We start from the raw sequence: 72,089 nt of genomic DNA, 5'->3' as shown, positions 1-72,089 counted from the left end.
GTTTAGAGTTTAATCTTTACAAGTTATTGAGGTTAGAAACATGTTAGGATTGATTTGGTAGTGGTCCAAGGTTAAATTTTATGATTTGGTTCGATTTTCAAGTTTAGAAATCGCAACAACGATCTCTGAAAGTAGAGACCTAGCGCGACCGCGCCTAGCCCTGGCGTGACCATGCTACCTAGCTGGATTGGCATAGCACTCAGTGAGCGCAACTGCTCCTAGCACTGGCGCGACCACGCCAGTTGCCCAGAAATGTGATTTTTGAGAACTTTTATGTACCTTCTAGATATAAGGTTGTGATTTTTGGAATTTTATTCAAAGGATTTTTAAGACTTTTCTCAAGGATAATATAGGGATGAAATAGTTTTAAGAAGAATATTAGTGGGTCTAATTATGGTTTTGTTTGGTTGAGGGTTTTAAAACTTTGATGTTATATGTTATGTTTAGGCTCGTTGAGGATACTTGAAGAGACACATTAGGGTGTGTGGATCGTTGCTGCTTTGAGGTAAGAAGAAGGGACGCCATCACACAGGATGTACGCTTGACGTACTTTATGGTAGATTTTGTATTTTATACGATATGTTTATGTTAATGTATAATTATGCTAGTGAATGAGTATGCTTAATGAGCTTATATGTAATTGTTGTTATGTGTTGTGTATGTGTATGTGTATGTGTATGTGTTTGTGATAACTGCTTGGCACGTTTTAAAATTCATGTCTACGTTGTGAAACTGCATGCTTATGTTATGTTGGAAATTGCATGTTTACGTTATACGACACTTGTCCAATTCAACTTGGGCTACCATCTTACATGATTTATGTTATATGATCTTTATTGTTATTGATTTAAATTACTGGTTAAGGTTATGGGGTTGTGTCCTACAAAACTCTTCTTGTTGGGCTTTGGCACATGGGTACTCTGTGCTGCAGGTAAATGCAAAGATGTGGTTACTACACAATAAGTTGGAGAGCGTTGGCGGAGGGTGTACATGTCAATGATTTAATGACCATAAGGCATTGGGCCTACATTGGAAATTTACTAAGTATTTTTAGAATAATGTTTTAGTTTTATTGATTGGATTTAAAGTTGGTTATTTTATTTTATATATGATAACTACGAAACTCCATAGTTTCATTCTTTAAAAACGTTTGAGTTGTACTTACAATTGATTTCTATAAATAAAAGAGTACTTTTGTTTTAAACCTCAATTATGGTAATTGTCAAATTAACACTTCAAGAAATTGGGGCATTACAGTATCACTGCTGCGGTGACTAGACCTCGCGCTCGCCAATTGGGTGAGGAGGCACCTCGGCACCTCGGCGAGGCGAGTGGCGTATGGGTCAGTGCCTCGCGATGGTGGTTCGGCACCTCCGCGAGGCAAGTGGCAACATATCTCCTTCATCAGTTGAGGGTAACTTTTTTGCCATTTCCCACCAATATGAACGAGGCCCAATTGGACAAAATGGTCTCCCATCACGGCATGCCATATACGACCGACTATAGGCTCCCCAGGCTTGGAGAGCACGTTGATCGTCCCCTCGAGGGCTGGCAGACATGGAGCTTGACATTGTGACCCTGGGGCTATTCCTCGGCACCTCGGCGAGGCGAGTGGCGTATGGGTCAGTGCCTCGCGATGGTGGTTCGGCGCCTCCGCGAGGCAAGTGGCAACATATCTCCTTCATCAGTTGAGGGTAACTTTTCTGCCATTTCCCACCAATATGAACGAGGCCCAATTGGACAAAATGGTCTCCCATCACGGCATGCCATATATGACCGACTATAGGCTCCCCAGGCTTGGAGAGCACGTTGATCGTCCCCTCGAGGGCTGGCAGACATGGAGCTCGACATTGTGACCCTGGGGCTATTCTTCCACTGAATGACTATTTGATAAGCGTTGCCAGCTATTTCCAAGTGGCGCCATTCCAGTTAACTCCCAACGCCTGCCGGGTCATTATCAGGCTCCACATCCTTTTCCGAACCATAAGTTGGGAGCCTTCTTTGCCTCATGAGATTCACTATCTGTACCACCCCTAGTTCAACCCAGAGGGAAGGAGATATGGCTTCTATCATCTTTGCGCCCAGACCGGGATCTGACTTTGTATTTAGTGGGAAGTTTAATGCAGGAGAATATCCCTACAAGTATTTCTTCACAAATGGCATCAATTCTGTTCACAGGAACTTCAGGAGAGTTGGTTAGTTAGCTCACTCTCTTCCATTATGGAACGTTGTTTTGGGGCATTGGCATGCTGTTCTTACCAACCGGTGTGGTAGCCTTCGCCACTGGTGACTGACGAGCTCCTCTACGTGGGTGGGGAGGATCGCCTGACTAGTGCCTCGCCTTTTTCTAACGTGTTTTTTTTGCTTTTTACCAATGCCCTTACCTGTCCGACGACGTGGCCCAACTACAAGGAGCGTCTGGAGTTTCATCAGACCAAGGTCGAGAATAAATACAAGATTGCACACTTTCTCCTCACTGACCACAACCTACAAGCCTATGGCTTTCTAGGTGTGCACTAGTCATTGAACTTGGCTAAGCCCTCTCCATCTGTCCAGCATGTGTCTTCGAGAAGCTTCCCTTTCATTCACATTGGGGGTGCTAGCATCGAGGAATATGGGGTCTTGGACAATCACGACATCGGTCGCAGGGCGACCGATGACAGCAAGCCCATCTTGATTGGTGACTAGGGGATGGTGACCAACGAAGTGGGAGATTCCCCAACTCCTTGCCTTGCACATTAGTTGACTTGTGACTTCGACAATACTCTAGTGCCTCCGACCATTGGCGCTCAAGGTACTTCATCTACGGCTGGGCCTTTAAGGCCTATTTGGGTGCAAGGAGAGTCTTCATGATCTTCTTTGCATGACCCCCTTTCAGACTCAGTGGGCCAATTTCCCAGCTGATACCCTGGCAAAGTTTGTTGATTTTTAATCATGTGATTGACAGTGCAGCGAAAGAATAGGATAGAATTTAAATACAATAATAACAATTATTAAAGTACGAGATCGATTCACTCTAAGAATCATAACTAGAATGGGATCTTTCTCATGCAACATGAATCTTAATAAAATAGAATATTACAAATACCTTTTGTAGATGTAGAACGCATGCAGATCGAATAGCGTCTTAGCCTCCTAACCCACCATCTTCCATACTATGGCTCACACAAAATGAAGGAGATAGATGGGTGTCTATGATATTTGGTAGGATACACAAGAACACAATTTTGAATCTCAACACATGAGAGAGTGTTCTTCTCACAATTCAAAGAGAACAAAGTTCTCTATTTTTCTCTCTTGGAAAATAACATGAAATTGCATATGTTGTCTCATCTTCTCTCTTGATGTCATGTTCTATTTATATAACAATAAAAAGAAGACCTAACCCTAATCTCATTGGGCCTATGCATGGGCAACTGTCCATTTGGGTTGTGGTTGGAGCCAACTGCAGGGCTTTGAGCCCTGTGGTATTTTATCTCCATAAAATGCTATTTGTTGGGTCTTTATCATATTATTTCATATAAAAAATTTAAGTTCATACATGGGATCCCAAAATAAACATTTAAGAAGTCATTTACAATCCAAAAGGGTGGTTACAACACAAGCTGGCCTAAGCGGCAAAATTAGGGTTTAACCCTAGTTCCTCCATGAATCCTCGAACGTGGGGGTGGAGGAAGCTGCATATGTACACGCCACCACCGAAGCTCTCCAAATCATGGCTGGTCACACTTCCCTTTTCCCTTATCTGAATCACATAGCATCAGTGAGCCAAGACTCAGCAAGAAAACTTAAACATGCTCATAAGTAGTTAATAATGTTGGCCCTCAATTTGGCCAACGACATAGAGTCAAATAGAACGACAATAATAAGATGAATTCAAGCCAAAAAGATTTAGAGTGGTTCGACCCAAAGTAATAGTAATGACCTACGCCCACTTAGTGTTCTTATTAATGTAGAACTCCAAAAACCTGCGATCAATGAACTAGGGTCCACGAGTTTCACAAGCTTGGAGATGAATACAACTTTAGTGGATAAAAACACTATAATTCTCTCTCAGTCTCTCAAGATCAAAAGTCTCAGAGTCAAAAGTCCTCTCTCTTGAGCCCTTTGAATCTTATTTATAGGCTCAAGGAGTTCCTCATGGGCCGGTGGGCCTTGATTACATTTAATACAGGCGTATATGAATAATAATGGAAATTACAATTATTACATAAATGCAAGATTACAAATATATAAAAGATATCTGAAATACTGCGACCAGCCTGGTGGTCCATGAAATATGCCTTCTGCTGGGTGAATCCTCTTTTTATCGATGGTCAAACAGAACATACCCACAAAAATAGTCACGTGCAATCCACGTGCAGACTAATTTTGCCACATCATCAGGAGAATCTTTTTTGGGTAAACATTTTCCCCCAAGTTTATTTTACTACGATTAGCATATAATAAACTTACTCAACTAGCTTTCTGTCTGACCTGTCACATCTGTCAGCACCTTTTCAAAAAGTAAGTAATCATAACCGTTACAGTTTCCCAAAAATATTTTGATGGCTAATACGATTTCCCATGCATCAAAAACTTACCCCCATCATTACCTCTTTAACTGCACCACGATCAGTATAAATAAATCACTTTTCTCACTTTTTACTTTTTACCAAATCCTTCTCTCCTCAAGAACTTAGAAAAACTACCAAGAGAAGCCCAGAAACCTTCGGTGATTCGAGACGTGTTTGACCAGCCTCGACCAGCAACATCCACGACTCCTTTGCAATCTGCAACTCAAGTAAGTTTTTGAACCCATTGTCTTTGTTATACAAGCTAGAATAAATTCACGAGTTTTCTAGTGTAAGCTTTGAATGTTCTTGAGAAATTTTTTAAGGTAATCGTGTTCGTATGCAAAAACATGATAGGATAGGAGTTTTAAGTAGTAAAAAATACTTGGTGAGGCTTAGAAATTAATGTGGGAAACAAGAGTACTGTGTTTGGGCCCGAAATCGAAGTGAAAATTCGATTTTTATGCTTTCGGAAAAAACTGAGATTTTTCCGCCTTTCTTTGGAGTCGAAAAGTTTTTCTGAAAAAACTTTTCACTTTCACTTTTTAATCTGTTTTTCCAAACTGCTCGCATGTTTGGAGTGTTTATATTAGGATGCTGCTGGTCGTATAAAAGATCAACTTTTATGCACGAGCAATGTTATCCTTATATTTCTTCTTCTATCTATTGGTCGTAGATTCTCACTTCCCCTTTACTCTTCTAAGATATTCATGCATGATCCTTGGGGAGGTGAGAGGCCAATAGATGATGACCTTCTTGCATTGTTGTTCGAGGACCAAGAACAACCATCACTTTTTTTCTCTGAATTCCCATATTCACAGCAAAACCCTTCGACCAGCCCTTCGACTAGTCAAGTTAACATGGGTCGTGTGAAATACACTGCTTGTAAAAAGAAGAAAACAACCAACTCGCCTTCTAACCGACCTGCCTCTCGTGCCAAGGACCCTTCAACTAATCCTCAGCCTATAAACTTAGCACCGCCTGAAATTCAACCCAAAGCCAGGCCTCGCGACTGCCTTCGAGCTGAAGACGAAGTCGAATGGTATCTTGCGCCTCCTAATGTCATATCAGCTAGGACGGTGACGAAATATCTCAAGAAATATGACCTTCCTAGGATTACATTAGTTCAGCCTACACCCGACCAGAGGGCAAACTTGCCTGGAGGCACCTTCAGCACCTGGTTGAGGTTTCACATTGAGGCAGGGGCAATCCTGGCCCTGCACGACTACTTTTGAGGGGTGGCCAACTACTTCGAGGTTGCACCTTTCCACATAACATCCAACTGATATAGAGTGCTATCAACACTATATATCCTCTACAACCATAAAAAATGGCCTACGCCAACACCGCACGAGATCAACTACCTTTTTGATCTCAAATCTAACCCCAACCAGAATCATACAGGGTTCTTCCACTTCTGCCACCAGGAAACTGCTCGTGTATTCCTGAGTGACGTCACCCATAAATCCAACATGGGAAAATACTTCCAGGAGTACTTCCTCATGACAGACCTGGTCGCTGACAATCCGGCCTTCAGGCGAATAGGTAAATTTCTCAATCTCTAGTCGTGTATTTTCTTATTAGTTTTTCCTACACTGTCCTTAGAACATTGGTGTTGTATCTAGGCCCATGGTATCGACCAGACCCCACTCCAGAGATGGAGATCAGAGCTGTAGCACTGGCCATCATGACAAACATCGAAAAGAGCATCAAGGAGCTGGTTACTGAAAGCAACCTTAGGCTGGTAGACCTTTTGGAACCTCACCAGGAAGTGAGGGAGTCCACCGCAGGGAGTGCCACTGGAGAGGGTACTGGACCAGAAATCCCCGAGCAGCATCAAGATGTATCACAATCTCAAAGGCGATGACCAACGGGAGTGACCATCCGAGAACCACCTAGCAACACTCGGGCTGCTACTGCCCCTGCCCAACGTGGGAGGGGGAAAAAAATTGTCAGAATACACCGACACTATATCCAAATCCTCTGACGAGAACGGTATAGATCTCTCATTTTTAGATAACTTGCCTATCCCTTATCATCTATTTGATAGGGATGACAATTTTAATTTTACAACCGAAAATTTTATTTCAGACTTCTTCGAGGCAAAGAGTGAGTGTAGCTGTAGTTCTATAGATAATATATCGACAAGTAATAATAGCTCGAGTATACTACTTAGAATTTCATTTTCTATTATTTTATTGCTTCTTCAACTTCCTTGTCTGATCATTTGTTTTTGTTTTGTAGTCATGCCTTCCGAAGAAGCCTTCGACATCTACACTAACATCGACGTTGAAACTCCTGCGAGCAAGAAGAAAGGAAGCAGAAGACACCCTGGGGAGAGCAGTAGCGACCCCTCCAAGAAAAGGGATCGAACAGAGTACCCTCCAGCACCAACACCTTCCAAGGACACGACCCCTCCTCCAGCTCCTCACAACACAAATCCTCCTGAGCAAACAAGAAAAACTCAGGTTGAGGCTCTCTTGAACACCGCCTATAGCTCGGCTCACGACAAGCTGTAGAAACTGTCGAAGCACCGTCGTAGCCAAGAAACTTTCAGCAGCATCCCCACCATGAAGACCAACCAGATTCTCAGCCGCGCGCTGAATGAAATACTGAGTGTAAGTTACAACCTTTGCTGTATTTTAGCTAACTAACTCGCCCTTTCACTGATACTAACAGCGTTACTTTCTCTCTGATCGCAGGGTATTCTGACCATGAGTACTTGTTGGCGTCACTCTGAGGAGACTGATGCCAAGCATGCTGAGGAGATCAAAACATGCGAGGAGAGGGCTAAAGCATGCGAAGAGAAGGTCGCCTGTTTGAGTGAAGAGCTAAAGAAGAGCCAAGAAGCGGTGGCCAAAATTATTGCTACCAAAAACCAGTTCAAGGAAGCTTCAGAGATTAACTTCAAAGAAGTGTCCAAACTTCAAGATGAGCTAGTGGCCAGTCGACAGGAAGCCACCGAGCTGGAGGGGCGAGTAAAGCTGCTCGAGGACACAAATGCTCAGAACCTGGAGAAGTTCAAAGGAGCAACCTTCAACTGCTTCTACCTATTCTGGAAGAACAATCCAGAGGCAAACTTCGACTACCTTCCTAAGCATGCAAGGCAACTCGAATTGGCGAGATACGTTGCTCACCTAGAAGAGGAGAAAGCCCGGGAATCTCCTGAAATCTCCGTGGCAACAGGCATCGAGGGTGTTGAAGAGGAGACGGGGACCACAGTCGACCAGCAATCTCAGGCAGATCCTCCTCCAGCTGCTTAACAATTTAACATATATATTTTTTCTTTTATAACCAGAAAATACGAACCACGGTTCGTAATGTTAAGATAATTTTGCTGCCTAAGGCAGCTTTTCCTTTTAATTTTTAATTACATCCGAGCAACAATTGCTCACGGTGTAAAACATTTCGTTACGATATTATAGTATTTGTTATTATTATAACATCTGCTCGTATGACCGAACATAGCATAGCACTTTGTTTTGATCTTACAAAATCCAATTTTTTTAAAAAAATACTCTAAGTGCAGTAGTATGCTTTCCCTTATTTTGCTTGTGTGTTTACATATGCCTGTTGATATGCTTTGCTTACTTGATATCTTATATGCCCCCTAAGTGATTGAGGAGCTTAAGGTGCTCGGTCACTCGCCATGACAAAGCCCTGCTCGAATATTATTGCTCGCGTACTTATAATAAAAATGATAATATAGCAAAACAACACACCTAATTAGCAAATACTTGTAATAAATACAATAATTGGCAAGAATAACTGGCTGTGGATGGTTCCTTTTATTTCTTGAAATAAATGGACAAAATCATGTCTGTACGAGTGATCAAAAATTGATCTTACACTTGTAAGCGATCAGTCATATAATTGACCAGCCCTTATTCATAAACTTGTAAAAAGTGAAATTAATACAAGCCAGTTCCTTAAAAAGAATTGTTTATTGATAATACTTGTGCAAGTGTTCTCCATTCCCATAGCGAGGAATGTGATCTCCATTTAAGCGAGCAAGTTTATATGTGTCTGGTTGAAGAACTTCTTCAATCTGATACAGACCCTCCTAGTTTGGTCTGAGCACTCCGGTAGCTTGATTGCGAGTGTTGAGAAAAACTCTTCTAAGTACCAAATCTCCCACGTTAAACTTTCTTTCACGTACTTTAGAGTTAAAATACTGAGCAACCTTTTGCTGGTAAGCTACTACTCGAAGTTGAGCTTGCTCGCGCCTTTCATCGACCAAGTTCAAAGACTCCATCAATAACTGATTGTTAGAACTTTGATCGTATGTCAGCGTTCTATGTGATGGTGGGTTGAGCTCAATAGGAAACATGGCCTCATACCCATAGGTCAAAGAAAATGGAGTATGGCTTGTTGCTGTTCGATGGGATGTTCTATACGACCAAAGGACTTCTGGTAGTTGTCCTGGCCATGCCCCCTTTGCTTCTTCAAGCCTTTTCTTCAGGGTGTCCTTCAGGGTCTTGTTGACAGCTTCAACCTGTACGTTTGCTTGCGGATGAGTTAGCGATAAAAAAATCTTTATAATCCCGTGCCTCTCGCAAAAATCAGTGAAAAGATTACTGTCAAATTGTGTACCATTATCAGAGACAATTTTCCTTGGCAACCCATATCAACACACAATGTTCTTGACAACAAAGTCTAATAACTTCTTGGCCGTTATTGTTGCAAGTGGCTTAGCCTCGACCCACTTTGTAAAGTAGTCAACAACAACTACTGCATATCTGACATTCCCTTTTCCTGCAGGTAAAGACCCAATCAAATCAATACCCCATACTGTGAATGGCCACGGGCTTTGCATCTGTTTGAGCTCATTTGGGGCTGCTCGAGGTATCTTGGAGAATCTCTGACACTTGTCACATATTCAAACGAAATCCATAGAGTCCTCATTCATGGTAAGCCAGAAATATCCTTGCCTTAAGGTTTTCTTTGACAAACTTTGCCCCCCAGCGTGATTTCCATAGAAACCTTCATGAACTTCTTACATCAGTTCCTTGGCCTTTTCCTTAGAAACACATCTTAATAGAGGCGTCGAGTACCCTCTTTTATATAAAATTCCATCGACCAGAATGAATCGAGCCGACTGCCTCTGGAGAGTCCTTGCTTTGTTTCTTTCTGCTGGCAGCAATCCTTGCTCAAGGTATTTAATGATGGGCGTCATCCATGTGTCTGTCGCTTGAATCACCAGTGAAGACTCTTCTGCTTGAATGCTTGGTGCTGAAAAATGCCCAACTGGTACTATGTTTAAGGTGTCAGCATCCTTCGTGCTTGCTAACTTGGCCTAGGCATCGGCATTTGAGTTCTGATCATGAGGTACTTGCTGGAGGGTATACTTTTCGAACTGTGCCAATAAGTCCTTTGCTTTGTTTAAATAAGCAACCATCTTGAGACCCCGAGCCTGATACCCTCCTATAATTTGATTAACCACTAGCTGGGAATCACTGTAAATCTCAAGTGACTTTATATCCATGTCCTTAGCTAGTCTTAATCGTGCGAGCAGAGCTTCGTATTCGGCTTCGTTATTGGACGCTGTAAAGCCAAATTGATTGCACAATGGAATTGATGTCCTTCGAGAATGACTAAGATCAAACTTGCTTCTGCGTTGTGCTCGTTGGAAGAGTCGTCTACATACAGCTTCCAGGAAGGCGTTTGACTTTGGAGTTCAGTTTCTTCCATCGGTTCGATAGTTGGGATTCCAGTGAATTCTGCGACAAAGTCTGCTAAAGCCTGTCCTTTCACAGCTGCTTGTGGAAAATAAGAAATATTGAACTGTCCAAGTTTGACTGCCCATTTTAATAATCGACCAACGACTTCTGGTTTCTGCAAGAGTTGCCATTATGGCTGGTCGGTGAGCACCACAATGGGGTGAGCTTGAAAGTATGGTCGCAGCTTTCTGGAGGCCAGAATCAAGCAATAGGCTAACTTCTCAATGGGTGGATACCGCAATTCTGCTCCACTAACCTCTTGCTTACATAATACACTGCTTTTTGTGCGTGGTCTTCTTCTCTGACTAGAACAGCACTAGCAACATATTCTGTGACTGCCAAATAGATTAACAAAGTTTCTTTCTCAACTGGTTTGGACAAGACTGGTGGTTGTGACATATGAGATTTTAGCGCCTGAAAAGCCTGCTTGCACTCTTCTATCCACTCAAAATTCTTGTTGCCCCTGAGTAGATTAAAAAATGGAACTCACTTGTCCGTTGATTTGGATATGAATCTACTCAGGGCGGAAATCCTCCCAGTTAGGCTTTGAACATCTTTAATTTTGGAAGGAGATTTCATCTTGATCAGTGCCTGAATTTTTTCGGGATTACCTTCAATTCCTCGTGAGTTTACTATGAATCCCAAAAAATTTCTTGATCCAACACCAAAGGAACACTTGAGGGGATTCAGTTTCATCTGATATTTGTTTAAGATGTTGAAGCATTCTCGCAGGTCCTTGATGTGTTCTTCAGCCGTCTTCAACTTAACCAGCATGTCATCGTCATATACTTCCATGTTAACGCCGATCATCTCTTTGAGCATATGGTTGACCAGTCGCTGGTAAGTCGCACTAGTATTTTTCAAACCGAAGGGAATTACTTTATAACAATAAAGCCCTGTATCCATTTGAAACTAGTGTGATCCTCATCAGGTGGATGCATACTGATTTGATTGTACCCAGAGTATGCGTCCATGAATGATAAAATTTCATGCCCTGATGTAGCGTCGACCAGCTGGTCGATCCTTGGAAGTAGGAAACAATCCTTCGGGCAGGCTTTATTAAGGTTTGTGAAATCCACACACGTCCTCCATCTGCCATTCGTCCTGGGAACCAGTACAGGATTAGAGACCCAAGATGGATAAAACACTACCCTGATGAATCCATTCTCCTTTAGCTTCTCGACTTCCTCTTTCAGGGCTTTCGATCTGTCCTTGTCAAGCAGCCTTCTTTTTTGTTGCACCGGTGGAATTTTTTTTTCTATATTCAAGACATTGCTGATCACTGACGGGTCTATCCCAACCATATCTTTATACGACCAGGCAAAGACCTCCTGGTTCTCCTTCAAAAATTCCACCAGTTTGTTTCTTGTTGTTGTCTCTAAGTTTTTACCAACTTTCACAACCCTAGTCGAATCTGCCTCTTCTAGTTGGACCTCCTCGAGGTCCTCCACGGGGTCCCACATTTTCTTCAAAATTCCCAAAGCAAGGATCTAAGTCTCTATCCTCACTTTGGGCAGCACCTTATTTGGTGACCTGTTCACTTGATTGGGCTTGTACTTCATTTGCCAACAACAACCTTTTCTCGACTTTTTCCCCCGATCTGCCTCTTTTTTCCTTAGATATCGAGGAATTGTAACATTCCTGCACTTCTCGCTGGTTTCCCAATACGCATCCCACTCCTGGGTCGGTTGGAAGCTTCATGGCCAAGTGCCAAACTGAGGTGACGACTCGCAGGTCGACTAGAATAGGCCTTCCAATCACAACATTATACGCAGAAGGACAATCGACTACTATGAAAGTAGCGAGTAATGTCCTGTTCATAGGTGCCACTCCTGCTGTGACTGGAAGTTTGATCGACCCTGTTGGTGTGAGCCTTTCTTCGAAAAAACCATATATGGTTCCAAATCTTGCACTGATAACTTCATTCTCTCCAGCGAAGATTTATACAGAATGTTGACTGAGCTTCCTGTATCCACCAACACTCGCTTGACCATCATATTGGCGATCTGGACATCCACGACCAGAGGATCTGAATGGGGAATCAAACATGCTGAGCGTCAAGCTCAGAGAAAGTTATCAATTATTCCTCTGTTCAAGATTTTTTGGGAGTTCACTCCTCTACGTTCAACATTTCAATATCTTGGTCATGGCGTAAGGTTCGAGCATACCTTTCTCTCGCCTTTTCACTGTCACCTACTAGGTGTGGGCCACTGCAGATGGTCAGCATTGTACCAACAACTGGAGCTGGCTGTAAAGGGGGTGAGCGTTGGCGTACAGGTGCCTGCTCGTTGCCTCCTTGAGCCTCTTGCTGAGAACCTCCAGTGGCTCGCACATATCTTCTTAGGTGTCCTTGTCTGATATGGAACTCAATCTCATCTTTAAGCTGGTTGCACTCGTTGGTATCATGGCCATAGTCGTTATGAAAATGACAAAACTTTGTAGTATCTCTTTTGGATATATCTTTCCTGATTGGGGCTGGGCACCTAAAGGGAACTGTAGTGTGATTGGCCTGATATACCTCCGCTCGGCTATCGACCAGAGCTGTATAATTAGTGAGCCTTGGCTCGTATCTTTTACTTTTTGGGCGCTTGTTCTCAGACGTTGATGGCTCGTGGTTCGCCCTTTTTCCTCCGTTTTTCCCATTATTTTTTCCGTTTCCATTGGGTTTCCCAGACCCATTGGTGGCTTTGGTGGGATCTTCTTTCAGGCCCTGGTCATCTGTGGGAGACTTCCCTTCGTTGGAAATGGCCTCCTCGAGCTTGATGTACCTGTCTGCTCGGTCTAGAAATTCTTGAATGCTCTTGACCCCATTCTTCCGCAAACTGTTCCAAAGGGATGAATGGCGCCGTACTCCAGCAGTAAGAGCCACCATTTTTCCTTCATCGCCAACTGTCTTAGCCCCAGCAACGACTCGCATGAATCGTTGAACATACCCCTTCAGGGTTTCTCCCTCCTTTTGGCGTATCTCGACTAGCTGATTGGCTTCAGTCGGATGTACTTGACCAGTATAAAACTGTCTATAAAACTCCTTCACGAACATTTCCCAAGACACTATGTTGGCTGGAGGGAATTTGAAAAACCACTCCAGAGCAGTCTCAGACAAGGTGGCTGGAAAGATTCTGCACCGATTATCGTCTGACACCTTTTGGATGTTCATCTGTATCTCGAATTTGTTCACGTGAGATACAGGATCTTCTAATTCAGTGAAGTTGGGCAAGACTGACATCTTAAATTTTCTTGGAGTCTCAGCCATCATGATTCTTTGCACAAACAGAGTGCCCTTTCTCCGGTTAAATTCAATATGGGATGTCCGATTCCCCACTAGTTGCTGGATGGCCTGATTCAAAGCATCGAGCTGGGCCTGTACAGCGTCTGGTACTATTGGAGCAACTGGTGCTGGAGGGGCATACTCGTCATGTCTTTCTCTCCTGTCATTGAGAACGTCCCTCAAATCTTCCTCCCCACGCCTTTGCTCGCTCGTGCCCAATCGATCAAAGATGTCAGGCTATCTAGGCTGCCCCCCAGCATTTTGGCTCATTGGCCAGTTCTCCCTTGGTGGAGGGTTCTGCTCTTCGCCCCTCTCTTCTTGTCGCCTTCCAGTATTCCTCCTGCCAGAATCCGCCTCATTATAATCGTGGCCATCTCTAAATTGTGACCGATGACAGTGCGATCTGCTGTTCGCACTATTTCCATCTCTCCCTGCTGGAATGTCCCGATAGGTGGGTGGAGGCCTGGGTTGGTCAGTAGGTCCCTGGGCATTATTATGTCATGGGGGACCCCTGACCACAGAGCCTAATTCCACCTGCCTTCTACTCGCAGAAGGACACTGTCCTTTGCTCAGAGGGTTTTTCTCCTCAGCCATCTGGCATCTAGGGCTTCTAGGATGCTGCCCGGCCTTATTCTGCCTTTGCTGCTGGGGATTGTCTTGACCAACACGAGAGGGTGGTTGCTGCCCAGGATCCTGGAAAGGCATCTCCTGTTGAGCAGCAGGGGTTTGTTCTGGCCTCTGAGGATTTGTCGGTTGAGGTGGAGTGTGGTGATGTTGGGGATGATCTGATTATGGACCTTGTTGTGGGTGCGTACTAGGTTGCTGATCCGGTTGGGAGGCAGGTGCAGGCTACCCTTGGGCCAACTGAATGGCTGCCTCCAGAGCGGCGGTGGCATCCCTCCGCCGGTGGTCCATGTCAGCCTGCCGCTCATTCAACTCTTGGCGCTGCCTATCAATCTCCCTCTGTCGCAACGCCATTGTTTCAGCCACATTTTCTTGATTAGCCCTCAGGTTGGCTAATTCCTCTTGCAATACAATCAGAGTCATCCTCAAAGTTTCAGAATCCACGTCCTCCTCTTCTAATTCCACTTCTGGCTCATCCTCAGCCACATTTTGTGGAAGAGGTTGGGTTGGCGTAGTACCAGAGGTTTGCCCAGTTTTCCTAGTTGTTTTCGCCATTTGATCTTCTTGGAAGTCTTGAGTTTAGCTCTCAATGAAAGCATTAAAATGTTGACCCTCAATTTGGCCAATGACACGGAGTCAAATAGAACAGCAATAATATGATGAATTCAAGCCAAAAAGATAAAATGACAAAAAGATTTAGAGTGGTTTGGCCCTAAGTAATGGTAATGACCTACGTCCACTTAGTGTTCTTATTAATGTAGAACTCCAAAAACCTGCGATCAATGAACTAGGGTCCACGAGTTTCACAAGCTTGGAGATGAATACAACTTTAGTGGATAAAAACACTATAATTCTCTCTCAGTCTCTCAAGATCAAAAGTCCTCTCTCTCTTGAGCCCTTTGAATCTTATTTATAGGCTCAAGGAGTTCCTCATGGGCTGGTGGGCCTTGATTACATTTAATACAAGCGTATATGAATAATAATGGAAATTACAATTATTACATAAATGCGAGATTACAAATCTATAAAAGATATCGGAAATACTGCGACCAGCTTGGTCGTCCATGAAATATGCCTTCTGCTGGGTGAATCCTCTTCTGATCGATGGTCGAACACGAAAATAGTCAAGTGCAGACTAATTTTGCCACGTCATCAGGTGAATCTTTTTTGGGTAAACAAATAACATATTACAGAATCATAATTAGCATGCCTGTAAGTAATAATCCTACTCATGCATGCATTCAATCCGGATAAGTGACTATAGAGTCACACAGGGGCCTTTTGCCCTATCCTCTATATAACTAGCTTTAGAGCTGGCCAAGCGTATATGGCGCTTTATTTTCTAAGCGACCATAGGGTCAGTCAAGTGTATACCACACTCCTGGATAGGCCTAACCATATCGGCCAGCGTTCAACGCACTATTTCCGCCCTTGACTCATAAGTCAAGCCTTTCAATCAATTAAAACAGATAAGCATACATTATATGTAACATCCCGTGTTTTGAACACACGTTAGTAGCCAGTTTGGGCCGGTGAAAGATTTTGTGAAATATTATTTTTAATAATATTATATGAATTTGAGACAATTCGTGATTTGTTATTGTAATGCTCTGGATAGCCAAGATCATTACACTGTGTATTTTAAATAGTGCAGGACTTGCTAATCAAGCTGTTTGGACATAAACGAGTTACTAAGGTAATTAACGGATTAGGGTTAAAAGATTTTGATCATAAAATAGTTGATTTTAATAAAAATTAAGAGTTTGCACACGAGATCCCAAAAAGGTCTTTACAAGGCAATTACAATCCTCCAAATAATTACAACAGAAGCCAACGTAAGTGGCAAAATACAATTTGGTTCTAGTTTTCGTCAATCCTTCAGCCATGGCGGTCGAGCAGCCGCTGATGTACACATCGCCCCTAAAGCTCTCCAAGTCACGACTGGTCCAGCTTTCCCTTTCCCTTACCTGCACCACATAACACCCGTGAGCCAAGGATCAACAAGAAAACTTAATTCAACAAGCACAAAGAAGCAACTGTATAGGTATAGTAAACTCAGATCAATAAATTCAATCATCAACACGATATAAGAAATAAGCTCAATAGTAATATTCAACTCAAACGAGCACATAAAGCAATCTCATCAATCAATACTATTAGTTAAGTGCAAACAACACTTATGTTTATTGTATAATGTTCAAGCCCGAAGCCCTTAGGCCGAGTTCTCTGGTCTTACAGCCGACCTTGGCACGCTTAGGCCGGGCTGTGTTCTGCACACTTACTATCGCCCCTCGGTGCCCTGAGGCCAGCCTTCAAAATAGGTATAATAATAAATATACATTGCACATCAAGCAATCAGATGAAGCCTATACAAGCATGCATATCCAGATGTTCTCAGATATAGATATATTCACAATCATAACATATTTGATAACAGGGGTCTAAGCCCCTTTCACATATTCGTTAATAAGTCTCTAGCCCTCAATGTTGATATCATGAGAATGTAAGGTCCATACCCGGTACCAACATAAACGAAGGGGTCCTCACCCTCAGGCTCAAATGTCGCCATCTTCCTCTTGCAATTTATAGTCGCCCCATACCTGACTAACCAATCCATCCACAAAATCATGTCGAAGTCATCCATACCCAACTCAATCAAGTCTATTGATAGTTCCCTGCTGTCCACCATCACTGGTAGTGCTCTAATCCATCTCCTAGAAAGTACCAGTTCCCTGTAGGCAGTATAGTCCCGAACCCCGTAGTATAATACTTATTAGCCCTACACAATCTATCACTCACTTTGCTAGAAACAAATGAATGTGTAGCACCAAAGTCAATCAATACAGTATATGATGTGTCAGTGCTAGAAAGCTGACCTGTCACCACCGAGGGACTAGCCTCAGCCTCTGCCTGGGTCAAGGCGAACACTCGAGCTAGAGTAAAGATGTCCACCTTCCTTGGTTCTTCTTTCTTCAAAGTCGGGCAGTCTTTTCTGAGATTCCCAATCACTTTGCACAAGTAGCATGCCTTTGCCTGACATTCGCCCAAATGGTGCTTCATGAATCTCGCACACTCTGGGTAGCTTCTCCAAGTCTCACTGCTGCCCTAGCGGCCACCCTGGACACCTGGCCCTTCCTATCAGGACCAGCAATGGTCAAGGTGTCAAGGGTCTTCCTCTTCTGATCACTGGGGCCTCCTCCAATGCCAAATCATGTAAGTGGAGGCACTGACCTCCGAACATCCCGTCTTGAAGCGCTCTCCCTCCATATCTTATTCTCTGCCTCCTCAGTTGTTAGGGCCTTCTCAACCACCTAGGCATAAGTAGTCTCCCCAGGTTCTGATGTGATCCGCACATCTCGGGCTATCATAGCATTCAGCCCTTGAACAAACCTATTTTGTATGGCTGCATCTATAGGCACTAGATTAGGTGCAAACTTCGCTAATCTGTCGAATTTCAGGGCATACTTAGTAATTGTCATGCTGCCCTGTACCAGACCGGTGAACTCAATCACCTTTGTCGCCCTGACGACAATGCTATAGTATTTCTTGTTGAACAAATCTCTGAACTCATCCCAACTCATGGTAGAAACATCTCAAGTCTTGGATGGCACCTCCCACGAAGTGTGGGAATCATCTCGAAACATGTAAGTGGCACAAGCCACCCTATCATTACCTTCCATCCACATGAAGTCTAGGATGGAGGTGATCAAACTCTTCCACTATTCAGCCTTAAGTGGATTTGGTTCTCCCTCATGACTTGAGGATGTTGCTTCCTAAACCTTTTGTACAACGGCTCCCACCTGTTCCCAATCTCAGGCTGCTGTACTACTGGTGCCACAACAGGTGGCAAGTCTGGTGTAGCATTCCCTGGCGGACCCTGCTGTCTCAGAAGACAAATCTCTTCCTATTGACTCTAAAGTCTAGCTTGCATATCAGTAAGCAACTGCTGCCAGTTCTAAGGACTGGCGAAGAGTTTTGGCCCTGGTCATAATCTCTAGCCTCGATCCCAATGCCAGCTACTCAAATTGATTGCCTTGGAGGCATAACTCTCAAATTTTATCTGCAATCAACGACTCAGCTGATCATGCAATGATAATAGGTTTTTTGATTTTAAATCACCCCACGGTCTAATGTCGATACTCAAGCGACAATATACAATTACAATGCAAACATGCATTTTAACAATTATTCACATACAGTAGTAATGCTAATAAGCATGCCTAATCATATACACATAGCAGTCAAAGGCCAGGCCCTATCAGTATATCTCATGCTTCCTAATAAACATGCAGATAAGACATTTATATTTCATTCAAATGATCAAACATGTAATCACATATATGGTTACAAAACCCTGATTTGAGTTTGTCTTTAGCAGCGAGTGTACATGCCCAGCCAGTCTCTAGGAACCCTTAAACCTAGACCGCTCTGATACTAAGTTGTAATGCCTTGGATAGCCAAGACCATTACACTGTGTATTTTAAATAGTGCAAGACTTGCTAAGTCGTTTGGACTTAAACATGTTACTAAGGAAATTAATGGATTAGGGTTAAAAGATTTTGATCATAAAGTAGTTGATTTTTATTAAAAGTAAGAGTTTGTGCATAGGATCCCTAAAAGGTGTTTACAAGGCAATTACAACCCTCAAAATAATTACAACAGAAGCTAGCCTAAGTGGAAAAATACAATTCAGTTCTAGTTCCAGTCAATCCCTCGGTCATGGCGGTTGAGCAGCTACTGATGTACACACTGCCCCTAAAGCTCTCCAACTCACGGCTGGTCCAACTTTCCCTTTCCCTTACATGCACCACATAGCACCCATGAGCCAAGGCTCAATAAGAAAACTTAATTCACCAAGCACAAATAAGCAACAATATAGGTACAGTAAACTCAGGTCAATAAATTCAATCATCACCAGGATGTACGCAATAAGCTCAACAGTAATATTCAGCTCAAACAAGCACATCAACCAATCTCATCAATCAAAATAACTAGTTAAGTGCAAACAACCCCAACGCCCTTAGGATGAGTCCTCTGGTCTTACAGCCAACCCTGACATGCTTAGGTCATGCTGTGTTCCGCACGCTTTCTATCGGCCCCCGGTGCCCTTAGGTCAACCTTCAAAATAGGTATAAGAGGCAACCTATATACATTGCACATCAAGCAATCAGAGGTAACCTATACAAGCATGCCTATCCATATGTTCTAAGATACATATATATTCATAATCATAACATTTGTTAACAGGGGTCTAAGCCCCATTCACAACCCGGGTGCAGTTTTCTTACCTTGAGGCCCGAGCTAAAGGTGTAGAGCAGTCCCGAGCATGATCCTCAATCCTGAGCCTTAACGGTAACCCTAAGTCACAAAGCAATAATGGATAAGCATCAAAACCTAAACATATTAAAAGCCTCAGAATAATATACTCACCTCCGGGACCTTGAATTCTACTAAACCAGGTAATAGGATCCTTCCTGAGCCCTTAAATTTGAGTTCCCAAGCTTAAAACCCTGTTCTAGCCCTTAATCCCTATTTGAGCTGCGACCCAGCTCCTTAGGCATGCAGCGCGCTACAAGTCAGAGAGCCTTGGGGCTCTCTTCAGGGGGACACGGGTCACAGCGCGCTCTATTTGAGACACGACGCCTGGATGGTTTCAGAGGCTCTCAAGCCTCCTGGTTCATATGGGCTGCGATGCCTGAAGAATAGGGTTGTGGCTCGAGGCCAAAACCCAGATATTCTCATGCATTTTTACGAGCCAACCTCACTAAAATCTACCCAACTCAAAGCTTAAACTCCATATTCAGTCAAGAGTTCATATCAAGGAAATATCAACAGTGTAACCACCCTAAAACTTATCCCATAAACTCATCCAAACTCAAAATTAGACCCTAAGCTTATAACTCAAGAAAACCTCAAACTACAGCAGAAATACTATAAAAAATCATAACAAAATCCTTACCTCAACTGCAATTCTGACCCTGAGCTAAAACCAAACACCTCAAGCTCCAAGATTCCTCAATTTTGAACCAATTCCCCAAGGATTTCACCAAAGTTTCCAAGTGCACCCAAGGAGAGAGAGAGAGAGAGAGAGAGAGAGAGAGAGTTGAGATATGTTTCTTCTATTCTGGTTCTTTCTATAGAGTCCTAATGACTATGCTATCCCATAGTTAAGTCTATCCTAAGCCTAAGGAATGACTTGCTGGGCCTTGGCTCACGGGTGCTACGTGGTGCAGGTAAAGGCAAGGGAAAAGTGGAAAGTCCTGAGTTGGAGAGATTTGGGGCTGAATGTACATAGTCAGCTGATCGGCCGCCACGATCGAGGAGTGGTACAGGACGGGGGAAAGCCTAAATGTCTGTTTTGCCTTAGAGTGGCTAGTAGCTGTACTTTTATCTTGAAATTTTGTAAACTGTCTTTTAAACGTTATTACTATTGGGATCCCATGTTCAAAATGTTTGATTATATGAAATGTAACTTTTGTGACCGAAATCTTTTAACCCTAGTTCAATTATAGTTTCAGTAACACGTTTTCAACTAAATGACTTGATTAGCAAGTCTTGCACCTTTATAAACACACATTGTAACGGTCTTGGCTATCCAGGGCGCTACATTTCATTTGCTGAGTACTTTATAACAATAAAGCATCCATTGCTATAATCATTACTGTTATCCAATAAATTAACATTGGTGACGTGGCCAGTAATCTCTGGACACGTGGCTGACATCAGGAAGCGTCTGCTAGAACATCGACCAGAAGACACCGTAGAAGCAGGGAAAGCCCGTCTTACCCGCGACCAGTCTGGTCGATGGTTCCGTGTACAAGGCAACATTTATGGGAAGATCTTTATGAATCCCGAATTTATCTCATACAATCTTCTGGGTATCCGATTATTCAAGAAAGAATATCTCTAACAATCTTTTGTAACCCTCCTTGAGCCTATAAATAGCAAGAGATAGCTCAAAGGAAGGGACTTTTTGGCTTTTGAATCATTCGAAACTATAGTAATTCTCCAAGTAAACTTGTATTGTTCTTCAGAGGTTAGTGAAACTCATTGAACCCTGGTTCTTTGATCACCCTTCTGATTCTTATATCAATATCAGTCTAAGTGGACATAGGTCATTACCAGATCCTGGGGCCGAACCACTATAAATTACTGTGTTTTCTTTACTTTTGTCATTACGTTCTTCTCTATACATTCGTTCATATCAATCACGTTTTGACTCCGTGTCAGTTGGCCAAATCTTGGGTCAACATTCTGGTGCTTTCATTGAGAGATTGATTTATTGCTGTTAAGAAAACCAATGGCGAAAGCAGGAAAGAAAACTGGGCAGGCGGCCGCCGCTGCACCGTCTAACCCACCACCTCCTCCTCCCCCTGCGAGCATGGCGGAGGATGAGCCTCAACTGGACTTTGAAGAGGAGGAAATGGGCGATGCGACGCTGAAGAGTACTCTGGGCGCGTTGCAAGAAGATCTGGCTAATCTGAGAGCCAGTCAGGAGACTGCCCCAGAAGTTATGGCACGGCAGCAGCAAGAGATAGAAAGGCAGCGCGCGGAATTGAGTGAAAGACAGGCGGAGGTGGATCGCCGCCAGAGCGAAGCCATGGCAGCCCTGGAGGCAGCCTTGCTATTGGCAAGAAATCAGGCTGCACCTGCCTCGCAGCCTGACCAATCGGTGAATGGGCCAACCCAGAGAGGTCCTAATCCGAGCCCACCGATTCAGCCTTCAAGTTCGCAAAGGCCCGAGCAGCCTCAGATGCCCCATGACGATGTCCCACAGGATCCTGAGGCGCAGCCACCATCCCAAGCTGCTCGGGGTAATCCTCCGCAACAGAGGCAGAATAGGGCCGAGCATCAGCCTCGCAGCCCTAGACGCCATGGGGATGATGGGCCGAACCTACCGAACAGAGGCCGGTACCCTCTTGGCAACAGGAGAGACTCAGAGTTAGGTTCTGCGGTCCGGGGCCCCCCATGGCACGATGGTGCACGGGGACACCACGACCAGCGCAGACCACCCTCTAACGTTCGGGATGGTTCAGCCAGGAACGGGCATCGGGGGAACAACCAATCTCACCATAGCCAGTCAAGGTTCAGAGATGGCCACAGATACAATGAGGCTGACTCAGGCAAGGGAAATGTCGGTGGGAGGAATGGAGAAAGAGGTAAAAGCAGGAGCCAAGTACCTCAAGATGACCAACCAAATGGACAGGATGCTGGGGGGCAGCCCAGACAAAACAATGTCTTCAACCGGCTCGGTGGTAGCGAGCGGCGAAGGAGAGAAGAGGACCTGAGAGATGTACTCAATGATCGTCGTGAGAGGCACGGCGAGAACATCCCCCCAGTGCAAGCCCAGATAGACACACTCAACCAGGCGGTGCAACAGCTGGTCGGAGGAAGGACTTCTTACATCGACCACGATAGGAGGAAAAACACTCCTTTCGTCCAAAGGATAGCTAATGCTGAAACTCCCAGCAAGTTCAAGATGCCAACGCTCCCAAACTTTGATGGATATGGAGACCCAGTCTCGCATGTGAATAAGTTTGAGATTCAGATGGACATTCAGAAAGTGTCTGAAGACGCTCGGTGCAGGATTTTCCCTGCAACACTTTCTGAAGCGGTGCAGGAGTGGTTCTTTAAGTTCCCGCTTGCAAGCATAGTTTCCTGGGAAATGTTCGTAAGGGAGTTCTACGGACAGTTCTATGCGGGTCGTGTGCACCCAACCGAAGCAAACCAGCTGGTCGAGATTCGCCAGCAGGATGGAGAGTCAGTGAAGGATTACGTCCAGCGCTTTATGCGAGCGGCAGCTGGAGCAAAAATAGTAGGAGACGAAGGCAAGATGATGGCCATTACCGCAGGGGTAAAACGTTGCTCTCCCCTCTGGAAAAGTCTCCGAAAGGAAGGAGTTAAAATAACCCAGGAGTTCTTGGACCGAGCTGATCGTTACATCAAGCTCGAAGAGGCCATTGCTGATGATGGAAAACCCTCGAACAAGGGTAAGAAAGCCGCCGAACCCGCCAAAGCCGCCAATGGTTCCAAACCTAATAGCAACGGCAAAGGCAACGGAAATGGCAACGGTAATGGCAAGAATGGTGGGAAACGGCCATCTAACGAGCCTTCCACCTCCGACAACAAATGAGCCAAGGGTAATCGTTATGAACCTAGGTTCACTAACTACACTGCGCTCGTTGAGTCTCGGGGAGAGGTTTACCAGGCCACAAGCTCTAGTTCACCTTACAAGAAACCTGGACCCATTCGAAAGGACATTTCAAAAAGAGACACTACCAAGTTTTGTCGTTACCATAACGACTACGGACATGACACTAACGAATGCAACCAGTTAAAGGACGAAATCGAGTTCCTTATTAGACAAGGACACTTGAGAAGGTACGTACGGGCCTCGGGAAATTCCCAACGAGAAGCTCCAGGTGGCAACGAGCAGGCGTCCACACGCCAACGCTCGCCACCATTACAGCCTGCCCCCGTGGCTGGAACACTCTTAACCATCTGTGGAGGCCCGCACCTTGCGGGAAATAGCGGAAAGGCCAGAGAACGATATGCTCGGACTCTGCGCCACGACTAGGACATCGAGATGATGACTGTGGAGGACCATGCACCAAAAAAGGCTCGGTCAGAGGAAGGAGAGATAACCTTCTCTGATGGCGATGCCCAACACGCCCGGTTCCCACATTCCGATCCGCTGGTCATGGACATCCAGATGGCCAACATGATGGTAAAGAGGGTACTAATCGATACAGGAAGTTCAGTGAACATCCTGAATAAGTCAACACTGGAACGCATGAAATTGTCCGTAAAGGACTTGGAGCCCTGCAATCAGACGATATATGGCTTCTCTGGAGAAGGACTCACCCCAGCCGGAATGATCAAACTCCCAATAACGACGGGTACAGCGCCTGCAACAAGGACATTACTCGCCACCTTGTAGTGGTCGATTGTCCTTCGGCGTACAACGCCGTTATCGGGAGGCCCATACTGGTTGGTCTACGGGCCGTCATCTCTATGTGGCACCTACCCATGAAGTTTCCAACAGACGCGGGGGTAGGACGCGTTTTAGGAAACCAAAGGGAAGCCAGGGAGTGCTACAACGCCTCGATCACAAAGGCGAAAAGTGGAATGTCGAGGAGCACCACCCCAGACCGATTGCAGATGGTAGTAGATACGGAAGCCCAATCAGGTGGTGAAGTCACCAAATAGGGTGTTGCCCAAAGTGAGGATGGAGATTTGGATCCTCGCTTTGAGGATTTTGAAGAGAATGTTGGACCCGTCGAGGACCTGGAGGAGGTCCAACTCGACAAAAAAGACTCGACCAGAGTCGTGAAGGTTGGGAAAAATTTAGAGCCTACCACGAAGCATGCATTGGTGGAATTCTTGCGAAGGAACCAGGAAGTTTTCGCCTGGTCGCATAAAGACATGGTGGGAATAGATCCTGCGGTAATCGTTCATGTCTTGAACATAGACAAAACTTTTCCACCCGTGCAACAAAAAAGAAGGCTGCTCGATAAAGATAGATCAAGAGCCTTGAAAGAAGAAGTCGAAAGACTTAAGGAGAATGGGTTTATCAGGGTGGCGTTCTATCCATCGTGGGTCTCGAATCCAGTGCTGGTCCCCAAGCCAAACGGCAAGTGGCGGACCTGTGTGGATTTTACAGACCTCAATAAAGCCTACCCAAAAGACTGCTTCCCACTCCCAAGGATCGACCAGCTGGTCGATGCGACCGCAGGACATGAGATCCTTTCGTTCATGGATGCATATTCAGGCTACAACCAAATTAGCATGCATCCCTCTGACGAGGATCACACCAGCTTTTGGACCGATACAGGCTTATACTGTTACAAAGTCATGCCCTTCGGACTGAAAAACGCAGGTGCGACTTACCAACGGCTAGTCAACCACATGTTTAAAGAGCTGATCGGTGTAAACATGGAGGTATATGTGGATGACATGCTGGTAAAGTCTAAAAAGGCAGAAGGACATGTGAGGGATCTACAAGAGTGCTTTAATGTGTTAAATAAGTACCAGATGAAGTTGAATCCCCTCAAATGTTCCTTTGGAGTCGGATCAGGGAAGTTTTTGGGGTTTATAGTAAATTCAAGAGGAATCGAAGCCAACCCCGACAAGATAAAAGCCCTGATCGACATGAAGTCGCCGGAGAAGATCAAGGATGTACAAAGTTTGACCGGAAGGATCGCTGCTCTGAGTAGATTCATCTCCAAATCAACTGACAAATGTGTCCCTTTCTTCAATCTACTCAGGGGCAATAAGAAGTTTGAATGGACGGGAGACTGCGAGCAAGCATTCCAGGCTCTGAAAGCTCATATGGCGCAACCTCCCATTCTGTCAAAACCGATTGAAGGAGAAACTTTGTTTATTTATCTGGCAATTACTGAAGTTGATGCTAGTGCAGTACTAGTACGAGAGGAAGAAGGCGTACAGAAAGCAGTCTATTATGTCAGCAAGAGGCTAATCGGTGCAGAATTAAGATATCTGCCAATTGAAAGATTAGCATATTGCTTAATACTAGCCTCCAGGAAGTTGCATCCTTACTTCCAAGCCCATCCTATCACAGTTCTAACCGACCAGCCCCTTCGGCAAGTCCTCCAAAAACCTGAGGCAGCTGGGCGATTGTTAAAATGGGCAGTCGAACTAGGGCAGTTCGATATAACTTATGCACCGCGAGCAGCAATAAAGGGACAAGTCCTGGCCAATCTTGTTGCGGAATTCACCGAACTCCCGGACAGTGAGCAGTGTGAACAGCCTGAAGCACCCATGCCTCAAGACAAAACTCCTTCGTGGAAGCTATTCACGGATGGTTCATCCAACGAATCCCACGCAGAAGCGGGAGTGATATTGATAACGCCGGAAGGGCATCGATTTCACTGCACAATCAGGTTCAACTTCACCGCGTCAAATAATGAAGCAGAATACGAAGCACTCCTCGCTGGATTAAGAATGGCCAAAGATATGAGCATAAAGAAGCTTGATATCTATAGTGATTCACAGCTGGTCGTGAATCAAGTTCTGGGAGAATATCAAGTGCGAGGCTTAAAGATGATGGCCTACCTGAATAAAACGAAAGATTTGCTGGCCCAGTTTACAAAATACACCCTCCAGCAAATTCCGCGAGACCAAAATTCAAATGCAGACGCCTTAGCTAAACTCGCGAGCGCGAAGGATGCAGACACCTTGAACATAGTTCCAGTAGAAAGACTGAATCAGCCGAGCATAGAAGTGGCAGAGTCTAATATGGAGATACGTCTAGAAGATACATGGATGGCACCTTACTTGGAGTATCTGACGAATGGTACACTGCCAGCAGATAGAAACAAAGCCAAAACTCTGCAAAGGCGAGCCGCTAGATACATACTGGTCAATGGTGTTATGTACCGAAGAGGATATTTGATGCCACTACTTAGGTGCATTACACCAGAAAAAGCTAAGGAACTGATGAAAGAGGTGCACGAAGGTTTCTGTGGGGATCACGCTGGGGGGCAAAGTTTGGCAAAGAAGATTCTAAGGCAAGGTTACTTCTGGCCAACAATGAACGAGGATTCGATAGAGTATGTACGGAGATGCGACAAGTGTCAAAGGTTCTCCAAGATTCCACGACAAGCTCCAAATGAACTAAAACAGATGCAGAGCCCGTGGCCTTTCGCAGTATGGGGGATAGATTTGATTGGATCCCTGCCCACAGGGAAAGGCGGAGTAAAGTACGCAGTTGTGGCAGTTGATTACTTCACCAAATGGGCTGAAGCTGAACCACTTGCAACCATCACGACCAAGAAGGTTCTTGACTTCGTCATCAAGAACATTGTATGCCGGTATGGTCTGCCCAGAAAGATAGTTTCAGACAACGGGACCTAGTTTGACAGCGACTTATTCACTGATTTCTGCGAAAGGCATGGAGTTATTAAAAGCTTTTCTTCAGGCGCACACCCCTAAGCGAATGGGCAAGTCAAAGCCGTGAACAAAACTCTCAAAGACACCCTGAAGAAAAGGCTTGAAGAAGCTAAAGGAGCGTGGCCAGAGCAGCTGCCTGAAGTCCTATGGTCGTATAGAACATCCCACCGAACAGCGACGGGCCATACCCCATTTTCCTTGGCTTATGGATATGAGGCCATGTTTCCTGTCGAGTTAGATCCCCCCTCACATCGGCGCTTAACTTACGACCAAGATCAGAACAGCCAGTTAATGATGGAATCACTAGACACAATCGACGAAATACGAGAGAAATCTCAACTCCGAGTTGCTGCTTACCAGCAAAAAGTCGCCCGGTACTTTAACTCCAAAGTTAAAGAAAGAAAATTCAACGTCGGAGACTTAGTCCTATGACAAGTTTTCTTAAATACCCGCGACCCCACTGCTGGAGTGCTCGGACCTAATTGGGAAGGACCTTACCAGATTGAAGAAGTCCTTCACCCAGGCACATATAAACTTGCACGCTTAAACGGAGATCTCGTTCCACGCTATTGGAATGGAGAACACCTGCGCCAGTATTATCAATAAACAATCCTTGTTAAAGGACTGGCTTGTGTAAAAAAATTTCAATTTTTTTACAAGTTTTGCAAAGAGGGTTAGCCACGCTGTATGGCTAACTGCTCGTATATGTAAGGTTCTATTATAGAATCACTCGTAAAGACATGTTTAGTCCATTTTTAATACGAGATTATAAGGGACTGTGCGCAGCCAGTCATTCTTGCCAACCTTTGTGAATTTACATTTGCAAGTATTTGTTCATTACGTGTGTTGTTTTGCTGTATTACAAGTATTATTTTTTAAACACGAACAAGAATGTTCGAACAGGCCATGGTCAAGGCAAGTGACCAAGGACCTAAAAGCTCCTCGATCACTTGGGGGGCATATAAGGCACATCGATAGCAAAGCATACTCTCAAGGTATGTAAACACATGAACAAAATAAGTGAAAGCATGCTACAGTACTTAGAGTATTTTTCAAAATTTAGGTTTTGTTAAATCATGCCAAAGTACTATGCTAAGTTTGGTCATTCGGACAAATGTTATAATAAGTAAACATGTTATAGCATCAAGATTAAAGCTTTTACACCGCAAGCATCGCTGCTTAGATGTAACTGTTCTAGTAAAAGAAAAAAAGATTTACTGCCCGTGCAGCAAAGTTTAAAACAAAAATATTGTTTTTACATCACGACCCGTGGGTCGTGTAAAGGAAAGAAGGAAAAATAAATAAGAAGAATTCAAGAGGCATTCGGGGCCGGAGGGTCCTGGGCAGCATCTTGGTTAGTCGCGTCCTCGACAACTTCTTCTTCTACACCAGCGACGCTTGGAGTGGCAGGGGTTGCAGCTCTTGCCTCCTCTTCGGCCAGTTGGGCAGCGCATCGAGCCAACTCCGCAGTTCTGACTTCCTCTGAAAGGTAACTAAAGTCAGCACCCTGATTATGTTTCCAGAAATTGTAGAAACATCAGAGTGTCGTCCTTTTGTACTTTTCCAGATTCTTGGAGTTGTCAAGCTCCAACTGCTTCACCTTGCCCCCGAGGGTGACAATAGCCTCATCCTTAGACTTGAGCACCTCCCCCAGATGCTTGATTTCGCGAAGATGGGCCTTGTTGAAATCTCGGTACTCCTGCCTTAACTTGACTGCTGCGTCCTTCGTAGCTTCAGCCTCCGACAGCTTAGTCACCACCGCATCCCTCTCTCGGACCACTGCCTCCAACTCCTTGGCATGCCTGGCCTCAACAGCCGAAAGCTCCTCGGCCGCCTTCACCTGATACCTCTCGATGGCTTTCGCCTCGACCTGCTCGAGGTAAGCCTGGGCTCGGGTACGAGCAGTAGTGGCAGACAGCAAGGCCTGTAAATAAAGAAAAGAAAAGGAGTTAGAACTTATCATGAGGACTAAAAACTAAAGCTTGAAAAATAAAGAAGTACTTACGCTGGAGATTTCGTTCAGAGCCCTGTTCAGGATCTGGTCGACTGGCAGCTCTTCAGCTTGAACCATTGCGGCCCTAACACGGTCGCCTTTGCCGATGCGATCGAGGCGGTCCCTGGCAGATCGAATGGCACGGGTCATGAGTCTGGCCCCATGAGCTTCTTCACGAGAAAGCTGCTCTCTGGCAGGTGCGGTTGGAGGATTCGGCGGGGCAGGAGCGTTTTGCTGCTCGGAAGGAACTGGAGGAGGGGTAGAAGTTTGCCCTGTTGGCGCAGGACTTTGCCCAGTTGGCACGTCCTGGGGAAGGTCTTCTGTTCGACCCTTCTTGGCTGGAGGGCCGCGGCTGGATTCACCAGTTCTCTTCTTAGGCTTCCGTTGGAGTTGAGGAACCTCCTCTTCATCCTCGGCCTGGTACATGTCAAAGATGTTGGGAGTTGACATATCTGCATGCAGATAAACATAGCAAGTTAATACTCGAGCTACAACTACTGGTCGCTACACTATTGACTCTATTAGTCATATACTCATTATCTGGCATGAAGAAGTCTGGCCCTAGATTTGGAGCATATGTAAAGTTACCATCCCCGTCAAACAAGTGACAGGGAATTGGCAAACCATTTAAAAGCGAAATAACTTTACCATTATCGTCGGAGGATTCTCCCAAGTCAACAATAGGCTCTTTGGCCTTTTGTTTCCCCTTGCCTTGGGGAGCAGAAGGCCTTTCTGCGGAAGGGCTGCCCGTGGGTTCCCTGATTGTAACCCCCGTAGGCCTCCTTTGAGGAGGAGGTACAGGAGGTTGCGGCTCGGGAACCCCCTCGGCAGTGGCTTCATCCACCACGGACCCTCCAGTTTCATGGCGAGGAGCCAGGAGGCCAGACAACCTTAAGTTTTTCTCAGTTATCAGGGTCTTGACACTTTTTGCTGCATCAGACATCCTGGCCAGAGCGTTGGACCTCAACACCATGTCTGGTGTTGGGGTCGGACGTAACCAAGGGCCTGAAAAACAAATTAAAGTTTGAGAAAAATAAAAGGAAACCCTTTAGGTTAAAGTATCGACCAGTCAAGGACAAGCTCCTACCTCCTCGGGCAAAGGCCAAGTTGTTGCTGGTTATGTCTGGAGTAAGAAAATACTCCTTATTGTAGTGCCCCACGTTGGATATATGGGTAGTGCCACTCAAGAACGTCCGGCCGGTCTCCTGGTGGCAGAAGTGGAAGAAGCCCGTCTTGTTGTGCTGTGGGTTAGACTTAAGGTCGAAGAGATAGTTGACCTTGTGGGGCGAAGGTTCTGGCCATTTGTTAAGTTTATACAGAATATGAAGTGCGGCCAGCATCCTATATCCGTTTGGAGTTATTTGGAAGGGGGCGACACCAAAATAGTTGGCCACCCCCACAAAAAAGGGATGAAGAGGGAAGTAAGCTCCCGCCTCAAGGTGATACCGAGACCAGGCGCTGTTTGCACCTCCTGGGAGGTTAGCCCTCTGGTCTGCGGTAGGACGTATAATGGTTACCCCCGTAAGGGGGAATTTTCTGAAGCAGTTAGCGACCATTCGGGGGGTCACTGAACTGGCTGGGGAAGTATACCACACGACATCAGGCGGATTCTGATAACGAGGGCGAGCCCTAATCTGGATATTAGGGTCAGGAACGAGATTTTCTCGACCACTGGTCGAGGGAACCCGAGCCTGCGAATCAGGCTGGACAGGAGAATTTGGGTTGCTTCCGGACTCAGGTCTTTTCTTGCCAGAAGACTTGGAGCGAGCCATTGGAGAGGAAGGTTGGGGTCTGGAAGAGGATCGCGAGAAAGGAATCTCATGGATGCGGTCAGCTGGTTGTTCTTCTCCCTCGAGCAGCTGGGCGAGAAGGTCGTCGTCGATGGGTCTTTCACCTCCCCACAAATCTGGCATATAAAATCTGCAAACAGAAGAATGGGGAGGTGAGGATGTGGAACTTTTAAAAGGCTTTTTAGAATAACGCTGGTCGAGTATAAAAGTTAGGCTTTTATACAACAACATTCTAACAAGAAGCTAAATCTTTCTACACGAACAGTTTGAAAAACGGATCAAAGGGTGAAAGTAAAAAGTTTTTCTGAAAAAGCTTTTTCAACTCCCCTTAGGGCGGGAAAAATTTATTTTTCAACTAGCTTGAAAATCGAAATTTTACTTCGGTTTTACGTCCTAAAAAGCATGATCCTGGATTTTAAACTAACTCGTAACTCTACTGTGCCTACAAAACATTCTGTCTATCATCACCTTAAACCAGAAATGGAAAAATTTAAACAGTACACCATCAGAAACATGCACCACGAGAAATTAGAAGCATGGGATTTCGAAAACTTACCGAGAAGAGTGATCGTAGAGGTGGAAGAAAGGTCTTCGGAGATTAAGGAGCCCACGGTCTGAGTCTTGGAAGCGCAGAAAAACGGTCTCCGGAGAAGTTTAAAGCTCTGGTTTTTAGGTTTTTCTGCAAAGACAATGGCGTGCGTAAAAGAAAGAAGAGGCTTCAACAGTCTTATATAAGTTTGTTTCTGATATCAAAAAAGTGTAATCATTTGTCTTCCTTTTTCGAAGTATGGGGAAACGGGATGGCCGCCGAAATCATTTCTGGGGAACCAAAAAGACATGATTAGACAGAAGTGGGTTGCTTTTTTCAAGAACACACGGAGGATTCTGACACGTCAGGTGGGGTTACCGAAGAGTCGTTCGTCCAAAAGTTTATTTACTGTTCGTAGTAAATAAAATTTGGGGGGCAAATGTTATCCAATAAATTAGCATTGGTGACGTGGCCAGTAATCTCTGGACACGTGGCTGACATCAGGAAGCGTCTGCTAGAACATCGACCAGAAGACACCGTAGAAGCAGGGAAAGCCCGTCTTACCCGCGACCAGTCTGGTCGATGGTTCCGTGTACAAGGCAACATTTATGGGAAGATCTTTATGAATCCCGAATTTATCTCATACAATCTTCTGGGTATCCGATTATTCAAGAAAGAATATCTCTAACAATCTTTTGTAACCCTCCTTGAGCCTATAAGTAGCAAGAGATAGCTCAAAGGAAGGGACTTTTTGGCTTTTGAATCATTCGAAACTATAGTAATTCTCCAAGTAAACTTGTATTGTTCTTCAGAGGTTATTGAAACTCATTGAACCCTGGTTCTTTGATCACCCTTCTGATTCTTATATCAATATCAGTCTAAGTGGACATAGGTCATTACCAGATCCTGGGGCCGAACCACTATAAATTACTGTGTTTTCTTTACTTTTGTCATTACGTTCTTCTCTATACATTCGTTCATATCAATCACGTTTTGACTCCGTGTCAGTTGGCCAAATCTTGGGTCAACAATTACATACAAATTAACCCTATAATAATGGTTCATAATTAACTGGGAATGAAATTAATGTTTTTACCCTTTTAATTATATCTTGTTTCCTTAAGTACCATCGACTTTACTAGTGAAGGTTAATTCATAACCAAATTATGAATTTGAGCTCAATAACCTTTCAGTCCCAAAAGTCAACCCTTAAGAGAACCATTATTCAATCTCTTACGAGAATGTATAGATTCCTTATCTATATACTATGTCCCCATCCATTCACATTAATGAGTTCCCAAAACAAAAGTTTCTAGCCTGATCATTCTGACAAACCCTAACGAGTGAATCAAAGAACTCATATAACATAAACAGGAGTTCATAGTAACTTCTAGATTAAGATCTATTTGTATATGATCATCAATTGATAAATTTAATTAATACTTCGAAACGGTATTTAACTAAGTATTAATAAACATATTTGGTCCAGTTCTATATATTCTCTAATATATAAAGCACCTCCACTAAAGTGTCCTACTACATTAGTAATCTGGATCTAGATCACATGTATTCATAATACTAGTGGACCGTACTTGCGGTAATTAATCTAAAGATTCTATAACTTTATTTTACTGCGAACTATTCAAGTTCATTTATCTCAATCACAATCTTCTCATACCAATACGTGGTTGAGATCACTTATTTGAACTTAGGAATTTTTCTGATATTTACTTAATATTATCAAAGAATAATGTAGTCCATAAAATATATGCATACCAAATTCAATTTATTTATTTCTTAAAAACAATGTCTACTACATATGTTTCCAGGGCACAATTCCCAACAATCTCCCACTTGCCCTAAAGCAAATGAGGCATCTCTCTCATTCCTGTGTTTCTTACATGCTCCTTAAAAGATTTCATAGATAAAATCTTTGTAAAAGGATCTGCAAGATTATGCTCTGAAGCTATCTTCATAACTGCAACATCTCCTCGGTGAACTATATCTCTGATTAAGTGATACTTCCTCTCGATGTGCTTTCCCCTCTTGTGACTCCATGGCTCCTTTGAGTTAGCTACTGCCCCACTGTTGTCACAGTATAGGACTAGTGGCTTATCCACATCTGGCATTACTTCCAGATAAGAATAGAACTTCTTGAGCCCCACAACCTCTTCAGCTGCTTCACAAGCTGCTATATACTCGACTTCCATGGTGGAGTCTACAATGATGGTTTGTTTAATACTTCTCTAGACTACTCCTCCTCCTCCAAGAGTAAACACTGGTCCAGAAGTCGATTTCCGACTATCTCTGTCTAATTGAAAATCAGAATCAGTGTAACCAGTGGGGTTCAGGTTTCCACCTGAATATACAAGCATATAATCTCTAGTATTTCTAAGATACTTGAGAATATTCTTCACTGCAATCCAATGACTCAATCCAGGATTGGATTGATAACGACTGACTATCCCTACTGCATAACAAATGTCAGCTCTTGTACATAGCATAGCGTACATAAGACTGCCTACCACTGAGGCATAGGGATACTGTCTCATATCTTCCTCTTCTTTAGGTGTTTTGGGAGACTGCTCCTGGGAAAGGACTACTCCAGAACAGGTTGGCATATCACCCTTTTTGGAGTTTTGCATATTAAAGCGTTCTAGCACCTTATCAATATAAGTTTCTTAAGACAGTGTCAAAGTCTTGTTCTGTCTATCTCTAAGAATTTGAACGCCCAGAACATACTTGCTACTCCCAAATCTTTCATTTGGAATTGTTTAGATAACCAGTTCTTTACCTTTGATAATGATGTTACGTCATTGCCAATCATTAATATATCATCAATGTAAAGAATGAGGAATACTACTACACCATCTTAGATTTGTTTATATACACATGGTTCATCAACGTTTTGTTCAAAACCAAACTTTTTAATTGTGTCATCAAATCTAAGATTCCAAGATCTAGAAGCTTGTTTGAGTCCATAGATGGACCTAAGAAACTTGCAAACTTTTTGCTCTTGACCTTTTTCTTCGAACCCTTCTGGTAGAGACATGTAAGTGGTTTCATCAAGGTAGTCATTCAGAAAAGATGTTTTGACATCCATTTGCCAAATCTCATCAGCAAGGATAAGAGTATACAAATGGATTTTAGCATGGAAAAAGGAGAAAAAGTTTCTTCATAATTAACCCCTTCTTTCTGTGTGTAGCCTTTGGCTATAAGCCTTGCTTTGAAAGTCTCTACTTTCCCATCAACTTGCAACCAATGGGCTTGATATTCTCAGATGGATCTTCAAGAACCCAAATAGAATTGGAATACATCGATTCCATTTCTTGGTTCATGGCATCTTGCCATTTGTCCTTGTCAGAATCATTCATTGCATCTTTAAATGTCAATGGATCGTCTTTGTTTGTGTCAGACACAAGCATTTGAACTTCGTGTTCATAGCGTATGGGTTGCTTACTAACCCTTCCACTACGACGAGGCTCTCTACTATTATGACTAGAACTAGCAGTTTCCTCTTGCCATTTTTCATTGGTTGTTGTTGTTGTTGACTTTGCAAATTCATTCGAAACCATCTCCTCTGGTACAACCTTACTGTGAGGTTTGTGGTTATTAACATAGTCATGTTCAAGAAAAGTTGCATTTGTCGATACAAATATTTTATTTTCTTTGGGACAATAGAAAATTCCACCTCTAGTCTCTTTGGAATAGCCCACAAACATGCACACTTTAGAACGTGATTCCAACTTCCCGGTCTTTCCTTCTAGCACATGTGCAGGACACCCCCAAATGTGAAAATGGTGTAAACTAGGTTTACAACCATTCCATAATTCCATGGGTGTCTTTTGGATAGACTTAGATGGAACAACATTCAATATGTATAGAGCACATTGAATCGCATAGCCCTAGAATGACAGTGGTAATGATGAGAAGCTCATCATTGATCTAACCATATCTAGTAACATTTTGTTCTGTCTTTCTGAAACACCAGTTTGCTATGGCGTTCGTGGTGCTGTGAGTTGGGATTGAATACCATGCTCATGCAGATGGTCCTCGAATTCAAAATCCAAGTACTCTCCTCCTCGATCAGATCGAAGAACTTTTAGTGATTTACCTAATTGCTTTTCAGCCTCTGCTCAAAATTCTTTGAACTTTCCAAAAGTTTCAGATTTTCTTTGCATTAAGTATAGGTAACCATATCTTGAATAATCGTCAATGAAAGTGACAAAGTATTCATAACCTCCTCTTGCTTGTACATTAAGTTGACCACAAACATCCGTATGTACCAGCTAAAGTGGTTCTGTAGCTCTTGAACCTTTAGTAGTATAAGGTCTCTTGGTCATCTTGCCTTCTAGACAGGACTCACAAACAGGGTGTAACGACCCGAATTCACTAATAAGGCTTAAGGGCCTTGATTAGTGTGCCAGGAGGGCATGTTGGGATTTATGTGTGATTTTATGAGTTAAATGCATGGTTATGATTTAAAGCATGTTATATGACTAATTGAACATTCGAGATGCATGACTACGTGGTTAGTATGCATGTTAGTGAAATAAATATGCATGTGGACCCTGTTTGCATGATAGGGATAAATTGGTAATTTTAGCCCGCTGAGGGCATATATGTGGTAATTGTATTCTGTGAATTGTACCACGTGAGTGTTGTGTTATTATTGTGATGCACGTGCCGAGACGGTCCTAGAGAGCTAGTTTAACTTAAGAGTCACAATGGGAATTCTATAGCCGGCTCGGGAGGAGCCTAGGGGTACCTCGGGAATTTTATGGTTAAGTTGAGATTTAGCGGGTAATGGTTATTGGTGATTGAGTAACCTGGGTAACCATTAGTTACTGCTGTGAGTAACAAGTTTAGTTGGAAAATGGTAGAATTGAAATATTAGTGAAAGGACTAGAGTGCCCTTGAGGACTTAGTTGGGAAAGGATTATTTGGAGGGGTAGCATGGTCATTTGGCAAGGGTAATATACAATTTTCAGCTGGGTTTTAGGGGTACACGGTTTGGGCATTTGGGGTCATTTGATGCTTTGATAGAAAATTGAAGAGAAGAAAGAGGAGGAGAAAGAAGAGCTAGGGCAAGTAAAAAGAAAAGAAGAAGAAGGGTAGAAGGGCTGAATTGGGAGCTTAGGAGGAGATCAAGGAAGCTTGTTGGGAGGATTCTTCACTTGAGGTATGGATTTTATACACACTTAAGTTTGTTTTCTGTGTTGATTTGAGGAATTTAATGCTTGAGTTAAGCTTTTCAAGGTTTTGGGTTTAGATTTCTTAAGTTAAGATCAAATGGGTGGATTTTGAGTATGATTGTGTTATTGAGTTGGGTTATGATGTTTATGGGTTGATGTATGGTCTATTTGAAGTTTGAAATTGATTTTGGGGCTTAGGTGTGAGTTTGGGAGTGTTTTGGATGATGAAATGCAGAGGAAAAAACCCAGTTTTTCTGGGTTCGCGAAGGAGCGCCGCGGCCCTGTTCTTGGGCGCCGCGGCGCGAGGCTGTTTACAGCCAAGGAGCTCTCTGACTTCGCTGGGCGCCGCGGCCCTTGCGGGTAGCGCCGCGGCGCTACGCCATTTTCAGGATGGGAAATTTTGCAAATTTGAGCTTTTGCTCCGGGGGTTCGGGAGATGTTTCCGATGAATTGTTTTAGGAATTTGGGAGTCCCGAGAGTGTGGGATTGGTCCCGGGAAGTGGTTTTGAATTGATTAGTATTAAAGGATGTTTCATGTGTGTTGTGACTAGGATATTGGAGAGGCTCGTGCTAGAGGACCGTGCTCGCGGCTTTAGTGCATCAGGAAGCTCGGAGTACAGGTAAGAAAACTGTAACACCCGAGAATAGGGCATGGCCCCACTGTGTGATTGCAGGGCATGGCCCCAGATTGTATTATGTGCATATGTTTAACCTTAAATGAATCATGATGTGTGTGAATGATTATTCGAATGTACTATATGTGTGATTATAATGAAATGAACGGCAAGGGCCGAGTGCGGCGTAGGCCGGGTACGGCCGTGGGGCCGAAAGTAACACACAGCACATGGGATGCTTATATTCAGGGTGGGACCCAAGGGATACATGAGTTATCCTCGCGGTGAGAACCGAAACCCCAGGCTTTGGTAAGGCCTCTGGGGCGGCATGGCCGTGCTTGTTTATAATGATGGTTTTCCTATTTATCAGTGAATTGTGCCAGCTATATGAATTGCATATGTTATGTATTATTTGGGTTTTCTTGCTGGGCTTCGGCTCACGGGTGCTCCGTGTGGCAGGTAGAAGCAAGGATTAAGTCAACCAACCATGAGTACGGAGAGCATGAAGCGACGCGTACATGTTTGGCCTGCCCGACTGCTTTGGTTGGGGGTTTATTTGAAAATGGCTGTAATAATCTATGATTTTATGATTTCTCAACTGTAACCTTATTTCAAGATGTAATTAGTTTTCAAACCTTATTTTGGGATCCCAAATGTTTAATAATAGAAGTTTTAATGAATCGACGCATTTTCAAAGATTACAGCCTTAACTTTTAATTAGTCACACTTTTGTTTCAAAACCTCGGTTAGCGAGTTCATTGCACACTATTTTGTCTTAAAACTCACTTAGTAACGGCTCTAAGGAAGTAGGGCGTTACACAGGGAGAGATCCAATAGATAGTTCTCTTAAAGGACCATCCTTTACAAGCCTATTTATTCTTTCTAGACCAATATGGCCCAATCTCAAGTGCCACAGATATGTTTCACTATCAGAGTCAATCTTTTTTTTAATAGATCTAGGATTAGCTGTTTTAAATAATTCAGAATTAAATAAATAATTTGTCATTCATTAAAAGTATGTAAATTTGTTTATCCCAAAGCATTTGCATAACAGGTAAATAGATAATTTCTTTAAATTATAACTACTTTATTAATAAAAGAAATAAATGTCATGAAAAAATATAAATAAGTTTCCAAACATTAATAATCAAAATTACAAATAATAAACTAAATTTCTAGACTGCAGTTTTCTTTGTTCAAGGAAATCTAGAATTTCTAAAACAAAATAAAGAAATTTATATTGTTCAACTAACAATAAAATTCTAAATAAAACTACTCTCCAACTCCTCTAGCTTTACTGGCTATCAAAATCCTCATCAACCTCTTCCTCCTTTTCAGGATTCTAATTCTGCAAAAGGAAAAACAAAGAAAAATAGATTAGTGGCATATATTTTTAAATCTACTATCCAAAAATTTAATATGCTATTCATAGTATTTGAATCTACTATTCAAAGTTGAAAAAATATATGTAAATCTCATTTACCTTTTTCATTTGTTACAAACGATGACACTCAACAAAGACTTCCTTTGTCATTGCTTGCCACATCTCATGTGCTGAGTCATAATGTATATACTTTTCCTTTGTTTCACCAGGCATGGTTGAAAGCATGCAATAACGTGCCAACCGATCGGATTTCATCCAATTCACATATTTTTCTTCTGCTTCATAGCTAGTAGCCAAATGTGGTTCTGTTGGAGGTCTGTTACAGACGGTTGACATCAATTTTTTATAAGAATAAAATGGTCAAAATGCCTCGAAACCAGTGTTGCATGTTTTCAGGTTCAAAAACAAAAGATCTAAGAAAAACATCAGTGTGTAATTCACCAATAGACATCTTTGTTAGGAATCAATAAATAAACAAAAAAAAAAATTATGCATATAATAAATATCAGTAATTTTTGGAATAGTAAGCGTGATGAATGAATGCAACAATTAAAGAACACATAAAAATAATAATTACTAATTCCACGATTAATTAATTTGAACATTAATGGACCAGCCTTAGGGTAGGTCAGACTAATTCCAAATTAATTTTGAGACAATTTCTCAAATTTATAAGTGAAAACTCAAATAAACATTTCTCTTTTGACTTATAAATAACCGCTTGTTTGGTCAAGGATACAATAGTCCGCTCAAATGCCTAATGTACCTTGTGAGTTTAATCCATTATTTTTGATCAATGACTTAACTCAAGAGTGTGCCGTGGGGTCAGTCAAACTTGAAATACATCATTAAATCCTATTCTTAAAGAAGTTTGCCTTGAGAATAACACAGTCAGAAGCCTTCTTTAGGGGGACACAAGCAATGGTGCCACGAGGCCCACTCCATGTTACCTCGGTGCCAACTAATAATGGAGACCATGAGACTTATTGTCATATCTCCCTCTCCCACTCACTATTTTAAAATATGTGTTTTCTCAAAACATCCTATGCTTTTTAATTAGTTTGTAAAAATAAAATGATCTCTTTTTACCAGATGATATTCTAATAATTACTAATCCAATTAAGCAAAATTAAAATTGTATGCCCTGATTTTCCCACGGGCTGATTAGCGAGCTGAGCTGCGGCCTAATCATGATTGCCTCATGGATATCCCCAAAACCGGAGCTACCGTCGTAAGATCATACCTCCTTAGCTCGAGGTAACCCAAGGGTTCGCCAAGATTGCCTAAGACTTGAGTCCGGACTCTGAAGGCCGAAGGTCGAGTTAGGTATCAAGCTCGTGGTACGAGCTTGATATGGAGGCTATGACTCTTTGTAAAGTCAACACACGCAAGGTAAACGTGCATATATCAGACATCATGTGTCTGACGTGCCCCTGACTTCTTGGACACGCAGCAGGAACGTGCGTATTCAGACACCCACGACTGGGTTGGGCCGTGCGGCCCATTATCTCCTTACCTATTGATTTGACCACACTTATGTGTCAGGTTTAGGAATTAATCATGAATGTCACAGAGTTGATGCGATAGGTAAGAAGGTCACGGGATGACCTTCTTACCAACTCCCAGGTGCCTTCTCCTATAAATATGGAGACCCTGGGAGTTAATAAAGGTTGGATTATCTCTTGTAAGAAATACTCTGTAATCAAATATCCAGTATATAGCAATAATACTGACTAGTGGAGTAGAAGGATTTTAAGCTTTGAACCACTTAAAAAACATGTCTTGAGTCACCATTTCACTTTTCCAAGATCATATATCTGTTACGGTTCAACATTAGCACTAATCCCTTTCTCTTCTTTTCTTAATTACCTGTTGGCGAAGAACCGCGTCAACAGTTTGGTGCTTTCATTAAGAGCAAGTTTGGTTAGTGCTGTCGCAAACATCCAACTATGGTGACTACTTGATCCAGGCACGGTAACGAGACAAAACAGCATGATGGGCAGGAGGCTCATCATACTGCCACCCTTGGTGAACAAGTTCCTGAGGCCCAGCAGTGGCCAGGAAAGCAGCCGTTGGGCCAAGATGACACCGGAAGTTCGGCCCCCCGGCCACCTAATCCAAACCCGTGTTATTACACGGCAGTGGAGATAGAGAACGCTCAGCTGAGGAGCCAGCTAGCAATAGCTAACCAGCAGATCAAGGATGTGCTGGCCCGACTACCCCCCTCTCACAACCGACGCTAACGTCGGAGAGAGGCAAGGCGAGGCTCCTAAGTCTCGCCGGGGTAACTGGTCCAGGCATAGCCGCTCGGACAGACTTCCGACATCCAACTCCACTCCTTCATCACACCATCGAGAGGCAAGCTTCGAAGAAGTGCCTGGAGCCAGGCAACAGCAATACAGCCGTTCAGTCAGAACGTCAACTCTTAGCTCCCAACCATCCTCGAGAGCGCCCAAGGGAGCTCGAGGTAATTCCCGAAGGAGATCCGGGGAGGGCTCACATCATCAGCCTGTCCCCAACAACTGTCCTGCGCCTCGTTCAGATCGCCAGGCGTGGGACCAGCAAGTTGGCAGGGCCGAAAGGCCCCCACCAAATTTGATCCGTCCTGACGGAACTAGGATCGCCTCTCCAGTCAGGCATCCTCCGTCTCCAATCATAGATCCGTCTCCTCCTCGGCCCGTCCGAGATATCCCAGCCTATGGGAGTAGTAGGTGAAACCCGCCATCAGTTGGACCTTCCCGACGTAGCAGGGCGCCAAGGGAAAGGCCAGATCCTCACCACCAAAGGCGGACTCCAAGCCTATCTAGCAGGAGCCACTGGACTGGCAGTTGCCGGAGTGATCTCTTTGGGGGAGACCTGCGTCAATGTCTGAGTTTGGCACAAAGTCATCAAACCACCAAGGGAGGCGACCTGCGAGATCGCCTTAATTCTCATAGGGGGGAACCAGCAGGAGGAGATGGCCACGCTCGCTCAGGGGGGGCCCTGTCCGAAGTACGTAACGGAGGGAATGTCCCAAATAACCTATCTCAAGATAGGAGGGGCAATAACCCACCAAATATGTACAATGGGTCCGGAGCTGTTGAACAGCCCCGGAGTAACCAAGGACATCAGGACCAAACCCTCGAGCGCCTGACTCAGATGGAGGAGCTGATGAGGAAGCTCCTGTCAGAAAAAGAAAAAGATGAATATGATTCAGGGGACGAGATGGAGCTCTTCGCCCCCAGTATAGCAGCAACGACGTACCCATATGGTTTCCATATGCCGCACTTGTCAAAGTTCAATGGGGACGGAGACCCATCGGACCATCTAGGGATGTTCAACACCCTAATGATGGCCCACAACATTGGCCCCGAGCTGAGATGTTTAATCTTCCATTCCACACTGACTGGACCTGCCAGACAGTGGTTCAAGCAAAGTAAAAGATAGTCAATCAGCTCCTGGAAGACTTTCTCGGCAGACTTCAAAAGGGCATTCCGAGCCTCCCAGGCCGCCTGTGTTCAGGCCGACTCCCTGGCTAATGTGAGGCAGCAGCCCGGTGAGACTCTGAAGGCCTACCTGAGCAGATTTGCGAACGTCGCTGCTCGAGCCAGAGACGCGGATGATAGCTCCAAGCTCATGGCCATGAGAACTGGAATCCTCATCGGAGGAGATCTCTGGAAGGATATACAAAGGAAGGGAGTCAGCTCAGTTAGCCAATTCCTTAACAGGGCCCAAGAATGGATAAACTTGGAGGAAGCCGAAGCCTCAACTGCGGGAACCAGCCAGGTCCCCGAACAGCCTGCTGGAGTGGGGACGGAGGTCGTGGCAGCGACCCAGAACGTCACACAGAACAACCAGCCCGGTGGAGGCAAGAGAAAGGGGAATGGCGAAAGCAATCAGCACGACCAAAAGAAGAATAAGTCCGTAGACAAATTCAATCCCAGTCCAGGGAGAATATCTTCCTAGCCAACTCTACTCGAGTCCCCTGGAAGAGGCCGGAGCCATTAAAGCACCATAAGGGGAAGAGAGACACCTCCAAGTTTTGTCGTTTTCATAATGATGTTGGCCACAATACCGACAATTGTAGGCATTTAAAAGATGAGATCGAGACTCTCATCCAAGCCAGCCCCTTGGCTCAATACGCACGGAACAGGGTTCCAGCAAGTCGACCTGCTCCAGAAGTCCCGGCCAGTCATCCCGGGCCTCGGGTAGATCAGGACGTCCCTCCTCCCTTGGTTGGAGGAGAGATATCCACCATCTCTAGAGGTCCGCACATGGCCGACACGAGCAGGGGTGCCCAGAAGAGATACGTGAACGAACTAAAGGCTCATAACGGGGTAGAGTTCATCCCGGAGCAGCGTCAATCAAAGCACCAGCGATTGGAGAGGCAACCGATCATTTTTACGGAGGAAGATGCGGGCCATGTCCAATTCCCTCACAATGACCCTCTGGTCATGGCAATTCAGCTTGCCAATCAGAGAGTGAGGAGGGTGCTGATCGACAACAGGAGCTCGGTGAACCTCCTGTTCCGATCCACGTTAGAAAAGATGGGTTTAACCGTCGTTGAGTTGAAGGCGACCTCCATGATGCTGTATGGTTTTTCGGGAGAGGGATCAGTAGCAATAGAGACGATCGAGCTGGTGATCACCCTAGGAGAAGGATCTCGGACAGTCTCCAAGCTCCTCGAGTTCATGGTCATCGACTGCTCTGCTGCATACAACGCGATCTTGGGGCGACCTACGCTCATGGCGTTTGAGGCCGTCACTTCCATTCGCCACCTCGCGATGAAATTCCCTACTTCCACGGGAATATGCACTGTTCGTGGCGATCAGCTCGCTGCCAGGGAATGCTACAACATTTCTATGAAGGGAAAATCTAAACCCGGGCAGCTGGCAATGGCCATTCAAGGTGGTGAAGAGGAATCTCAAGAACCCTTAACTAATCCTGAGATTGAAAAACCTCAAAGCGCCGAAGGGGAAAATGTCGTCTTAAGTGAGGATATTGACCCCCGAATAGGCGAGGACAGATCCAAGCTCTGGGCGATTGAGAAGCTTGAGGAAGTGAACATTGATCCGCAGAATCCATCACGGATGGTCAAGCTCGGGAAAAACCTCTGTAGCAAGAGGAAGGCGGAGCTGACTAAGTTTCTGCGGGATAACCTGGACGTGTTTGCCTGGTCCCACGAGGACATGGTGGGAATCAGCCCGACTGTCATCATGCATACACTTCATCTGGATAAAAGCATTCTCGCCAAGTCCCAGAAGCAAGGACGCCTAGGAACAGCTCGGGCTGAAGCCTTGGAGGAAGAGGTGGCCCGGCTCAAGAAATGCGGCTTTATCCGTGAAGCCAAGTTTCCAATATGGGTCGCCAACCCCGTGCTGGTCCCGAAGCCCAACGGAAAATGGCGGACCTGCACAGACTTCTCCGACCTGAATAAAGCCTGCCCCAAGGATTGACCAGCTGGTAGATGCCACGGTGGGGCACGAGCTCATGTCCTTTATGGACGCGTACTCAGGCTACAATCAGATCACCATGAATTCGGCGGACCAGGAACACACCAGCTTCATGACCTCAACTAACGTTTATTGCTTCAAGGTCATGTCGTTCGGGCTGAAGAACGCCGGGGCTACCTACCAAAGGTTAGTAAATAGAATGTTCGCAAGCCAGATCGGGAAAAACATGGAAGTTTACGTTGATGACATGCTAGTCAAGTCAACGACTGCCGATAACCATGTTTCCGACCTGGAAGAATATTTTAAGATACTACGGGAGTATGGCATGAGGCTTAATCTGCAGAAGTGCACTTTTGGAGTCGCGTCCGGGAAGTTCTTGGGCTTCATAGTCAATACCCAAGGAATCGAGGCAAACCCCGACAAGATCAGATCACTGCTCGAGCTTCCCTCGCCCAGGTCGCGAAAAGATGTCCAAGGCCTGATAGGAAGAGTGGTAGCCCTCAATCGGTTTATTTCCAAGTCCACCGATAAGTGTTTGCCATTCTACAACCTGCTCCGAGGAAACAAGAAGTTCAAATGGACAGAAGAGTGCGAAAGCGCATTCCTCGACCTGAAGGCACATCTGGCCGAGCCGCCCATACTATCCAAAACCAAAGCAGGAGAGCCTCTTTTTCTCTACCTGGCTGTCACTAAGGATGCAGCTAGTGCTGTGTTGGTACGAGAAGAAGACCGAGTTCAGAGACCAGTCTACTACATCAGCAAGAGACTTCTCGGGGCTGAATCCCGGTACCCGTTGATGGAGAAATTGGCGTTCTGCCTTATCACGACCTCGCGAAAACTCAGACCGTACTTCCAGTCCCACTCGATATATGTCATGACCGATCAACCTTTAAGGCAAGTTTTGCAAAAACCTGAAGCATTGGGATGTTTGTTAAAGTGGGCAATCGAACTCAGTCTGTTCGAGATTTTGTACACTCCGCGAACTGCTATAAAAAGTCAGGCCCTGGCCGATTTTATGGCAGAGTGCACGGGATTCTAGGAGGATCCCGCAGAAGACTCACCCCAAGTCAGCTCGCCCCGGGCGTCATGGAGGATCTTTGTGGATGGTTCATCCAACGAGAACGGCTCCGGAGCTGGAATCATTTTGATATCCCCCGAGGGATATAGATTCCACTCGGCACTGAGATTTGGATTCAAAGCCTCCAACAACGAGGCCGAATACGAAGCTTTGCTGGTTGGGCTGAGGATAGCCCAGGAGTTGAAGGCGAGTTCCGTCCAGTGCTTCAGTGACTCCCAGCTCGTGGTAAATCAGGTTCTGGGCGAATATCAAGCACGGGGACCCAAGATGGCCGCCTATCTGGCAAAGGTAAAAACTGAGCTGTTAGCGTTTGAGCGAGGCTCGATCGAACAGATACCTCGGGAGCAGAACGCTAACGCAGCCGCTCTTGCCAAGCTCGCCACCTCTGGGGAAACGGAGACCTTGGGGTTAGTGCCAATAGAGTTCTTGGAGAAACCAAGCATAGTAGATGTCAGGACGGAGGTCGAGATGATCGATGCCAGGCCGACCTGGATGACCCCCATCCTTGAGTATCTCATCGAGGGAAAGCTGCCTGAAGGGTGCAATGATGCATGGCGAATACTCTATCAAGCTCCCAGGTATACGATAGTAGATGGGGTGTTATATTGGCGTGGGCACTCCATGCCTCTCCTACGATGTGTTCTTCCAGGTGAAGCAAAGGCCATCCTGCAGGAGGTGCACGAAGGTTTTTATGGAGACCACACTGGGGGGCAGAGCTTGGCCTTAAAGGTCCTGAGGCAAGGGTATTACTGGCCAACTCTGTCCAAAGACTCGATTTCATACGTGAAGAAGTGCGACAAGTGCCAGCGATTCGCCGTAGTTTCTCGAGCTCCTCCAGTCGAGCTAAAGATGATCTCATCCCCATGGCCGTTTGGGGGATAGACTTGGTTGGCGCCCTCCCCACTGGAAAGGGCGGGGTCCGTTACGCCGTGGTAGCCATCGACTACTTTACGAAGTGGGCTGAGGCAGAACCTTTGGCAACGATAACGTCCAAAAAAGTGCTTGACTTCGTGGTTAAAAGCATTATCTGTCAATTCGGCCTGCCCAAGAAGATCGTCTCCGATAATGGTACTTAGTTCGACAGCGACCTGTTCACCGAGTTTTGTGAAAGGTACGGAATTGTGAAGAGTTTCTCCTCCGTGGCCTATCCTTAGGCGAATGGCCAGGTCGAAGCTGTCAACAAGACTCTAAAGGCGAGCCTCAAGAAAAGATTAGATGAAGCGAAGGGGGTCTGCCCAGAACAGCTCCCCCAGGTCCTATGGGCATACCAGACCTCGCATCGGACTCCTACGGGTCATACTCCTTTTTCCCTAACCTTTGGGAGTGAGGCAGTCCTCCCCGTGGAGGTTAAGGTGCTTTCGCATAGGGTCCAATCTTACGACCAGGACCGCAACCACAAGCTACTGTGCAATTCCCTTGACCTAGTTGATGAAAGGCGAGAAGATTCGCAACTCTAGCTCGCCCATTATCAGCAGAAAATCACTCGCTATTTCAACTCCAAAGTCAAAAAGCGCGCCTTTAGCGTTGGCGACTTGGTCCTAAGGAGAGTTTTCCTGGCCGAGAAAGATCCCAAAGATGGAGTCTTGGGACCAAACTGGGAAGGACCGTACCAGGTCATCGAAATCATTAAGGAGGGAACTTATAAGTTAGCTCGGCCTGATGGAGGGGCAGTCCCGCGGACTTGGAACGCCATCCATTTAAAGAAATATTATCAATGATTCACTTGTAAGGCCTGGAAGGCCATTTTTTATGTATTAATGAGAATAAGCTTTTGTACATGTTTGCAAGTGTAATCTAAAGTAACCACGAAAGACTCTTTCCCAGTTACTTGGGGGGCATATTGTACCTGGATATAACCAGGTCTCCTTAATGACTTAGAAGTTGATTCATATTGATTGACCGTTGTTTTTCTTAAAAAACGCGAGATATTGATAAGGATTAACGCTAACTAAGTCCTATCCTGGATATAACCGGGTCATAAAACTTAGAAGTTGATTTAAATGTATTGATCGCTGTTCTTCCTAAAGAGCTCGAGATATGGATAAAAGTTAACTCGAACTAAGTTTTCAAATTAAGTTCCTGGTCATAATCGGGTCATAAAACTTAGAAGTTGATTTAAATCTATTGATCGTTGTTTTTCCTAAAGAGCTCGAGATATGGATAAAAGTTAACGCGAACTAAGTTTTCAAATTAAGTTCCTGGTCATAACCGGGTCATAAAACTTAGAAGTTGATTTAAATCTATTGATTGTTGTTCTTCCTAAAGAGCTCGAGATATGGATAAAAGTTAACGCGAACTAAGTTTTCAAATTAAGTTCCTGGTCATAACCGAGTCATAAAACTTAGAAGTTGATTTAAATCTATTGATCGTTGTTCTTCCTAAAGAGCTCGAGATATGGATAAAAGTTAATGCGAACTAAGTTTTCAAATTAAGTTCCTGGTCATAACCGGGTCATAAAACTTAGAAGTTGATTTAAATCTATTGATTGTTGTTCTTCCTAAGGTGCTCTCTAGATATGGATAAAAGTTAACGCGAACTAAGTTTTCAAATTAAGTTCCTGGTCATAACCGGGTCATAAAACTTAGAAGTTGACTTAAATCTATTGATCATTGTTCTTCCTAAAGAGCTCGAGATATGGATAAAAGTTAACGCGAACTAAGTTTTCAAATTAAGTTCCTGGTCATAACCGGGTCATAAAACTTAGAAGTTGATTTAAATCTATTGATCGTTGTTCTTCCTAAAGAGCTCGAGATATGGATAAAAGTTAACACGAACTAAGTTTTTCAAAAAATTGTAACCAAAATGCGTAAGGGCAAGAAAGAGGATCAGTTAAAAACATTGAATCAAATTGTCTCGAGGTGGAAGCACCTCATGCAAAGGTTACACAAACAAAAATATTAAAAAATAGTAAAGGGCACAAGAGAAGAAACGCCCTAAGCTCCACCAGGTGGCCCCTTGGAGGTCGCCGTCTCGCCTTGCTCAGCCGCGCCAGAGCCTTCCCCGGCCTTGGAGGGCGCCTCTTTATCAAGGCGAGCTTGGAACTTCACCAGCAAGCGCTCCCAGAGGCTCGCAGAAAGGAAGGAGAAGTCAGCGTCTAGATTGTAGGCCCAACAATGGTAGAACAGGTCTTCCAGGTACTTCTCCGAAGTTGTCTGCTCGGCCTCTAGGGCGGCCTGGGCCTCAGCCTTCGCGACATCTAGGTCTGTCCGCGAGGTGGCGAGGGAGGTCTCGAGCTCTTGGACCTTCGAGCGGGTTTTTTCCAACTTGACCTATGAGGCCGCCAAGGCATCCTTAGCCGCCTGCAGGGTAGTCTGGTGCTCGCTCCTCATGTCCTCGAGCTGAGTTTTGGTCCTGGCGATGCTTCGGTGAAGGGCAACGGTGCTCTGCGAAGGTGAAAGGACAATTTCCTTAGAAAAAAAGAGAGAAAAAACAGGGCAAAGTGTAATAATAAAAACCACAAAAAGGTTAGTTAGCTTACCGTCATGGCCATGCCCAGTGAAGACTCCAGCACGCCCATCGGGCTCATTGTCTCGATGGCCCGGAGCTCCTTCTCGGTGAACTTGTATATATGGGTGACAGCGTAGTTTGCCGACTCATACACCGTTCCTCGGAAGGCCTCGGGGATCTTCCCCAGGTCCTGGGGATTGATTGGGATGCGTACCTCGGAGGGTACAATCGCCGAAGTCCCGAGCTCCGTTCCTGCGTCCCGGGCGGTGGCCGGAGCTCGAGGAGGGGGTGGAGGCATGTTGCTTCCCCCTGCAGTAGGAGGAACCGCTCCCACGACCTGGGCAGCTGGGGCTTGCTCCTTCTCCTTTGTAGGAGACTTGGCGGGGGTCCCGGCGGCGTGCTTGGACGTCCGGAGCCTCTTCATTCTTGGCCCAGCGGCCCCGGCTGGGGGGTTCCCCCCGAAGAACGCACCTCGCAGGCTCTCCTCGGGCTGAGACATCTCTTCTGTCAAAACAAAAACATGGTTAGTACGAGAGTTAGCAATCACGCAGAAACAAAAACAAAGGGGTAAAGAGAGGAATTCAAGTATATGTATACTAAAGGGAATCCTACCCCCCGAGCTAGAAGAAGAACCTAAGTTGATTACTTCCCGAGCTGGCGCAAGTTCTGGGTCCGAGGCTGACTTAGGGCTAGATTCCTCTACATATTGCCTAAGCCCCGGAGCTACGGCCCCCCTCCGGAGTGATGGCCATGACCGAAGGTTGGTCCCATACTCCTCGAATAGGATCGACCTAAAGGCTAGGGTGTTATCTACTACTACGGTACCCCTAGACCGGCTATCTTGGTAGTCCAGCACGATCCGGTCAACACAGTGGAGCAGGGTTGTGTTCAGGTCCGGATCACTTCGGTGACGATGGACAAGCTGCCTAGGATTGAACCTAGCCAGGCGGGGGTCTGCTGTGGCCCTATCTAGACTCCTAAATATGTAAGGGTTACCTTGGCCAGAAGGACCCGCGGCTGCTCCGGATTAGATCCTCTCCTCGCCCGTCCTCTGGGCGACCTCCAAAGATCACTTCCTGTTCCTCACGAGGGGAACATCGTCGCCCTCATCCTCCTCATCTTCATCTCCCGCGACCTCCTCCCCTGTGATGGGTCTGGTGTCGCGAGCTGGGGGAAGCCCCCGAGGCCTTCTGAGGTTCAAGGTCTGATTTGGGAAAATCAGCTTGTAGGCTACCATCGTCTCGTCTGGTACGAGCACGCGGTAATCTTTCTCACTGGGGGGAAAGCCCGCCAGTGTCTTGTATTGGGCCCCGAGGGTCACAGATTTCTCTGTCCTCGCGAAGATGGCTGCAGGATTAATCTAAGTCAGAAAGGGATACGGGAGGAGCTAAAATGACACTTAACTTCCGAGCTAAGGATAAAGAACACTTACGAGGACGATTGAAGTAGTGGAGCTCGCAGTTTCTGAACCCCGTCGACATGAAGAATTGATCCTTGAAGTCGTTGGGGTGGCTGGGCAGCTCGATGACCGCAGCCGTATTGGGAAATCGGGTTAAGTAGTAAAACCCGTTGCCTTGCCCCCGCTGGTCTGGGCTGGCCTTGAGGCAGAAGAAGTACAAAATGTCCGCTGGAGTGGGGACCTCCCACTCGTGCTTCAAAAACAAATATCTCAACCCCGCCAACAACCGATAAGAGTTGGGGGGGAGCTGGAATGGGGCCAACTTCACATAATTTAGGAAGTCAGCAAAATACTGGTCCAGCGGGAGGAATGCCCCCGCCTTGAAATACTCGCCGCTCCAGGTCGCGAATTCCTCGTCGAGCGGCGCGCAGCTCCGCTCGCCTTCCGCGGGAGGTCGGGCAATCACTGACGCTCTCCCCAGCTCGATGTTGTGGGAGAGGAATATCTTATTGATCTTCGTCTGGTCGGTGATCTTTGAGACGATCTTCTTCCTCTAGAAGAACGCATCAGGAGCCATCTCGAGCTCCTGCTCCACTGCCGGCCCAAATTTGGGGATCGGGGAGTCCGGCATCACCGCCTTTCCTTTGTCCTGCTGGGAGGCCGAGCTGCCGACGGTCTGCTTGGGGGCATTTCTCTTCGGTGCCATCTGGTCGCCTAGCGAAAAAAAGAAAAGATTTCAGAAAAGGTGACCCAAGCATGAGGAAAAATCAAATGTTCTTTGCACGAGATGAGGTAAGCCCAGCCCGTGGAGAGTGGGACCACGCGGTTCAATGAACATGAGCCTGTGCTCCCAACAGATTCCCGATTACTCGAAATTCGTGTGTCAGGAGGGTCAGGATAGAATTTGCCTTGGGGGGAAAGTTTCAGTGGGCGAGGATTGCAAAACCGCCTGTGAAGCGTGTCCCCTAAGCTACCCGGTTTTGCACCCAAAATTCCAAAACTCCTACCCAGAAAATTTCCCCAGAAAATGCATCTTGTGAACCGTACTCCTAAAATATTTCATACAGCAAAATACCCTAACCTAAAAGGCTTTCACCCTTCATACCCACAAAAACCAGTAAACCCTTGCATGTGGCTACAGTAAATATTTACCTAAGCTACAGTGAAAAATATTTTCAAAACACGCATGGTCAGGAGACTTACAGTGTTTGGTTGGGAGGTGAATGACAGTGTCGCCTAGGTTAGAGCTTCGTAGGAGTTGCTGTCTCCAAAGATTCAAAGGAATCCTCATGCCTGAGCTTCTTGAACACTGAGAATGGCGGTCGCAGAAAAGAGGGTTTCTTTTTCTTCTGAGATGAAGAGAGAAGAAGGAAAGAGGTTCTGAGAAATTTCAAATGAAAGGGTGGCCCATGCGTAGGGTGGCCACCCCTTTTATATACGTGAAGGATCACGTATAGAGGGCCGTTGGATGGCCCTGATGTGGGATCCAAGGCCCTCCACTCGAAATACGAAACGACGGCTGGGCATAGGCTAGGCCATTTAATGCGGTTCTCAGAAGACGTACCATCACCAACCACGATGTTCCACGTATTAGGCGCCTGCATCAAGTGTGGAATACGCAGGGTTCATGGGAAAGATTAAAAGCCCCTACTGTGGCCTTGTGCGATGTTGTTTACCACGAGCAGGGGCTTGGGGGGCAGATGTACGCCCTGATTTTCCCACGGACTGATTAGCGAGCTGAGCTGCGGCCTAATCATGATTACCTCGTGGATATCCCCAAAACCAGAGCTGCCATCATAAGATCATACCTCCTTAGCTCGAGGTAACCCAAGGGTTCGCCAAGATTGCCTAAGACTTGAGTCCGGACTCTGAAGGCTGAATGTCGAGTTAGGTATCAAGCTCGTGGTACGAGCTTGATATGGAGGCTATGACTCTTTGTAAAGTCAACACACGCAAGGTAAACGTGCATATATCAGACATCATGTGTCTGATGTGCCCCTGACTTCTCGGACACGCAGCAAGAACGTGCGTATTCAGACACCCACGACTGGGTTGGGCCGTGCGGCCCATTATCTCCTTACCTATTGATTTGACCACACTTATGTGTCAGGTTTAGGAATTAATCATGAATGTCACAGAGTTGATGCGATAGGTAAGAAGGTCACGGGATGACCTTCTTACCAACTCCCAGGTGCCTTCTCCTATAAATATGGAGACCCTGGGAGTTAATAAAGGTTGGATTATCTCTTGTAAGAAATACTCTGTAATCAAATATCCAGTATATAGCAATAATACTGACTAGTGGAGTAGAAGGATTTTAAGCTTTGAACCACTTAAAAAACATGTCTTGAGTCACCAATTCACTTTTCCAAGATCATATATCTGTTACGGTTCAACATTAACACTAATCCCTTTCTCTTCTTTTCTTAATTACCTGTTGGCGAAGAACCGGGTCAACAAAAATTATAGAACTATGCCCTAATTAATTCAATTTTAATTTTCTATAATTACTAGGAATATCATTTGTTATTTAATAAAATAATTTAATTAAATACTAGAAATTAAACTACTTTTAAAATCTATTTCCGCTCATGAACTAGTTAAAACTATATTTATTATTATATGGTCCATCACATAAAGCATATAATAATAAAGGAAAATCCTAAGGCATGTTTCTATTCATACGGGATGCATGCTAATTTTAAATACTGTGTAGGTAATATGTATGGCATGTCAAAAAATGCATGATAAAGTATTAAACAATTTAATCACATTCAAACATTTAAATAAATACGAAATAAATAAATAAATGTGGGCCGGGTGTCTTGGGTATTTCTAGAAAAATTACAACACTTGCAAAATTATACACAAAAATATAAGAAATTAAATAAAACCTAAATAAATCTCTATTGTAACGCCCTACTTCCTTAGAGCCATTACTAAATGAATTTAAAATGTGCAATTAACTCGCTAATCAAGGTTTTGAAACAAAAGTGTAGCTAATCATAACAGAAGTCACATAATTTGAGAAAAATAAATGCATTCATTGAATATTATAAACTGTTAAACATTTGAGATCCCAAAATACTGTCTTAGAAATATTTACAACTCAAAAATATAACTAAAGTCGACTAAACGACAAAATTAAGTTTTATACAAACATCTCCCAAAAAAATACCCCTAGCCATGGCAGCTAGGCAGGCCAAAAATGTACGCGTTGCTTCACGCTCTCTGTACTCATGGTTGGTCGACTTTCCCCTTGCCCTTACCTGCACCATAGAGCATCCATGAGCCGAAGCCCAATAAGAAAACTCCACACAAGAAAATAGCATATGCATAATCAATAACCAGCACATAAACAAACCGCCAACAGGCTAAACACATTCGTCCACGCCTTCCTAGGTGCTTTACCAGCCCTGGGTTTGTGGTCTACACCATGAGGATATCTCATGTATCCTATAGGGTCTCACCCTGGAAACTCGCACTCCGCGTGCTTAACGCTGCTCCCGGCCCCATGCTGTACTCGGCCTTGTCGTTCTCAGCATTCGCCGTTCCCCGCTCTTGCCATTCATTCACATATATGCGCACATAGCATAATTAAACAAGTACTTAAACACGTATAAACATAATCAATGGGGCTACGCCTTGCAACACAATCATATAGGGTCATGCCCCGCAACACAAACTATAGGGCCTTGCCCCGCTTTATGGGTACAACAGTTTTCTTACTTGCCTCCCGAGCTTTCCAAGCACCGATGTCCCGAGCACAATCCCCTAGTCTGAGCCTCGCTGAAAACCTAGTCACAACGTACCAACAACATCCATCCATCAAGTTCTAATCCATTAAATAACTTTGGGTCATAATTCTAGTCTCCGGGTCCTTGAATTCTATCAATCCGGGTGATAAAATCCATCTCGAGCCTTAACTTTTGGATTCCCGAGCCTAAAACCTCCTTAAAGTCCAAAAACACACTAAGTGCTGCGGCCTGCCTCAACCAGAAACCCCCAACCCCAAAACAGGGCATGCGCACCGCGGCCCAAGCAATCATCTAGCTCACATGCATAACTCTAAAAATACTAGTAGAAAATCAACATAATTCATCAAGTTAAAAGCTTACCTTTGTGCTTAATTAAACCTCTGAGTTAATCCCCTAAGTTCCAAGCTCCTAGCCCCCAAAGTTCCAGCTTGATTCCTTAGTCTCTGGTTAGTTTTTCACCAAAACCTCCAAGCTTCCAAGGGAGAAGAAAGAACTGAGAGACAGAGAGACAGAGAGGGTCAGTTCCTTAGTTTCTGCAGGCTTCCTTGGTTTTGTTTTACTTAACTTAAGTCTCTAAGGTTACCTCAAAGGCTCGGGGTAGCGAAAATGTCCCCGCCGGCAAAATGGTAAATTTCCCTGATATTCCCTCCGAAACACTCTAACTTCAAATATATCTCCAAATATTTATTTTCATAACCCAATAACCCAATAAAATGTCTAACGCCCGAAATACCCCTCGACTTGCCCCGAGTCGGGTATTCAACCCCGTTGTAACTTTCTAGCTAACCCGCTCCTTAGGACTATCTCGAATCGTGCAACACAAATATATCATAATAGTCACATTTATGCTCTCAACGGGCTAACATTACAAACATGCCTCTAATAACCAAACGGGGCCTACATACATATTTAATTCACCTAAACATGCATTTCTAATCACATATTCATCAAATTCACATATTATAATAATAAATCATGTATTGCCCTCCAGACACGCTAATCAAGGCCCTAAGCCTTATTAGCAAATTCGGGACGCTACATCTATCTTTAGCTTTGGGCATTCACAAGTAGTCTTGATCCATTAAGCCATTTGTCCATTTAATTTTGAATTAAAATAAATTTTAATTATTTTAAACAAATTTTAAGAATAATTAACTTGGGCTTTACTGCCCAACAAGTTATTAGACCCACTTTTGAATTTGGGCTCACCCAATTAATTCAAAACAAAACAATTTTAATTATGGGCTTAAATTAATTAGGCCCATAATTTAAATAGATAACATTGTGCAAACCTTAGGGTTAAGAGCCCTAGGGCCGGTGGCACAAGGTGGCTCGGCGTGGGGCAGGAGGCATGGCAGGAGGCCACGACAGTGATTGGCAGCGACTCGACGGGGTGTGCAGGGGGCACGGGCCAGCAGCTGGGGCCATGGCTGGAAGGTGCGTAGGTTGCGGTAGGGAGCCAGCAGGGCACGCACGGATGCAGGCGCAGGGGCGCGCAGCCACAGACGTAGGGTTGTGCGGCTGGGGAGCCATAGGCCACGGGGCCGTACGGCAGCGTGCAATAGCCTTGGGCTCGGGCTTCGGGGCACGGAACCCGGGGCTCGGGAATTACATAATTTTTTCCAATAATTTAATGCAGAAAATTAAATTACAAAAATTCTTATGCCCCAAAATGGCTTACATTTTTCTTCTAGAAATTTAAGAACAATTCCTAAACCCAAAACACCATATAATTAACAACCCTTAAGAATAAACTTTAAACATACATACATCCATCCATTCACACATATTATGATAACATCAGAATACATATTATGTCCACATAGTAATTAATGTATGCAGAGATTAATGACCGCTCTAGTACCAATTGTTAGGAACAAGTTTCCTAATACGCAGCAAAATTGTGTGATGGATTGGCTCAATTGTAATGCCCTGAAATCCCTAATGCGGTTTAATGGCTGGATTAGTAGGCCGGGAGGGCCATAATTTTTTAATTATGCCATTAAATGAATATATGCATGTTTATGTGAATTATATTATTATATGATGATGAATGCATGCATATGGGTGTATTTGTAATTATAAGGGCATTTTGGTAATTTGGCCCGTGGAGGGCGTAATTGTGTATTTTCGTGCATGTGAGTGAGTTATGAACGGTACCACATTATATGTGGATTTGTTCGAGCCTTTCGGCATGAGACGATCATGAAGTGTAAGTGTATGGTCTGGTCATAACGGGTTTAAGTTCGTGGCTCGGGTTGAGTCTCGGGGTGATTTTAATGATTAGAACATCACCGGGAATTAAAGGGTAATGGGATATGGATTATTGATGAGAATAGCGGGAATTGGAGAGTGTTAATTATGATTAACGAAATAGGTGTGAAAGGACGGTTTTGCCCTTGGTGGCTGTTAAGGTTTTATTTTAGACTTAAGGGAATTTAGGTCTTTTCACCCTTAGAGATTGATATAAGCCATTAAGGCTGTAGAAGAGTAACAAAAACAGAGTATCCTTTCTCCTTCTCTCCCGATAGGCTTTCTCCCTCATTTCTCTCTGGATTTTCAAGCTTTGTTTGAGGAATCAAGCCAAGGAACCAAGCCGGGATAAGCTAGGGTTACGCTCCACCATTGAAGAGGGTGTGTTGCTGAGATTGAGGTGAGTTTTTAGCCATTAGAACTATTGCTTTTGCTCTGTTTTCTGAGTTAAGTTCCAGCTGGTTTTTGGGTTGGAAAGTGGGGAATTGATTGGAGTTTTGGCTAGGGTTCTTGGGGTTGTGGTGCCTAGGACATGTGGAGGTGGTATTTGGGTTCATTTGGGACTTAATTTGATGTTTGGAAGCTTTTGGTTTGGGTTAGAAATGGTGGAATCGAAGGAAGAGATTTCTGGGCAGTTGCTGGCTGAAGGTAGCGCTACAGCGCCCAATGTAGGGCGCTACAGCGCTACCTACAGGGGAGGCTAGGGTGGGGCTCTGAGATGAGCGCTGGGGCGCTAGGAGGGCAGCGCTGTAGCACTACCCTATTTCTTCGGAACCCCGTTTTAAGTGTTTTTAAGGGTTTTTGGCTCGGGGTTTCAATCCTTAAGGTCCGGGATCGAATCTACTCACCGTGTGGGCAGGTTTCGAGGTCCCGAGAGTGGGGTTTAGACCAAGACCCTGTCATTGTTGATTTTCATTAATTGGAGATTATATTTGGTTATGACTAGGTGATCGCTAAAGGATTAAAGGATCGATCGTTCTCAAGGGTCGTTCTTGTTCTAATTCTCGCTCGAACCGGAGGTAAGAGAACTGCACCCCATATGTGACATGCATGGTTATTCTTGATGCATGTTGGATGTTTAAATGTAAACATGGATATCATATTGAATGCTTGGAAATCTTGCTCATTTGCATATGGTTATTATTGAGGCATGCTGGTTGATTAAGTGTGATGCATGTGGTGCACGAGAAACATGTGATTAGGGCTTGCCATGAATATTGACTGTGAGATTGATCAGTGCTTGAGTCTCTGTGTTTGTGCATGATCATAATTGTGCATGATCATAATTGTGAATATTCAAACGTAGGGCATGCCATGAATATTGACTGTGAGATTGATCAGTGCTTGAGTCTCTGTGTTTGTGCATGATCATAATTGTGCATGATCATAATTGTGAATATTCAAACGTAGGGCATGCCATGAATATTGACTGTGAGATTGATTAGTGCTTGAGTCTCTATGTTTGTGCATGATCATAATTGTGCTAGCAACTGTTAAGTAAGCATGCTGAATGCCCTAAGTTTGAATATTCAACATATGACATATGTTTGGTAGCAATGCTTACTTGTGCATGGTACTGACTCATTAGTCAGAATTGGCAAAGGTGTTAGTATCAACTGTGAAGCTGTGACTCATTAGTCAGGTTCGGCAGTGGTACTAGGCACTGGTCACGCGGTGCTGACTCATAAGTCAGGACAGCCTTAGCATGTTCAACGCAAGCCAATAAAGATTAGATCTAATCGACATCTGCATTGAATGACTCAAAGAGCATTAATGCCGGACCGACCTCAAGTTCGATGAATATTATAAGTGCTTGTGTGACTTACCTATCAGTCACTCATCTGTTAAGGCTAGTGGCTTACCTAGCAGCCACTCTTCTGTTGGCTAGTGGCTTACCTAGCAGCCACTCTTCTGTTTAAGGTTAGATACTTACCTATCAGTCTCTTGTCTGTTTAAGGCTAGTGGCTTACCTAGCAGCCACTCTTCTGTTTAAATTAGTGACTTACTTGTCAGTCACCCAGTATGGTTTTTCTAGAACCCAAAGTGATATTCACCCATCTGTTTAAGAGCTATAAGCTCTGTGTGATTATAATGATAATCATTTGATAATGTTTATATGCAATGCTGTGTTTTCTTGCTGGGCTTCGGCTCACGGGTGCTATGTGGTGTAGGTAAAGGCAAAAGAAAGCTGGACCATCCTTGAGTTGGAGAGCTTAGGTGACGATGTGTACATATACAGCTGCTTGACCGCTACGGCCGAGGTTTGAAGGGAAGGAACTAGGGCTAAACCCTGTTTTGCCGCTTAGATCGGCTGGTTGTAAATATTTTTGTTGTAATAGACCTTTAAATTATATTTTTGGGATCCCAATGTATACAGTAAATGTTCTAGTGAAACGTTATATCTTAACCGAAATTTTTAATCCCTAAACCCCTAATCATACTTAGTTACATGTTTATGGCCAAATAACTCGATTAGCGAGTTTAGCACTGTTTGCAATGTGCACCGTAACGGTCCCTGGAGTTGGGGCATTACATCAGTGTACAACAAATTTTTTGTAACATATTTAAATTACTTTTAAATATGCGGATCCATTGATATACATACATTAATCATAAACAAGAAAAGAATAAAGAACATACCTCTTGATGCCTATCAAGTGTCCTTGCTATCTTTTCGTAAAACAAACGATCTTCCTATCCAAGCTGCTCCCAGGTACTCACACCAAGATCTTCCACAACGTTCTCTACATCTCAAGAAGTGTAAGGGCACTTAGAGAATAAAAGATAGTATATTTCTGATTCAACTTGATGTACTCAATACATGAGAACAAGATGATAGACCTGAGATTGGTTCTGTATCTTTTCAGGAAGAGATGGAAAGTATCGTTCTTTTCTTAGAGCGAATAATTGAGTATATTTGTTATTTTATGATAAGTCTAACTTATATAGAAAATATTTAAATTTAAATATGTAACAAATTACAATTTATCTTTTAATTAATTAGTTATCTTATTAATGAAAATATCAAAACTATCTTTTTTAATTTTTCATTAATTAATTAATTAAATAAATAAAAGTGAAAAATCCATTCCCTGATTTCTATAGCTGCATGCCACACACAGTCCAGGGATTGTGTGTGTCGTACAGCACCCTATAAAATAGGGGAATGTAATTTTTCCATAATTATTTAATTATTTATTCAAAGTACCTTATCAGATAAAATCCAACAACTTGATAATTAATTAAAATCTGAATCTATTATCTTTTTAACTAATTATCACATATAATTAATTATTTGAATAAATATTAATCTTTTTAAATTCAAATCCAATTTGAACGTGTAAAATTATTATCTCCTACTCAAATAAAGATATTTAATTAATTCTACTAACTAATAAAACCAATTTTAATTAAATATTAATTTCGAAAATTTAATATTCATTTTATTATAATTTCGAAAATTATAATAAATAAATTATTTATATAATTTCGAAAATTATACAATAATTAATTATTAATTAATTTTGATAAATACAACTAATTTTTAATTAATTAATTAATCACTATTATCACATAATTGCATATTTGGCCCGAGGAACAAAATTCTTCTTAAATATGTCTTTTTACCATTTTACCCTTTATATCAACTCTTGCCTTGAATAGTGTTGATAGAGCCGCTATGGGGACCAATGGACCTATAATTCCAAGCTCCAATAAATTTGTGATTATTAATTAAACTCTTTAATTAAATAATCTTAATTTATTAATCTCATGATTACTTTACTATAAATATGAGACTGCACTCTTGTAATTATAGATATTTCATTTACTGAGTACTTTATAACAATAAAGCGTACATTGATATAATCATTACATACAAATTAACCCTCTAATAATGGTTCATAATTAACTGGGAATAAAATTACCGTTTTACCCTTTTAATTATATCTTGTTTCCTTAAGTACCATCGACTTTACTAGTGAAGGTTAATTCATAACCAAATTATGAATTTGAGCTCAATAACCTTTCAGTCCCAAAAGTCAACCCTTAAGAGAGCCATTATTCAATCTCTTACGAGAAGTTATAGATTCCTTATCTGTATATTATGTCCCCAACCATTCACATTAATGAGTTCCCAAAACATAAGTTTCTAGCATGATCATTCTGACAAACCCTAACGAGTGAATCAAAGAACTCATATAACATAAACAGGAGTTCATAGTAACTTCAGGATTGAGATCTATTTGTATATGATCATCAGTTGATATATTTAATTAATACTTCAAAACGGAATTTAACTAAGTATTAATAAACATATTTGGTCCAGTTCTATATATTCTCTAATATATAAAGCACCTCCACTAAAGTATCCTACTACACTAGTAATCCAGATCTGGATCACATGTATTCATAATACTAGTGGACTGTACTTGGTAATTAATCTAAAGATTCAATAACTTTATTTTATTTCGAACAATTCAAGTTCATTTATCTCAATCACAATCCTCCCGTACCAGTACGTGGTTGAGATCACATATATGAACTTAGGAATTTTTCTGATATTTACTTAATGTTATCAAGGAATAATATAGTCCATAAATTATATGCATACCAAATTCAATTTATTTATTTATTTCTTAAAAACAATGTCTACTACATATGTTTTCAGGGCACAATTCCCAACAGCTAATTCCTCGAGTATTCCTATAAATCTCCAATTAACCCCGACATACTTAAATCACCGCTAAATAGCTACCCATTACCTGGTAAATCTCGAACGCATAATATGTCCCCAAAATACCCCTAGGCGCACCCCAAGTCGGGTATTCGACCCCGTTGTGACTATTCTGCAAACCCTGTTCTAGCACTTAAATTTGGGACACGAGTCGCGACACACTCTATTTGAAACGTGGTGCCTGGATGGTTTCAGAGGCTCTCAAGCCTCCTGGTTCATATGGGCTACAACGCTTGAAGAATAGGGCCACAGCTCGAAGCCAAGACTGTAACGTCCCAAAAATGCTAATAGGGCTTAGTGCCTTCATTAGCATGTCGGGAGGGCATAATTGGATATATGTGTGATTAGTTAATTAAATGCGTGCTTATGTGGCAAGCATGATTTATATGATAATATGAATATATTTATATGCATGTTTATGGGTATTAAATATGCATGTAGGCCCGTTCCTGTAATAAGGGCATATTTGTAATTTTGGCCCGTTGAGGGCATAAACGCGATTATATGTGTTAAATGGTTGGGACCACATTATTATGTGGATATATTGGCAGTATACGGCTCGAGGTGATCCTAGTGAACAGATTAGCGGAATAGTCACAGCAAGGTTTAATACCCGGCTCGGGGTGAGCCTAGGGGTATTTTGGGAAATTGAACGTATATTTGGGATTTATCGAGTAACATGTAAGTATTTGATAATTAGTTGGGCATGTCGAGATTAATTGGGAATTTGTAGGATGACTCGAAGAATTAGCGGGAATTGGGACGATCAAAACCTTTTAACCCTAACTTGTCAATTGACTTTAGAAATACGTTTATGTTCAAATGACTTGATTAGCAAGTCTTGCACTATTTTAAACACACGGTGTAACAATCTTGGTTATCCAGGGTGTTACAACTGTTAGGAAACTTTATACAGGATCTTTATTTATTTTTATGTATATCTAATATTAAACAAATTAATACGAGATAGCCTAAAACATGTTTCTAAAATTGAATTCAAAGAGAAACAATGAATAGAATACTTACAGTATACGCAGCGGAATTAAAGAGTCCTTCCTCCAATTTCTCTAACTCTTGTATCCTCTCTGCCGCAGAGTATTATCAAGAAACTGAACTGATCTTCTATTTTATTCACAGTCTTCCAATGTATCCTTAGAATCACCTAGACTAGTGTGGGTAATTCTCAACACATGAGATAGATATAGAAAGAAGAAGAGAAGATAACAAAGAGGCTTAGAAAATGACTTGTGTATAGAGAGAATCTAAAATGATCATAAAGCCAATGATTAAACTTATGTTTTGACTTCTCTCTAAGCACTCCTTTTATAGACTCAATTAGGGCATTTAATTTAATTAAAAAATCAATAAAATAATAGCAATTTTAAAGCCCTAGGTCAAAATTATCATGGGCTTTAGGCCCGTGAAATTTCCCATTTGATTATAAGCCCATTGGACTTAAAATCAAGGCATGTATTATTTTTGATTGATTTAATTAATTAAATAATTATTTAAATCCTTCATCAAATTAATTATTTATAATTTGAACCTTGATTTAAACTTATTTATTAATTTAGATACCAATTTATCTTAATTAATAAATCTGCCATGAATTCTCTTTTCTTCTCAAAATTACATAACTCTGTGAAACTATCCAAAATTGACCTGGTCAACTTTGATAATTCTAATTGATAATTAAATCAATTAATTGAGACTATCTAGATGATTTTATCCAAGGTACAATGGGCCTATGAAATCAAGCTCCAATAAGTTATCATAAATCTAACAAATAAATTTACTAACTTATTAATTTCTCGTGACTCCACTATAGACTCGGAATTGCACTCTTGAATTCATAGAACGCTCTATAACAAATATAGATACGCTATTAATTATCCATTGTTACAACCACAATTGTCACTCAATCCTCTATAGATGGTCTACAATGAGATAAGACTAAAATACCGTTTTATCCCTCATTGTATTTTATCCTTAAAACACTTAGTTCCTTGTAAATGATATTTCAGTAAACTAATTTAATTACTGAAATTAGATCTCTATCATTTAACACCTTGAACCAAACTAAAAGGAAACCATTATTTCACTTCTTCATCAGAAGCTATAGATGTTCATATCTATGTGTTGACCCTGATTTTGGCCAACTGACACGGAGTCAGATTTGCTTGATGTGGACAAACACGTCGGAAAGAATGTGATGGAGAAATGATAAAGAACACAAGGGTTTATAGTGGTTCGGCCCCAGAATCTGGTAATAACCTACGTCCACTTGAATTGTTATTGATATAGGATTCAAAGGAGTGATCAGAGAACTAGGGTTCAATGAGTTTCACCAACCTCTGAAGAACAATACAATATATCAAATAGGATAACTCTAATCTCTAGTGGTCAGAAAGCAAGAAAGAAGAAGAAGCCCCTTTCCCTTGAGCTCTCCTCCTCTATTTATAGGCTCAAGGAGGATTTACATTAATTTGTTACAGATATTATTTCCTAAATAATCGAATACTTAGGAAATCATGGGAGATAATTTCGGATACTATCATAACTGCATAAGATCTTTTCCGCGTGTATCATCTGTACGACCAGGTTGGTCGTATGAAGAGATCGAACGTCGTGACACTAGATGTCTTCCTGGTCGATAGTCGAGCATGAATTCTGCTAGATGTTAGCCACGTGTACTAAATGTTTGCCATGTCATCCATGCTTTTTTTTTGGATAACATTTGCCTCCCAAGTTTGTTTAGTGCAACCGGCAATAAAGAAATTTTAAGGAAGCAACCGTTCATATCCCCACGATGTCTGTCAGAATCCTCGTGCGTTTTTGAAAACCATGACATAATTATGTCTAATCAAGCCCTTTCAGTTTTCAAGAAGCTAATTGACGGCTTATACACTTCCCCCTATTTCGAGAATTAAAAAATAATGATTGCTACTTTTTGGCCATACCTCGGTCCCCATAAATACCTCCTTTTTCTTCTCAAAAAAGTTTTTCTTACCGTCTTTGTCAAGAACTTCAAGAACTTTGCCTTCAGAGCTTCGAAACCAGACAGTCGTCTAGCAGAGGATCTTTCCGACTCGAACTTTTTCACTCTCCTCCGAACATCCATCTTCGCCCAGGTAATCACTCTGTCTTTCTAAAGTTTTCATTATGCCATGCACGCCGTTTCTATGCTCTGTGATTCCTACGTTCTTGAGTAGGGTTTTATGAGGATCTTTTTGTATAAACCTTCCATTGCTTGGTAAGAGGGCGTCTTTAGGCGTTGTACAGGTTAGGAGTTAGTTTGATAGTAAGGATCATAGGCTTAGGGCGTAAGATCGACGTAAAAATTCAACCTTTAAGCTAGGAGAAAAACTGGGTATTTTCCCGCCCTTTAGGAGTCGAAACAATTCTTTTTTCAGAAAATGGTTTTTTCCCTCTTTGATCCGTTTTTCAAACCATTAATGCTGAACTTAGCGTAGGAGTAGGATGCTGCTGGTTATTTAGACACGAGCAACGTTATCCCAATCTTCCACACTACTTCGCAAACTGTGTCTTATCTCCTCCATTGTCTGTTTGCAGTTCTTATGCAAGACCCTTGGGGGGGGGGGGGGGGAGAAAGACCTATTGAAGATGACCTCTTGGCGCAACTCCTTGAAGGCAAAGAGAACCCATCAACTTTGATACCAGAGATCCCCTTTTCTCGCCCTAGCTCAAACCATCTTCCAGTCCCCAACCAAAGAATGGCCCGAACCAAAACAAAAGCTCGAAAAAGAAATAACTCTAACTCTTTAGGCCAGCCTTCTGCTGATGCCCCCTCGACCAGTGGTCGAGGCGAATTTTCTCCAGAGACCGATGTACAAAGGTGTGCCCGCCCCCGCCATGTCGACCAGCCAGACGTGGCGTGGCACGTCGTTCCTCAAAGTACAGTGACACTGCGGATGATTGCCAACTATCTAAACAGATACAATCTGACGGACGTGACCTTAGTCAAACCATCTATCGACCAGCGCGCCAACCTGCCAGACGGGGCCTACAGCACCTGGTCGAGGTTCCACATTGAGGCAGGTGCCACCCTGCCTTTCCACTCGTTTTTTCAGGGGGTAGCTAATTACTTCGGAGTAGCCCCCTTTCAAATCACCCCGAATGGATATAGAATGCTGGCCGCACTCTATATCCTTTATAAGCTAAAAAAATAGCCAGTACCTTCTCCCCACGAGGTCAATTTTCTTTTTGACCTTAAGTCCAACCCCAACCAAGATGGTACGGGGTTTTTTCACTTCTGCCATCAGGAATCCGGACGCACTTTTTTGTCTGACACCACCCATATCTCTAATGTGGGGAAGTATCATCACGAATACTTCCTCACTCCTGACCTTGCTGCGGACAACCTGGCTTTCACGCGAGGAGGTAAAAATTCTTACACGAGTAGCTTATTTACTTAGTGTCTTTCTGTCATAATATCTTGACATCTATCATGTTCTAGGCCCGTGGCTACGTCCAACCCCTACTCCAGGGATGGAGTCAAGGGCAACACTCTTAGCCAGCATGCCAAATGCTGATAAGAGTGTAAAAAACCTAGTCAACGAGGCCAACCTTAGATTGGTCGGCCTTTGGGGATCTCAATCTGCGACGAACGAACCCTCGGTGGGCGATGTTCAAGCTGACGTGGAACCCGAACAGGAACCCGAGCAGAAACTTCAGGCGCCTCCTCGGAGGCGGCCAACTGGGGTTACGATCAGGGAACCTGCCGTCCCCCCGAGCAGAGGAACCTTCAGTCCCCAAGGGCAAGGGAAAACAAAAGGTTGTCGAGCCTACCAAACTTTCTGACGATTCTTCGGATGTAAATGGTACAATAATCTCGCTTTTAAATAATTTGCCAATTCCCTCTCATCTATTTGATGGGGATGGAAACTTTAGGAATTCTCCCTCTTTAAACTCAGATTTCTTCCAGGAACTAGGTAGTTCAGTAAATATTGCTACGACCAGTAGTTGTAGCTCGGGTACTTTGCTTGTAATCCTTTTACTTTTATCTCTGTTCCCCCTATGACCACTTAATCTCACTGCTCGAGTTGTTTCCCTTTGTGCAGGTATGGACTCTGGAGACGTCTTCACTCATTATGAGGCCGTCGCTGCCTCTTTTATCCTGAAGAAGGATAGCAAGAGGGCTCAGGGGGAAAGCAGCAAGACCTAATCGAAGAAGGCTCGAACAGAAGATACTCCAACCGCTGTCCCTTCTAAGGAAAACATGACACCTCTGCCCCCCACCGAACAGTCGACGCCCACACTTGTGAATCCACAGCCCTCCTCTAGGGCCGCTGACAAGGAGACTTTGGACAACCTGTTCGAAGGCTCCTTGTCCAGCCTCGTGGTCGGGTCGGCCAGGGAGAGGATATACAAGCTCTCGAAGCACAGACGCAGTCAGGCCACCATCAATGAAACTGCCTCAATGGAGGTCGACCAAATCATCAACAGAGGGTTGAATGAGATAGTCAGTGTAAGTCATCTTCTGCTACTTCATCATTTATGTTTGACTTATTTTCCTTACTTTCTCATTGTCTTCAGGGGATGCTGTCTTTAACTGCTAGCTGGCGCCGTGCTGGGGCGTTGGTTTCTCGGGGACAGAACTTCGACTCCCGGCTTGCTCAGGCTAAGCAAGCACTTGAGGATGAGAACAACAAGCTGCTCGAAGAGAACAAGGAGCTATCCAAGCTGAATGAGCAACTGTGCGAGGACCAAGCCACTCTCACCCAGGAGCTTCAAGACAGCCAAGAGGCCTTGAAGAAAGCCAAAGAGGAGCGGCATAAATGGAGGGAAAGTTCTGTACTTATCAACCAAGAGTGCAAACAGCTCAAACTCGATCTGACTGCCAGCAGGGATGAGGCAAAGAAGCTTGAAGAGCGGGTGCGGGAGCTCGAGGGGCGAGTGCAGGAGGTTGAGGAGGAAGGGGTCATGAACTTGAAGAAGTATAAGGAGGCCACCCTCCTCTAATTTTATGACTTCTGGAAGCACAACCGAGAGGCCAACTTCAACTATCTTTCCGAGCGGTTGAAGAGAACTTTGATGGCGTAGTGCGCCACCCGGTTGGAGGCAGAGGAGAAGGCTAAGGCTAAGGCTCCTGCTGCCAATGCTGAAGCTGGTCCTCCTGCCGACCAATGCACTCCCCCAAATCCTCAAGACCCTCCTGCCCAGTAAATTTTTTTCTTTTATTTTGCTTTTATGGCCCACGGGCCTGTTTGTAAAGACAATTTATTTTTATTGCTGCAAGGGCAGCTTTTTTACTTATAACTGAACAATTGCATCCGAGCAATACTGCTCACGGTGCAAAAGCTTTTTACTTTTAATTGAACAATTACATCCGAGCGATACTGCTCGCGGTGTAAAAGATTGCTTTATTGATATTATAATTTCTTTTATTATAATATCTGTTCGCATGACCAGACTTAGCATAGTACTTTGGTTTGATTTAACAAAACATAAATTTTGAAAAATACTCTAAGTACCGTAGCATGCTTTCACTCATCTTGTTCATGTGTTTACATACCCTTTGGTATGCTTTGCTATCGATGTACCTTATGTGCCCCCCAAGTGATCGAGGAGCTTTAGGTCCTTGGTCACTTGCCTTGACCACAACCTGTGCGAACATTATTGCTCGATAGTAAACATAACACATAATACAGCAAAACAACACACGTAATGAACAAATACTTGTAAAAATAAATTTCAAAAGGTTGGCAAGAATGACTGGCTGCGCACAGTCCCTTATAATCTCGTATTAAAAATGGACTAATCATGTCTTTACGAGTGATCTTAACAAGATCTTACATTATAAGTGTTTACCGAGTTTTTCGGAAACGAATACAAACAAAATAATAAGAAGATAAGAATTGTAGAAGTGCAGAAATATAAATAGACAAATAGGTTTTTTACGTGGTTCAGGCATTAACAAGCCCTAGTCCACGAGTCGATGTTATTATACTTGTAGAGAATTACAGTAAAATGGCTGGTGTACAAGAACCTCACAAACTCACAATGTTTCTCTCGGGTTCTCTTGAAGAAGATGAAGCTAGAGAGATTTTGGCAGAATTCTTGCTCTGTAATCTGTTGGCCTCCCCTCCTATAATTCTATATGAGGCATTTTGAAGTTCTCCGGGAGGGGCGTTTCCGCGATCCTCCAAATACATGGTTCCGGGTCTTCCTCCTTAGAGTCTGACAGGGCCCCACTTTGCTTCCGGACCAGCTTGGTCAAGGCAGCGATCTGTTCCTCGAGCCTCTTTGTATCGCTCTCCGGGAGGTCACGTCCCCGGAGCTTGTCGTTGAGATGATTTCCCAGGTCATCTCCGCGAGGCCGGGCCTTTTCTCCTTTGGCCTTTTCATACTTGGCCTCCAACCTTCTTCTTAGGTCCACCGTGGACCAGCTATCTTCGGAGTGCGTGTCTGCAGCCCGACCGTCCTGGTTGACGGAATCACTGGGGCGGTTGTTCCTTCCCCTAGGCCTGGGTGCCTTAACACCGGGCCCTTTAGGCACAGAGTGCCCCCTTGGGGCTGAAGGACGTCTGGGCTTAGGAGCGCCAGAGACCTTCTGCACGCGGGGGGGGGGGGCAGTCGGCCTGGTGATTCACGTCTTAGGAGGTGCAGGGGCGTTAGTGCGCACAGGCTCCCCTACTTTTTCTTTGCCCTTGTTAGGGGCAGCTTTGGATGGTCCAGCAGCGGCTAGATCCGGCATGGTGGCATCAGCACCACCTAAAACAGAGGCGTCCTCGTCCGAGTCGCCTAGATCTCCGAACTTTCTTTGGAGGCGCTCCATCATGCGCTGCACTTTTTCGGAGGCGCGCTCCTGCTCAGCAAGCTTGGCCTTAGTGGCCACCAGTTCTTCGGCTACTTGGACCAGTTCTGGATCCTTATCGTAGTAGTAGCCGTCTTTGTAGTAACCGTCTCGGACATACTCTTCTTCGTCTTCTAAGTATGTCGTATCTTCAGTACTGACCCGATCCTGGCGGGATATCAGGTCTTCACCTTGGTAGTCCGAGTCGTGGGTACTTTCTCCTTCGGTCTGGGCTGCCGAGGGTTCGTTTTGTACCGCATCTTCCATCATAGTATCGGGGTTGACCCTAGCATTCTTGTCAACCGCGGATTTTCTCGTAGTCACCATCTTTTCAGTACGGAGTGAATACAAAAAACGTACACAGAAAAAGAGCTGACTAACAACTCCCTACAGCTCTCAATGAAAGCACCAAAATGTTTACCGAGTTTTTCGGAAACGAATACAAACAAAATAATAAGAAGATAAGAACTGTAGAAGTGCAGAAATATAAATAGACAAATAGGTTTTTTACGTGGTTCAGGCGTTAAGGAGCCCTAGTCCACGAGTCGATGTTATTATACTTGTAGAGAATTACAGTAAAATGGCTGGTGTACAAGAACCTCACAAACTCACAATGTATCTCTCGGGTTCTCTTGAAGAAGATGAAGCTAGAGAGATTTTGGCAGAATTCTTGCTCTGTAATCTGTTGGCCTCCCCTCTATCGTAAAATGAGGAGGTCTTTATAGCTAGGGTTTTCGATTAAGGTTTTACTCTGCCCTCATGAGTCTTAATTACACCAGTCGTAAATAGGGAATACAATTACCGTAGCAGCATGGCTACCAGGCTCTACGCAGGTATAATTACATGAAAATATGGGGAATGTCAAAAGGCAGCCGTCTTTTCCAGGCTGTCAGCGGAACAGTAGGCGAAAAGGCACTTTTAGGCGTGCTGGGATGTGTGCGGCCTCGACCTGTCAGGCGTGTCAGGCGGGGTCCTGTGTCAAGTGAGTATCATTCCAACTATGCCTCCTCCGTGACTCGACCGCCCGGTCTTCTTCCGTGCGAGGCACGGAACTGTATCCGCGAAGGTAACTTGAAGAGCTTCTCCTGGAAGGACCTTCCCCGAAGGATATCCCTTCGGGAGTCCGGGAGAATTGACGAGCTTCCGGGTCGCGGTTGCTTGAAGGAGTGTGCTAGACACTAAACGGGAGAGGCGAAGCCTTTCTGTCCATCCGCGAGCCCTGGTCACCCTTCGTGAAAGACTTTGATAATTCTGCTTCCCCGAGGCTATCCATCTAAACGCTATCCGGAAATCTGGATAACAATAAGCGATTAGCCATACAACGTGGCTAACCCTTTTTCGAAACTTGTAAAAAGTAAAAATTAATACAAGCCAGTCCTTTAGGAAGGACTGTTCACTGATAATACGTGCGCAGGTGTTCTCCATTCCAATAGCGTGGAACGAGATCTCCATTTAAGCGTGCAAGTTTGTAGGTGCTCGGATGAAGGACTTCTTCAATCTGGTAAGGTCCTTCCCAGTTTGGTCCGAGTACTCCAGCAGTGGGGTCGCGGGTATTTAAGAAAACTTGTCGTAGCACCAGGTCACTGACGTTGAAATTCCTTTCTTTCATTTTTGAGTTAAAATACCGGGCGACCTTTTTCTTGTACGCAGCAACTCGGAGTTGGGCTCTTTCTTGTATTTCTTCAATTGAGTCTAGGGACTCCATCATCAGTTGGCTATTCTGGCTCTGGTCGTATGTAATGTGTCGATGTGAGGGGGGATCTAATTCAACAGGTAACATGGCTTCATATCCGTATGCTAAGGAAAATGGGGTATGACCTGTCGCTGTTCGGTGAGAAGTTCTATACGACCAGAGGACTTAAGGCAGCTGTTCTGGCCATGCTCTTTTAGCATCTTCAAGCCTTTTCTTCAGGGTGTCCTTAAGCGTTTTATTCACTGCTTCGACCTTCTCATTTGCTTGTGGATGCACGACTGAAGAAAAGCTTTTGATAATCCCGTGCCTTTCGCAGAAGTCGGTGAATAAGTCACTGTCAAATTGGGTGCCGTTGTCTGAGATGATTTTTTGAGGCAAACCATATCAACAAACAATGTTCTTGATGACAAAGTCAAGAACTTTCTTGGTCGTTATGGTAGCGAGTGGTTCAGCTTCGGCCCATTTGGTGAAGTAGTCGATTGCTACAACTGCGTACTTCACTCCGCCTTTTCCCGTTGGCAGGGACCCAATCAAGTCTATTCCCCATACTGCAAAAGGCCAAGGACTCTGCATCTGTTTTAATTCATTTGGAGCTGCGCGTGGGATTTTTGAAAATCTTTGACACTTATCGCACTTTCGTACAAACTCCATTGAATCTTGTTCATAGTCGGCCAGAAATAGCCCTGCCTTAGAATCTTTTTCGCCAAACTTTGCCCCCCAGCGTGATCTCCACAGAAGCCTTCATGTACTTCCTTCATTAGCTCCTTAGCTTTCTATGGTGTAATACATCTGAGCAGTGGCATGGAATATCCCCTCCGGTTTAGAACATTATGGACCAGTATATACCTAGCAGCCTGCCTTTGAAGAGTTCTGGCCTTGTTTCTATCTGCTGGTAGTACACCATTTGTCAGATACTCCAAGTAAGGCGCCATCCATGTATCTTCCATTCGGATCTTCATACTGGTTTCATTTGCTCGTATGCTTGGCTCACTCAATCTTTCTACTGGCACAATATTCAAAGTGTCAGCATCTTTCACACTCGTGAGTTTGGCTAAGGCATTTGCGTTCGAATTTTGATCCCGCGGTATTTGCTGGAGGGTAAACTTCTTGAACTGGGCCAATAGATCTTTTGTTTTATTTAAGTAGGCCATCAGTTTTAGGCCTCGTGCTTGATATTCCCCTAAAACTTGATTCACTACCAGCTGTGAATCACTATAAATGTCCAGCACCTTTATACTCATGTCTTTTGCCATCCTTAATCCAGCAAGGAGTGCTTCGTATTTGGCTTTATTATTTGACGCGGTGAAGTTGAATCTAATGGCGCAGTGAAATCGATGCCCTTCTGGCGTTATCAAGATCACTCCTGCTCCTGCGTGAGATTCGTTTGACGACCCATCTGTGAATAACTTCCACGAAGGAGCTTCATCTTGAGGCTCAGGCGCACTAGGCTTTTCGCACTGCTCGCTGTCCAGGAGTTCGGTGAACTCTGCAATAAGATCAGCCAAGACTTGTCCTTTTACTGCTGCTCGCGGTGAATATGTAATATCGAACTGTCCCAGTTCGACTGCCCATTTTAATAAACGCCCAGCCGCCTCTGGTTTTTGGAGGACTTGCCGAAGGGGCTGGTCAGTTAAGACTGTAATGGGATGGGCTTGGAAGTAAGGACGTAGCTTCCTTGAGGCCAAGATTAAACAGTATGCTAACCTCTCGATGGTAGGATACCTCAGTTCTGCTCCGATTAGCCTCTTGCTTATATAGTAAGCCGCTTTTTGTACGCCTTCTTCCTCTCGTACTAGTACTGCACTAGCAGCAACTTCAGTGATCGCTAGGTAAATGAACAAAGTTTCTCCTTCGATAGGTTTTGATAAAATAGGAGGTTGTGCCATATGGGCTTTC

The sequence above is a fragment of the Humulus lupulus genome, chromosome 4 (genome assembly GCF_963169125.1).
Source record: "Humulus lupulus chromosome 4, drHumLupu1.1, whole genome shotgun sequence".
Classification (NCBI taxonomy): domain Eukaryota; kingdom Viridiplantae; phylum Streptophyta; class Magnoliopsida; order Rosales; family Cannabaceae; genus Humulus; species Humulus lupulus.
Note: the sequence above shows the minus strand (reverse complement) of the source record.